Source organism: Pogoniulus pusillus, chromosome 4, assembly GCF_015220805.1.
Source record: "Pogoniulus pusillus isolate bPogPus1 chromosome 4, bPogPus1.pri, whole genome shotgun sequence".
Taxonomy (NCBI): Eukaryota; Metazoa; Chordata; class Aves; order Piciformes; family Lybiidae; genus Pogoniulus; species Pogoniulus pusillus.
In genome coordinates, this window is record NC_087267.1 from 19,301,662 (window position 1) to 19,369,588 (window position 67,927).

At 54.6% G+C, this 67,927-nt stretch overlaps 3 protein-coding genes across 5 annotated transcripts; all 3 read left to right on the plus strand.

The window, feature by feature from the left end:
- The first annotated feature begins 11,715 nt into the window (after nucleotides 1–11,715).
- DENND6B (DENN domain containing 6B) lies at nucleotides 11,716–37,646 on the plus strand. The gene is made up of 20 exons (XM_064142315.1): nucleotides 11,716–11,887; nucleotides 13,335–13,373; nucleotides 13,459–13,501; nucleotides 14,648–14,760; nucleotides 16,617–16,697; nucleotides 18,163–18,268; nucleotides 19,547–19,626; nucleotides 19,856–19,918; nucleotides 21,861–21,916; nucleotides 22,777–22,899; nucleotides 24,183–24,278; nucleotides 24,371–24,465; nucleotides 27,566–27,631; nucleotides 28,136–28,200; nucleotides 29,372–29,461; nucleotides 30,685–30,738; nucleotides 31,757–31,866; nucleotides 33,092–33,194; nucleotides 34,831–34,905; nucleotides 35,796–37,646. Exons 1-20 carry the CDS (start codon nucleotides 11,723–11,725, stop codon nucleotides 35,916–35,918), a joined length of 1,746 nt encoding a protein of 581 aa, XP_063998385.1. The 5' UTR covers nucleotides 11,716–11,722; the 3' UTR covers nucleotides 35,919–37,646.
- A 12,012-nt stretch (nucleotides 37,647–49,658) lies between these two features.
- ARSA (arylsulfatase A) lies at nucleotides 49,659–54,582 on the plus strand. The gene is made up of 8 exons (XM_064142316.1): nucleotides 49,659–49,909; nucleotides 50,190–50,430; nucleotides 50,870–51,088; nucleotides 51,963–52,132; nucleotides 52,519–52,643; nucleotides 52,805–52,932; nucleotides 53,337–53,439; nucleotides 53,546–54,582. Exons 1-8 carry the CDS (start codon nucleotides 49,680–49,682, stop codon nucleotides 53,845–53,847), a joined length of 1,518 nt encoding a protein of 505 aa, XP_063998386.1. The 5' UTR covers nucleotides 49,659–49,679; the 3' UTR covers nucleotides 53,848–54,582.
- An 820-nt stretch (nucleotides 54,583–55,402) lies between these two features.
- ACR (acrosin) lies at nucleotides 55,403–59,802 on the plus strand. Of its 3 annotated transcripts, none has more exons than XM_064142317.1 (4): nucleotides 55,403–55,882; nucleotides 56,777–57,042; nucleotides 58,507–58,652; nucleotides 58,801–59,802. In XM_064142317.1, exons 1-4 carry the CDS (start codon nucleotides 55,704–55,706, stop codon nucleotides 59,158–59,160), a joined length of 951 nt encoding a protein of 316 aa, XP_063998387.1. In that variant the 5' UTR covers nucleotides 55,403–55,703; the 3' UTR covers nucleotides 59,161–59,802. The 3 variants fall into 3 exon arrangements, with proteins under 3 accessions (XP_063998387.1, XP_063998388.1, XP_063998389.1); XM_064142318.1 differs by having other exon boundaries at nucleotides 58,831–59,802; XM_064142319.1 differs by lacking the exon at nucleotides 55,403–55,882 and having other exon boundaries at nucleotides 56,206–56,843.
- The last annotated feature ends 8,125 nt before the right edge of the window (nucleotides 59,803–67,927 follow it).

Consider the following 67,927-nt stretch of genomic DNA (forward strand, 5'->3'; position numbering starts at 1 on the left):
AGTCTAAACAGCCCCAGTTCCCTCAGCAGTTCCTCATCAGACTTGTGGTCTAGACCCATGTGTTTGGGCACACTCCACCACTTCAATGTCCTTCTTGTATTGAGGGGCCCAAAACTGAACCGGTATCTGAGCTGTGACCTCACCAGTACTGAGTACAGAGGTGCAATCCCTTTCCCAGTCCTGCTAGCCACACCATTTCTGATACAAGCCAGTGTGTAGTTCACCTTCTTGGCCACCTGGGCACACTCTTGGCTCATATACAGCTGATTGTCAGCAAACACGCCCAGGTCCTTTTCCAGGGAGCAGCTTTCCAGTCAACCTTCCCCAAGGCTGTAGCCATTGCATGAGGTTGTTGTGGGCAAAGTGCAGGACCCAGCACTTGGCCTTGTTAAACCTCATGCAACTGGTCTTGGCCCATAGATCCAGTCTGTCCAGATCCCTGTGTAGAGCCTTTCTGCCCATGAGGAGTTCAACACTGTTCATCAACCTGGTGTCATCTGCAAACCTACTGAGGGTGCATTCTAGGCCATTGAAACAGAAATGAAACAGAAGGCTCATTCTGGTGGAACTATCATTTCACTCAGAGATTCTGAGAATGGTTTAGCTGGGAAGGGAACCTTAAAGATCTTCTAGCTCCAACCTTCTCCTGCCCTCCAGACTAATACTTTTAAAGCTGTTTATGTCCCTGAAAAGGGCTTGCTGCTCAGGGCAGAGAGCAGTGGAGTCTTGCCAGTCTGCCACCATCCCAGCCCAGGCCTTGAATGATGTCATTTTGTGTGAGGTGACAGAAAGGTGGTGACCATTGGCTGCTTCGAGGGTCCCTCACAAATTGTCAATCACTTCAGTGCTTTCAGCTTTAAGATGTGGCAAGTTAGAAAACAAAGCTTTGTGGGTTGGCCTGTTTGGGATGCTGATTGATCACAAGCCACTTCCATCAATTAAAGAAATAAAGCCAAGCCCTACAAAATGCCTTTTTGGAGTTGTAAAAAGAGACATCTTCTGTGTCTCTGTCAGAAGAGCTGGATCTGAAGAGTTAAGAAGCGTGATCCAAAGAGAAGGAAATTAGGTTTATTCTAAATCCAGAGGATTACTTTAAAATGGTAGAGCAAGAGTTAGAGGTGTGTGCAATGGGCAGCCGGAGTACTTTGGAGGCCTCATGACCCTTTCATCTTCCACCTTCGCCTGGAATTTGTGTTCCAGTTCCATTGTTCAAAGCACCCTTTGGGCAGCTGTTTTATTTCTGGCTGACAAAAAGTACTAGTCTCCATCTCACACACAGAGCAACTGACACAGATTCATAGAGGGGTTTATCCTGTGCCAACCCCCTACCATAGCCAGGGACACCTTCCACTAGACCAGTTTGCTCAAGGCTTCATCCAGCCTGGCCTTCAACACCTCCAGGGAGGGGCCATCCACAACATCCCTGGGCAACTTGTTCCAGTGTCTCACCACCCTCACGGTCGAGAATTTCTTCCTATCTCCAGTCTAAATCTGCCCTCCTCAAGCTTCAGTTCATTCCCTTTCATTCTATCACTACAAGGCTTTGTAAACAGTAACTTTCCAGTTTTCTTGTGGCCCTCTTCAGGTACTGGAAGGCTGCACTAAGGTCTCCCCAGATCCTTCTCTTCTCCAGGGTGAACAGCCCCAGCTCTCCCAGCCTGTATCCATGGCAGAGATTTACTAGCCCCTTCAGTCATCTTTGTGGCCTGCTCTGGACCTGCTCCAGCATCTCCCTGTCCTTCTTACTCTGAGGGCACCAGAACTGGAGGCAGTGCTCCAGGTGGGGACTCAGCAGAGCAGAGGCTGATATCACTATGTGGATGTATCTAAGAGGAAACAATTCAGGATGCTAAAAGTATACTATGCAGAAACAATTTTCACCCTCCACTCAAAAGACACATTGTGTCTGTTGCACCAAGTACAAAATAAACCACACATACTAAACAAATTTCCACAAGAAGAAACTCCCTTGTTTTACTCAGGGCTGAACTGCAGATCACTTCTTTGAAAGGAAACCATTACTCAGTTAAGAGCATGAGAATGGATATAAGGTGCAAAACACACTTCCTTTTATCTACCAGTTTGGAGTTGGTTTTCAGTTTTCTCTTTCTCTTCCTTTTGCCTTTTCCTTTTCCCTTTCCCTTTCCCTTTCCCTTTCCCTTTCCCTTTCCCTTTCCCTTTCCCTTTCCCTTTCCCTCCCCTTTTCCCTTCCCCTTTCCCTTCCCCTTTCCCTTTTCCTTCCCCTTTCCCTTTCCCTTTCCCTTTCCCTTTCCCTTTCCCTTTCCCTTTCCCTTTCCCTTTCCCCTTTTCCCTTTCCCTATTTTCATTTCATTGAATAAAAACTTTAAACACAGCAAGAACTCTCATGAGATAAATCTGCAGTGATGCAAACCTCAAGTACTCACTTAAAACAGCTCACTTAGATTTCTTTTGCTTGGTCTACAACTTCCCATTTCTCTTCCTCCAGTTCTTGTTTTACCACTTTCTCCGTTCTGCATCTACAAGATGCTGCTGACCACATAACCCAAATTTAATATCCTCTGTTTGGTCTCCTAACAAACCACACAACCACATGTCTTTTTTTTTGTTTGTTTGCTCTTTTTTTTTCCCCTGTAACTTTTTATCTTTTACATTCATTCTCAATTTCATCAGAACAAGCCCAGCTCTTTCTGTGGTGCTGCACTGAAACTTACATTTACTCCTTAGAAACTGAACACACAATTTCTTCTGCTGATACCAATAATTCCTTTTCCATAGACTTCCTCATTCTCCCACTATTGTTTTACATTACAGCAAAATATTACTCTAATTCAGTTATTTTTCAACCAATCTAATACAGCCCCAAAGTGGATTAGCCAGCAGGCACTGCACGTCCATCAGTTGACAGCTACAGAACCACTGGATAATTAAATCCAGACAAAGATCCAGAAAGGGGAGGAACAATTCATTTGTCTCCTGCTTCTCCATCTGTTGCTCTTCACTCCATACAATTGCAGATCAGCTCCTTGCCCTTTCTCCCAGCTACTCAAAGCTGGAAGTTGCTTCCATCTCTGGGGCAAGAGGAACAATGCTAAGAGAAACTGAGTATGACATGAGGAAAAAAATGATCTGCCCCATTCCCTTTTGGCCCTAGGCATGAAGTTTCTTCAGAAGTCACTCCAATACCATAGTATCTACAAAAGGATTTTCGTTGTGGTGGCTGTGTGGATATAACCACAGCACAATGTGCATACCTGTGGCTTGCAAGTCCCAAGTGTAGGCATCCTGTAAACCATCTGTAAACTGCCCTAAAAAGCAGAGCATTGTCCAGCCTGACCATGAATATCTTCAGGGGTAGGGCCTCAAGTACCTCCCTGGGAACCCCGTGCTGTGCTGCTGTCCCCACTGAAAAGCACAAGGTTGGCCTGCAGCAAGAAAGCTTAGCTAGGGCAGAAATCCAAAGCAAGATTAGCTTTTTTGCTTGGTTCCCCTGAGAGCTTGCTCCCACCTGGCTCCAACCTCCTGTCAGGGAGCTGTAAAGAGCCAGAAGGTCTCTACTCAACTTCCTTTTCTCCAGATTGAACAACCCCAGCTCAGATGCTCCTCATGAAATCTTCTCTCCAAATCCTTCACCAGCTTTGTTGCCTTTCTCTGGACACACTCCAGCACCTCATTGTCCTTTCTTGGAGTGAGGGCCCCAAAACTGAACCAAATACTCAAGTTATGGCCTCTTACACCAGCCCGCACACAGCAGTGAGCTAGACCATGCCTGTGGAAAGCCCACAGCTGCCCTTAACTCCCAGCTCACCTCCCCTGCCCCTTTATTTTTCTGTGGTTTGACACCAGATCTGGGGCTTTCATGCTGTGATGACCAAGGAGAGGACTGACTGGCTTTCTCCCCATCCCAAAAACTGTCCTGTGCAAGGCACCTTTGGTTTTAGCTGCGCTAATGAGAGATGTTAAGCAAACATACAGCAACACCATTCAGCACCAGACTTGGTGGAGTTAGATGTGGTTGCACTTGACAATCTTAAAGGTCTTTTCCAACCTAATCAGTTCTCTGATTTTCTGTTTCCCAGTTAAGTGTGTGTGTGTGTGTGTGTGTGTATTAATTTACGATTGTGTGGAGCAACAGTGCCTGGCAGTGGCTGGCTGGGATAAATGCAGCTGGGTTTTCCCTCTAGTTAAGCCTCTGGGACCTGTAAAGAGCATAGTCATTACCTGTGGTCTATCAAAGCAGTACAGAAAGAAGAACAAAGCAGATAAAGCAGCCTGCCACAGACAAACACAACACAAGGACAGGTACCTGCTACAGCGGGTCCAGAAGAGGACCACAAAGATGATCAAGGGGCTGGAACACCTCTGACCTGACCTTGAGTATCTCCAGCAATGGAGCCTTAACCACCTCCCTGGGAAACCTGTTGCAGTGTTCCATGACCCTCCATGCTAAAAATCTTCTTCCTCGCAACCAATCTCAATCTGCCCTGCCCTCATTTCAAACCATTGCCCACATCCTGTCCCTACAGGCCTTTGCAAACAGTCCCTCTGCAGCCTTCTTGTAGCCCCTTCAGCTACTGGCAGACTGCTCTTAGGTCTGCCTGGAGCCTTCTCTTCTCTAGCCTGAACACGCCCAGCTCCCTCAGCCTGTCCTCACAGCAGAGCTGCTCCTGCCCCCTGATTGTTTTCGTAGCCCTCCTTTGGCCTTGTTCCATCAGGTCTATGTCCTTCCTGTGTTGAGGGTTCTTCCTTCTCCCTGTGTTCACCCTTTTGGTGAGGAAATTTTTCTTAATACCCAACTGAAACCTTCCCTAGCACAGCCTGAGGCCATTTCCTTTTGTCCTTTCACTAATTCCTCGGGATAACAGATTGGCATCCACCTCACCCCAACCTCCTTTCAGGTAGTTGTAGAAAGCCATGAGGTCTCAGCCTCCTTTTCTCCAGGCTCAACAACCCCAGTCCCTGCAGCTGCTGCTCACCAGACCTGTTCTCCAGACCCATCACCAGCTTTGTTGCCCTTCTCTGGATGCACTCCAGCACCTCAGTGTCCTTCTTGGAGTGAGGGGCCCAAAACTGAACCCAGAATTCTAGGTGCAGCTGCACCAGTGCCCATTACAGGGGGACAATCACTTCCCTCTTATGCTGGCCACACTGTTCCTAATCCAGGCCAGGATGCTTCTTGGCCACCTGGGCACGCAACTGGCCCATGTTCAGCCAGCTGTCAGCCAACACCCCTCGGTCTTTACCTGACAGGCAACATTCCAGACACTCTGCCCCAAGCCTGGAGCATGGCATGGGGTTGTTGTGACCCAAGTGCAGGGCCTGGTGCCTTCCCTTGCTGAACCTAAGCCCTCACAACCTCCTCTCGCCCACCTGCCCCCTCCAGCCGAGCCTTTGAGGCGATCCTCCTTCAAAGGGCTTCCAAAAAAATGGAGAAAAGGGGGATAAGGAGCCGGGAGGCTGCATCTTCCTTGTTCTTTGGGTGTTGGTTAGCGTTTGGATGGCAGCTCTGGGTAGTGTTGGGAAGCTGTTGGAGAAACGGTTCTGCAAAACTGAAACGTGGCCTCCTCTTCCCGAAAAGTCCTTCAGAATAGTGGAGGTGGTAAAAAAGAAAAGAGGGGAAGGGGGAAGAAAGAAAAGAAAAAGGAAAAAAGGGAGGGAAAGGACAAATGCAAGGGGGGGAAACGGGGAGGGGAAGGAATAAAAGGTGGTGTTTGGTAGGTGGAAAAAATATTAAGGGAGGTTTAAATACAAGGGAAAGAGCGTGAAGGGCAGAACCAGCTCTTTAAATACACACATTGCTCGTAGTTAAGTATTATGAAAACTGTAGGAGAAGGAGCCTGGAGTTGGGGCTGCTGCCTGCAAGAGCCGGAGCCTTCACTAGGAGGAGTAAAACGTGAAGAGTGCGAGGCAGGGGAGAGGGAACGAAACCCATCGGCGGAGGGCGGTGGTGGGACGGGCAGCTCTGCCGATTCCGTCCCTCCCCCGTCCCGCAGTAGGGCCCTTCTCTGTCCTGCTTCACTTTTGCTTGCCCTTGCCAAGGGCCTCCTCGGGATCTCGGTGCCATGTTCCGAGAGATCAGGTTTTCGGGAGTTGGGTGGGTGATGGCAAGGTGCGGATAGCGCTGTCGGCGGGAGCCATCGAGAGATGCACAGCTAAGGAATCGGTGAGAAAGGAAGAGAAAAAAGGAAGAAAGAGAGGAGGGGAAGGAAGAAAGAGAGGAGGGGAAGGAAGAAAGAGAGAATGAGAAGGAAGAGAGGAAGGGAAAGGAGAAAGAGAGGAAGAGAAGAAAGAGGGAGGGAAGGAAGAAAGAGAGGAAGGGAAGGAAGAAAGAGAGGAAGAGAAGGAAGAGAGGAAGGGAAAGGAGAAAGAGGAAGGGAAGAGAGAAAGAGAGGAAGAGAAGGAAGAGAGGAAGGGAAGAAAGAGAGGAAGGGAAGAAAGAGAGGGGGGAAGGAAGAAAGAGAGGAAGAGAAGGAAAAGAGGAAGGGAAGGAAGAGAGGAAGGAAGAGAGGGAGGAAGGGAGGAAGGGAGGGAGGAAGGGAGGGAGGAAGGAAGGTAGGAAGGAAGGGAGGAAGGAAGAGAGGGAGGAAGGGAGGAAGGGAGGGAGGGAGGAAGGAAGGAAGGAAGGAAGGAAGGAAGGAAGGAAGGAAGGAAGGAAGGAAGGAAGGAAGGAAGGAAGGAAGGAAGGAAGGGAGGAAGGAAGGAAGTCTCCTTTGGGTTTTTGGGTCACATTATTACAGAACTGCGGATAAAGTTTTGCAAAGATAAAAAGAAAATAGAAGAAAAAGGAAAGAAAAAAAAGGAGAATAGAAGACAAGAAAGGAAATTAATTTTATTTGTGCCTGTTTTGCTTCATCTGCATGACTATGGTGTCGACACCATTTCAGTGCCATTTTGGCCCAGTTTTGTCCAAAATACACGTTTTTGTGGAGGGAGGAACGACAGATGCTGAAATACTCCTATTAGGTGTTACTAACAGTACCCTCCTGTTCAGTGCCACATAATTTTATCAAAGGGAATATATTTGGCTTCAATCAACAAAACAAATACACCTCTCATTACTCCTGACTGACATATATGTGTGGGAAAATAATGTAATTTATCAAGTTATCATCATCATCATCATCATCATCATCATCATCAATTTTCCAACGTGTGTTTCAGACCCGGATTTTAGAGTAAAGTTTGATTTCCCCCAAATAATTTGATTTCTTTTATACAAGTTTCCCACTATAACACAGCTAATCTGTGGATAAAACCAGCTTCGACCCGAAGATCATGGAGATCGATAAACTGCCTTTGTTTCAGCTGGGCTGGCTCTAACTCTGGCAGCACCGTTTTGAAGTTTTCCAGCGCCAGCAGCTTTAGTTGCTTTGCATCTTTACAGTTCACTTAAAGATGATTCTGGGATGCAAATGGTGGTTGAAAGATAGAAGCTTCTCTCTCCCTTGCTAATCACGACTAGTATGAATCTGATTACATGAAACGAAACCCCCAGAAGATTTTTTTTAATTATTATTATTATTATTGTGCATATCAAGCAGCAGAAAAAGTTTTTTTACAGCAGTTCCGCAGTTTCTGTTCCATCTGAAGGAGCATTTCGTTGTGTCACAGAACCAGCTGCACCTTCAGGACTGGTTAAACGGAGGAGGTGTTCCCAGGTTGCTTGGAAGAACTCTTGGCCAAGGGAACTCTTTCAGTCCTCAGGCATATAACCTGACACTACTATTTACAAAGCTTGCTGACTAAGAGACATGGGAACCTTCCTCATTTCGGCTGCGTTGGTGGTAAACTATCGGCAGTGGACGTTTCTTTTTGGGGGAGATTCATTTTCAAACCCTCTTCCAGATAAAAGGGGCAAGCGCCCACGAGGCATGGCTGGGGCTACACAGGACCAAGAGCTCCCACTCGCCAGAGCGGGGAAGGATCGAGCCTATGCCTATGCCGAAGTGCAGCAGCCGGCCGGTTCGGGGGAAAGGCTGGGAAGAGGAAACTAGCCTGCCGGGAAACATCTCTCCGGACTGGCATCTTCTTAGGAAGGAGAGAGGGAGAGAGAAGAGAGGAGATGCCGGCCTCTCTTCCTGCGGGAGAGGTGCGGTGACCCGGGAGGCGCCAGCAGACGTCCCCACTCACCCTTCCAGACTGGTTGTTCATTCCTTTCTTTCGCCTTCTCTCACGCCAAATCCAGTCTCGCCAGGATGCTACGAGTGTGCCTGTCCTTATTTCCGACTCAGAGGGCTACCACGATATATGCACCTTATTTATTTTTCCTTTTGAAAGATCGGCCTGAAACCAGAGCTTCTCTTTCAACACCAGGGACAAACAAGAGCCAAACTCCCTGCCGAAGCTGGGGTTCCCTTTTCGGGGAACTGGAACAGCCGCCCATAATAAAGCAATTGACCGAGAGCGGAGCTGGGAGCTACCAGCATCTTCAGTATCTCTCTCAGGGAGGGCTGAAAAGGTACCCAGGGCAGACACGGGGAGCCAGCCGCCCGCAGCCGGCTGAGCGTCGGGGAAGAGCTTTGAGAACGCCCCGTGAGGATGCGTGAGGGTGAAGAGAGCGGCAGTACCGAGAGGGCTCAGCCATGCAGCGCGGACTGACCGCAGCCCGAGCTGGACCAGTGTCTCTCCATCATCATTCTCCCCTTTAGAAAAGACTGGAAACAAAAAAGTGAGAGCGGGGAGGAAAAAAAGCGACCGACTGCCCAACGGCAGCCCTGGAGAGAGAGAGAGAGATCCACTTCGTGCCATCCAAATCCCTTCCAACACGAGAACCCACTGTAACAGCCTCCAGCCACAGAGGCAGGACAGGCAGGAGCTCAGAGGCGGCAGCAGCTAACAGCCAGGCAACCCCAGCCCCGCCGAAGCGGCAGCCCGGTGGGGGCCGCGGGATCTGTCTCACCTGCTGGGCTGGGGGCAGGGTCGGGGCCTCGGTCCTCCGCAGGGGTGGCGCTGCCCGGCTGCTCGGGTGGGCTGGCGTGGGTCTGGGCATGAGCAGGGGCCGCGGCGGGCAGCGGGGCCGCAGCTGCGCTGACAGCGGGCGGCGGGTGCGGAGCTCCGGCGGCTCCCAAATAGCGGCGGATGGGGAGCGGGGCTAGAGGGCGGGAGAGGCCAAAGCGGGGAGTGGAGACAGGGATGGGGATGGGACAAGGGACGAGAAAGGGAACAGGGGACGGATATAGGAGACAGGGATAAGGGCAGGGGGTTAGAGACGGGCAAAGGATAGATAGGGGATGGGGACAGGAATAGATAAGAAATGAGGTCAGGGATAGGGGACAGGACGGGATGGAAACTGGGATAGTAGTCAGGGGACGGAGACAGGAGACACGGACATGGGCAGGGACAGAGGATGAGAGATGTGGACAGACAAAGGGGATAGGGGCAGGGACAGGGTACAGGAAAAGCTAGGGGACAGGGGAGAGAAGAAACAGGAGATGTGGGACAGGAACAGGGATAAGAGATGGGAATAGGGAACAGGGGACAGGGATGGGGATGGAGATAGGGGACAGGGGATGGGGGACGGGGAGAAGCAATAAGGCTAAGGGCAGGGCTAGGGGGTGAGGAAGAAAAACTGGACCGCAAGCCCCAGGTCTCTAACTAGATCCTGCCATACTGATCACAACCCTCTGAGCTCTGCCCTACACACAGTGCTCATCCCACCTCATCTGACACACACTTCCTAAGCTTGCCTAGGGTGATGTCCTGAGACACAGTGTCCAAAGGCTTGCTGAAGTTGAGGTGGACACCATCCACTGCTCTCCCCTCATCTCCCCAGCCAGTCACGCCACCAGAGAAGGTTCTGAGATTGCTCAACTGTGATTTCCCCTTGGTCAAGGCATGCTGACTGCTCCCAGTCATCTTCTTTTCCTCCTACAGACTTGGAGATGACCTAAATTTTTCTTCCTTGCTAAATGTGTAGGACAAGTTATTAAAAAAAAACAAACAAGAGAAATAACTCTCCCAAGCTCACAGATGATTCTTGCCAGAAAAGGGGCAGGATGAAAACAGAGGGGAAATAGCCTGAATTAAAACAAAAAAAGACCTTTTTTGCCCCATTATTCTTTATCTCATAACTAACTTTTAACTTTAACTGATAGGGTGTCATCCAGCTGATGTCACCTGCAGCCAAGCAGAAAGAATTTACTGTGACTAAAAAGGGTGCTGAAAGCACTTCAAACATCTGAGAAATATGAAAAATTATGTTTAAAAGACTTAAATGAATATTAAATCTCACACCTTTACTCTGACCTGGAAACCATCATGGGCAGAAAATCAGCACAGAGCCCATAGCTCTCCCCCTCCCAGAGAAACTTCTTTTGGAGGTACAGGTAGGACATTCAGAGTGTCCAAACTGGTGCTGCTGCAGCCTCTTGATGGTTTCTTCTGCAGTGGTCCTAGTGTTTATCTGCTCCATATCTGAACCTGGCCAGTGTGGTGAGTAAGCAAATAAAAAAAAGGGAAAGGAACAGAAAAAAAGGGAATGAGTTTTAGCCTGTCCTTCACGAAATGTGCCATGAAACTGGTATGTCCAACATGGCACTGTCATAGAGTCACAGAGTCCTGTCAGTTGGAAAAGACCTTGAAGATCATGGAGTCCACAACCATCAATCCAGCACTGCCAGGTCACCACCAAGCCATGGCCCTTGCACCACATCTCCAAAGCTTTGAAACCCCTCCAGGGATGGGGACTTCACCACTGCCCTGAGCAGCCTAGGCCAAGCCTGGACAACCCTCTAGGGGAAGAATTTGTTCCTCATGTCCAACCTGAATCTCCCGTGGGGCAGCCCGAGGCCATTTCCTCTTGTATCAACTCAGGACAAGAGATCTGCCCTGCCACCTGGCTCCAAGACCCTTTTAGGGAGTTGCAGAGAGACAGAAGGTCTCCCCTCAGCCTCTATTTTCTCTAGGCTAATCAATCTCAGGTCCCTCAGCTGCTCCTCCCAAGCTCTTCGCACATTTTACCAGCTCCACTACCCTTCTCTGGACCTGCTCCAGCTCTTCAATGTCTTCCTTGGAGTGAAGGGGCCCAAAACTGATGCCAGGGTTCCAGGTGTGGCCTGACCAGTGCCCAGTCTAGGGGAACAATCCTTGCCCTGCTCCTGCTGGCCACACTGTTCCTGATCCAGGCCAAGACACTGGTTTCCACCCCAAGCACTGGGTAAATGCGACACTCTCGTGCCAGGGAGCTCATGTGCCTTAAAACTCTCAGATCACAGCACACTAAGGCCTTGGAATTCACTTTGGGCAATGTCCACGGTGTGTACCCAGCCTGGCTCTACTGGACACCCCTTCAGCCCTTGGGCTACCTGTGGGTCAGGCCACCCAGGACACCTTCTTTGTGCCACAGGCACCATTCTTAACCTGTGTGAGCCCAGGGGCCAGGCCCAAGGTAACCATAACCGAGAGAACCTGGACTGGGAGGCCCAGGACCTACACCAGGTAAAGCCCTGTCAGGTCCTGGGGCTGCAGTGACAGCTTGGGGTGAGCAGGTGAGCGGGTGAAGCTCTGGGGAACGGCATCCTGCAGCCGGGCAGGGTAAGGGCATTCCCCTCCACCTTTGGCTCTCCGAGGCCTGCGGTGCCCAAGCCCCGCCGCAGTGGCCCACATAGCCCAGGGCCGCGCTGCGCAGCGGGAGCCGCCTCCACGCTGGGAAGGGAGGGAGGGAGGGGGCCAAGGGGCGCAGGGACCTCCGGGCCGCCGGGGGGCGCCGTGCCGCGGAGCGGGGCCGGGCGGAGCGGCCGCTGCCATGGACGCGCTGTGCCGGGCCGAGCCCCGGCCCCGCCGCCCCGAGCCTGCGGCCGCCGCCGCTGCCGCCTCCTCCTCCTCCCTGCTGCCCTGGGCTCGCTTCTCCGCCTGGCTTGACTGTGTCTGCGTGGTCACTTTCGACCTGGAGCTGGGCCAGGCTATGGAGGTATGGGAAGCTGTGGGACGCCGCCGCTGCCGGCGCCTGTGCGGCGGGTCTGGGGCCCGGCAGAGCTGGGGGGAGTGGTGCGGTGAGCTGGGGCCGGGCAGGGCTGTGTGGGGCGGGTCTGGGGCCCGGCAGAGCGGGGGGGAGTGGTGCGGTGAGCTGGGGCCGGGCAGGGCTGTGTGGGGCGGGTCTGGGGCCCGGCAGAGCTGGGGGGAGTGGTGCGGTGAGCTGGGGCCGGGCAGGGCTGTGTGGGGCGGGTCTGGGGCCCGGCAGAGCTGGGGGGAGTGGTGCGGTGAGCTGGGGCCGGGCAGGGCTGTGTGGGGCGGGTCTGGGGCCCGGCAGAGCTGGGGGGAGTGGTGCGGTGAGCTGGGGCCGGGCAGGGCGGGGGTGCATGGGGCGGGCCAGGCTGTGTGGGGCGGGTCTGGGCCTGGGCAGCGCCTGGGGCGTATGAGGCGGGCCTGAGCCCGGGTACGTTGTGCACGGACACCTTCCACTACACCAGTTTGAGCAAGGCTCCATTGGACCTGGCTTTGAGCGCCTCCAGGGATGGGGCCTTCCACAACCTCTCTGGGCAGCCTGCTCCAGGCCTCCAGCACCCTCACAGCCAACAAGTTGCACCTGATGGAACCTTCTGGCTTCCACTTGGTGCCTCTTGGCCGTTGTCCTGGTACTGGGCACCACTGAGATGAGTTTGGCCCCATCCTCTTGCCCCCCACAGGTCCTTTAGCTCTTGCTGAGCATTGGTCAGATACCCTCTGGGGCTGCTCTTCTCCAGGCTCAACACTCCCAAGACTCTCAGCCTTTGCTTCTCACAGAGATGCTTCAGGCTCCTCAGTCTTCCCAGCCTCGTCTGGACTCTCTCCAGTAGCTCCTAGTATCTTTGGAACTGAGGAGTCCAGTGCTGGACCCATTTCTCCAGCTGTGGCCTCATCAGGACAGAGTAGAGGGGCAGGGGAACCTCCCTTGATGTGCTGGCCACACTCTTCTTCATGCCCTTGGTCTTCTTATCCACAAGGTCACGTTGCTGGCTCATAGGGAACTTGGTTTTCCCCAGCATTCCTAAGTCCTTCTCCGTGGAGCTGCTTCCCAGCAGGTCACTCCTCGCCCAGATTGGTGCAGAGGCTTTTGTTTGCTTTAGAGAACAGAGCTGTTTGCACATCAGGAGTATGTCAGAAGTCACTGCAGGGCAGTGGGGCTGTTTCTTCACCAAGTTCCCATCTCTGATGCTGAGATCTCAGTGAACCATGGCCCATGTGATCCGTCCTTGTGAGAATCAATGCAGAGTCTGTGGCACGTTCAGTGTAGGGGCTGCTGCTGAGCAGACTTTCGATGTCTCTATAGGACATGGGACTTAGGGGGAAAGAAACCACTTTTGATATGTAAGCAATGGTCCTAGATGGGTGCTGCAGTGGGAGAGAGTGGTTGACTTCCTGCCTCCTGTCTCTTGCAGCTGGTGTACCCCTGTGACTTCAGGCTGACAGAGAAAGAGGTAAGAGTTGTTTGTATCCCTGCTTTTAATGACTTGGAGCAGCAAAGACAGAGGTCTTCTCACTCTGTCTCCTTGTTTCTTGCAGAAGACCAGTATCTGCTACTTGTCCTTCCCAGACTCCTACTCAGGTAGGTGGCATCTGCTGGTCATGCCTGCAGCCTGCAAACTGCTTCCTTGTCCTGATGAAATAGTGAATCATTACCTCCACAGCAGCAGGGCCTGCCGAGCTGTGTCTTCTACAGCTGTGAACAGCAAGGAGCACTCAGCCCTGAGGTCTGAACAAAGAGGCTTCTTTTCCTTTAGATTCCCCTAGGGTAGAGAATCTGTGACCTTGAGTCAGAGAAGCACAGGATCCTTGGGAGTTGGAAAAGATAATGAAAGTCATCAAGTCCAGCCTTTACCCAGCACTGCCAGGGCACCAGTAAACTGTTTCTCTCAGCACCACATATATATAGTCCTAATCTTGGCTTTTGGGGCTTCCTTTCTGCTGTTTCTCTCCATTTTGGTTTTGGAATTCCTGGTAAATGGAAATTTGCTGAGAGATCTGGTGTTGTTGAAGTCCACCACTATCCTGGCCTGGACCTGCAAGAGTGTGGCCAGCAGGAGTGGGGCAGGGATTGGTCCCCTGCACTGGGCATTGCCGAGGCCACACTTCAAATCATGGGGTCAGTTTTGGGCCCCTCAAGAAGGACATTGAGGAGCTGGAACAGGTCCAGAGAAGGGCAACAAAGCTGGAGAAGGATCTGGAGAACAAGAAAGGTCTGGAGAACTTGTGAGGAGCAGCTGAGGGAAGTGAGGTTGCTAGGCCTGGAGAAAAGGGGAGACCTTCTATCTCTCCACAGCTCCCTGAAAGGAGGTTGGAGCCATGTAGGGGTTTGGTCTCTTCTCCCAAGGAACAAGGGACAGATTAAAAGGAACTTGTCCTTATACCCCAGGAAGGGTTGAGGGTGGCCATGAGGAGTAATTTCTGCCCCTAGAGGGTTGTCCAAGCCTGGCCCAGGCTGTCCAGAGCAATGTTGGAGTCCCTATCCCTGTAGGAGCTTCAAAGCTGTGGAGATGTGGTGCTGAGAGCCATGGTTTGGTGGTGCTCTGGCAGTGCCAGGTAAAGGGTTGGACTCCATGACCTTGAAGGTCTCGTCCAACCCAAAGCATTCCATGGTTCTCTGATTCTATGCCAGCATCCCTTTTGGTGTCACCATTTCAGATGTCACCAATTTCCATCTTTCTCTTTCCTTCAACTTCTTCCTGAGTACTTCTGATCTTCTCTGTCTCAGGTGGCCTGGGGGATACTCAGTTCAGCTTCCGCCTTCGGCAGTCTGGGGGCCAGAGGAGCACTCACTACGAGCATGATGGAGAGTACAACAGAGAAGCACCTCTGACACTGCAGGTCAGTGGCATTGCAGGGTAACCTTTGTGCCTACAACCTACAAACCATTGTTAGAGTCACAGTGTTATAGATTCATGGAATTGTGTAGGTTGGAGAAGACCTTGAAGATCATCAACCGTTCTCTAAGTTTGCCGAGGCTGGTGCTAAGCCATGGCCCTCTGCACCACATCTCCACAGCTCTGAAACACCTCCAGGGATGGGGATTCAACCACCTCCCTGAGCAACCTCTTCTAGTCTTTGAGAAACCTTTGAGTGAAGAAATTTCTTCTAATGTCCAAACTAAACCTCCCCTAGGGCAACTTGAGGCCATTTTCTCTTGTCCTGTTCCTTGGCAGAAGAGACCAACCCTCACCTGGCTTCAGCCTCCTTGCAGGGAGCTGTAGAGAGCTAGAAGGTCTCCTCTCAGCCTTCTTTTCTCCAGGCTTAACTCAGCTGCTCCTCATAAGTTCTCCAGACCCTTCTCCTTCTCAAGACCCTGCTTCTCACATATTCCACTCAGTCCTCCTCTGAACCTGCTCACAGGTCTATGTCTCTCCTGAGTTGAGTACTCCAGGTGATGGCTCTGAAGGTACAAGTGAATAGAGTAGAATCAACCAGGTTGGAAGAGACCTCCAAGATCATCCAGGCCAACCTAGCATCCTGCCCTATCCAGTCAACCAGACCATGACTCTAAGTGCCTCAGCCAGGCTTTTCTTCAACACCTCCAGGGACGGCAACTCCACCACCTCCCTGGGCAGCCTATTCCAGTGCCAATCACTCTCTCTGCCAACAACTTCCTCCTAACATCCAGCCTAGACCTCCCCTGGCACAACTTGAGACTGTGTCCCCTTGTTCTGTTGCTGTCTGTCTGGCAGAAGAGACCAACCCCCACCTGGCTACAGCCTCTCTTCAGGTAGTTGTAGACAGCAAGTGGTGCCTGGAGGCTGGAGGTCTCTGTGAATTCAGTTGTTTGTGTCTCATCTGTGTAGTCCCATTTGATAAACCTTCATGCATGCCCGATATTGAATGGATAAGTCCTTGATACCAGACCAGCCTGGGGATGAAGGACTGGAGAGCTCCTCTGCGGAGAAGGAAGGACCTGGTGGTGCTGGTGGAGGAGAAGTAAGACAGGAACCAGCAATGGGCACTTGCACTGCAGAAGGCCAGTGGCAGCCTGGGCAACAGCCAAAGCAGTGTGGCCAGAGATGGAGAGAGGAGACTCTGCCTTTACTCTGCTAAGACCTCACCTGCAGTGCTGTGTCCAGCTCTGGAGCCCTTAACACAGACAGGACATGGACCTGAGGGAGCAGGGCCAGAGGAGGCCATGAAAATGCTCAGGGGGCAGGAGCAGCTCTGCTGTGAGGACAGGCTGAGGGAGATGAGCCTGGAGAAGGGGAATCTCCAGAGAGACCTTCTGGTGGCCTTTTAGTATCTGGAGGGGACTAGAGCAAGGCTAGGGAGGGCCTATTTAAAAGGGCTTGTGGTGACAGGACAAGGAGCAATGGTTTGAAACTGGAGCAGCAGAGATTTAGATTGGACATCAAGAGGAAGTTCTGCACAATGAGAGTGGTGAGACACTGACCCAGGTTGTCCAGGGATGTGGTGGAGGTTCATTTGCAGAGACATTCAAGGTCAGGCTTGATGTGGCCTTGAGCAACCTGATCTGTTTGGAGATATCCCTGCTGATTACAGGGAGGGGTGGACAAGACGACCTTGGAGGGTCCCTTGCAACCTGGTGCATTCTATGAGGCAGTGCTCTGTTTGTCTCCTAGCAGGGGTGAGGTTTGATGTTTGCCCAGTGGCTGGAGGGGTTTGGAGGGATGATGAATTTGGGGTGATGGATTTCTCCATGGCAACATTGTTGATCTCTCTTGCAGAGGGAGTCAGCTCATTATTTTGGTTACGTCTTCTTCAGGCAGGTCAAGGACAGCTCGATGAAGAGAGGTTATTTTCAGAAGGTGAGTCCTGAAACCAGAGCCTTTGGCCTCTTTCTCAGCTTCTCCTGAGCTTTAAAAAGGCACCATCCAGAGGTGGAAATCACCCCCACTTCCTACAGAAGCTTTCTGCAGGAACAGGAAAGGTTGTGGAGAAGAGGGAATGTGTGGAAAGTGTCATTGCAAACCAACCTGTATGAGGTGGCAACGGTGTCTTCATCACATGGGCAGTGACCTGCTGGCTGCATGCTGAGGTCCTCACTCCATGTGTGTCACAAGCAGCAGGAGGGTGAACTTTGTTCCTGCACCCTGGGCTGCTTAGACCTCAACCCTGCTTGATGGCTGGAATTTGTCTTCTCCCCAGCAGCCGTAGAATCATGGAGCTCATCTTTGCTCAGAGCCCCAGCCAACTTACCTGGAATGCTTCCAGGGACAGGGCAACTCCCACCTCTCTGGGCAGCTTGACACAGGCTCACCCTCACAGTCAAATGTTTCTCCCTTCTCTCTGCTCTGAAGCTCCCTCTTTGAGTTCCAAATCAACACCTCTGGTCCTGTCTCAACAGGCCCTGCTCAAAACTGTCCCCAGCTTTCTTCTCAGCCCCTTTATGCACTGAAAGGTCTCCCTGGAGCCTCCTTTTCTCCAGGCTGAACAACCTCTTTCATTTCTGTGAAAGCAGTGAGTTGACCACTCAGAAAGTTGGGGAATTAGGGAAACTGAACACCATGGAGACCTAATTAGAGAATCATAGACTCACAAATCATTTTGCTTGGGAGAGACCTTTCAAGATCTAAGATTGACAGGTCAAACCATCAACCCAACACCATCATCACTATTAAACCACAGAATCAGTAAGTTGGGAAAGACATCAAGATCAAGTCTAACCTTCAACCCAATGCCACCATGCCCACTAAACCATGAGATCATCTCATGGTTTACTGTCCATGACACTGTTGGGTTGGTGGTTGGACTTCATCAACTCATGGTTTAGTGGGCATGGTGCTGTTGGGTTGATGGTTGGACTTGATCATCTCATGGTTTAATGGGCATGGTGCTGTTGGGTTGATGGTTGGACTTGATCATCTCATGGTTTAAAGGGCATGGTGCTGTTGGGTTGATGGTTGGACTTGATCATCTCATGGTTTAAAGGGCATGGTGCTGTTGGGTTGATGGTTTGACTTGATCATCTCATGGTTTAAAGGGCATGGTGCTGTTGGGGTGATGGTTGGACTTGATCATCTCATGGTTTAGTGGCCGTGGTGCTGTTGGGTTGATGGTTGGACTTGATCATCTCATGGTTTAGTGGCCGTGGTGCTGTTGGGTTGATGGTTGGACTTGATCATCTCATGGTTTAGTGGACAACAATTCCAGCAGTAAAAAGGAGCTACTTTGGAGCTCTTCTTTGGTTTTGGTGCTGGTTTGAGATGATGCAGTGCTAGCAATGATGATGTCAGGAGGTCTGTGACTCCTCAATACCCTTTTTTGTTGCAGTCTTTGGTGCTGGTGTCACGACTTCCATATGTCAACTTGTTCCAGTCCTTGCTGCAGCTGATTGCTCCGGAATACTTTGACAAGCTGGAGCCATGCCTGGAGGCAGGTGAGTGATTCAGATATAAGGAGGGGAGGACTGGCATCTTGAAACCTCAGACTGAAATCAGGAAGTTCTTGAAAGGCTGTTGAGATGTTCCAGATTAATTTGGCCTGGAAGAAATTCCAACAAAGAAGAACTGTCCTCCAAAGGTCTGGCTGGTCAAAAGGAGAAATGGCTGCAGAGGATGAGGTTGTGGGAAAGGTCTGGCAGCCCTAGGAGATGATGCTGCCAGATCTGCATACAACCATTCAATCATTTAGGGTGGAGAAGGCCTTTAGAATCATGGAGTTCAACCCTCAACCCAGCACTGCCAGGGCACCACCAAACCATGGCCCTCAGCACCACATCTCCACAGCTCTGAACCCCCTGCAGGGATGGGGACTCCCAACACTGCACTGAGCAGCCTGGGCCAGACATGGACAACCTTCAAGGAGCAGAAATTGTTCCTCATGGCCAACCTCAACCTCCTCTGGGGCAACCCGAGGCCATTTCCTCTTGTCCTGTCACCTGTTGCTTGGGAGGAGACCAGCCCTACCTGGCTCTGGCCACCTTTCAAGGAGCTGTAGAGAGCAAGAAGGTCTCCCCTAAGCCTTCTTCTCTCCAGGCTCAACAGCCCCAACTCCCTCAGCTGCTCCTCACAAATTCTGCAGACCCTTCTCCTTATTCCTCAGACTTCCCCAGCTTTATTGCCCTTCTCTGGACTTGCTCCATCCCTTCAATGTCCTTCTTGGAGTGAGGGCCACAAAGCTGACCCCAGGATTTGAGGTGTGGTCTCAGCAGTGCCCAGTGCAGAGAGGCAATCCTTTTCCTAGTCCTGCTGGCCACACTCTTGCTCATCCAGGCCAGGGTACTGGTGGCATTCTTGGCGACCTGGGCACACATTGGCTTATCTTCAGCTGCTGTTGACCAAACCCCCAGAGCGAGTTACAAGCTGCTAGTGCAAAGTAGGTCTTCATTGCATTATTGAACTTCACCATGGTTTATGAGCAGGGCAGAGCTGCTGGACCTTATCTGAAAGTGATGGTGCAGGTCCAAACTCTGGTGTCTGACCTAACCTTGCACAATTATCATAGAATCATAGAATCATTTGGGTTGGAAAAGCACATTTCTTGAGCACCTTCAGGGTTGGGGACTCCACCACCAGTTCCACATCTGTTCTTTGCCCCTGTGTTTGTCTGCAGACAGCAGTGAGTGACAATCCCACTGGTGGACCTCATGGAGCAGCTCAGGTCACCTTCTTGACCTTCAAGTGAAACTTTTTTTCCTTGCCCTCTGTCCCTGCAGTGTGCAACGAGATTGATCAGTGGCCACCTCCTGTGCCAGGACAGACCCTGAACCTTCCAGTGATGGGAGTTGTCATTCAGGTACCTTGTTGCTGGTGGCCTGCTCTCAGCACGACCCTTTTCTTCTGGATCTTCAAGTTGCTCTTTCCTCCAGACCCTTTCCCTTTAATCCCAACCATTCCAATTGATATCTGAGGAAGCATTCCTTAGGTCAAAGATGGGGATGAGGAATGGGGATGGTGGATGGGGAAGAAAGCCAAATGCTGTCTGTGCTGACTGATGCTGAGTCCATCTCCCTCTTCCTGTCTAGGTGAGGATCCCATCAAGGGTGGACAAACCAGGATCAAGCCCAGTGAAGCAGTGCAACCAAGAGGTGAGACAAAGCATGGTGTGACACAAGCCATAAGGAGCAGAACCTAGGCTGCTAGGGCAGGAGGGTGGAGAAGAACTGGAATTCCTTCAGCCTTATCCTCTTGGAGACCACTTGATTATTAATTATTTAATTAGTAATCACTATTAATTAATTATGGTTTAAGCTCCTTATTGGGCTTAAACTATAGGTGAGCCTGCCTTGGTAATGGAGAGTGGACTTGATCTCCACAGGTCCCTTTCAACCTCCAAAGAGGGAGATAGGTCTGCTTCAGGTGTAGGTCTCCTGGTTCAGGTGTAGATCTGGTTCTGGTGGAGGTAGATCTCCTGGTTCAGGTGTAGATCTGGTTCAGGTGGAGGTACATCTCCTGGTTCAGGTGTAGATCTGGTTTAGGTGGAGTTAGATCTCCTGCTTCAGGTGTAGATCTGGTTTAGGTGGAGGTAGATCTCCTGGTTCAGGTGTAGATCTGGTTCAGGTGGAGGTAGATCTCCTGGTTCAGGTGTAGATCTGGTTCTGGTGGAAGTAGATCTCCTGGTTCAGGTGTAGATCTGGTTCTGGTGGAGGTAGATCTCGTGGTTCAGGTGTAGGTCTCATTCAGGTGGAGGTAGATCTCTTGGTTCAGGTGTAGATCTCCTGGTTCAGTTTTCACAGAATCACAGAAACATCCAGGGTGTAAAAGCCCCTTAGGATCCCCAAGTCCAACCTATAACCATACTTTACAATTAAACCATATCCCCAAGCAACCTTTAAACACATCCAGGGTTGGTGATTCAACCACCTCCCTGGGCAGCTCATGCCAGTGCCACTCTCTCAGTGAAAAACTTTTTCCTAATGTCCAATCTAAACCTACCCAGTCTTAGCTTGAGGCCATTCCCCCTTGACCTGTCTCAAATGACCTGTGAGAAGAGACCAGCAGCAGCCTCTCTACAAGGTCCCTTCAGGTAGCTGCAGACAGCAGTGAGGTCTTCCCTCAGCCTCCTCTTTTTCAAGCTAACCATGCCCAGCTCCTTCAGTAAGTCCTCATCAGATTTATTCTGTAGGCCCCTCCTCAGCTCTGTTGCCTTCCTCTGCACTCACTCCAGCACCTCCACATCCCTCTTGTGAACACAATACTCAAGGTGTGGCCTCACCAGGGGACAATCACCTCCCTACTCCTGCTGGCCCCAGCATTTTTAATCAAAGCCAGGATGCCATTGGCCTTCTTGGCCACCTGAGCTCACTGCTGGCTCATTCAGCTGCCTGTCTATTACAACTCTCAGGTCCGTTTCTGCCAGGCAGCTCTCCAGCCACACTGCCCCAAGCCTGTAGTGTTGCTTGGGGTTGTTGTGACCCAGGTGCAGGACCTGGCATTTGGCCATGTTGAAAATTATCCCATTAACAATAGCCCATTGGTCAAGCCTATCCAAGTCCCTCTGAAGAGTCTCCTGGTTCAAGTGTAGATCTCCTGGCTCAGGTGGAGGTAGATCTCCACAAGTCCTTCTCTAGCATCTTTTGTGCTTCTATTCAGCTTTGATGTTCTTTTAAATTTGACCCCCCCCCCCTTTTTCTCTCTTTCAAACAACTTTTGGTATCCACCCTACCAACCTTCACCATCTCTGTGTCTTGCACCAGAAGAAGCTCTAGAAAACAAGGCAGCAGACACCTGAAGCCTTTACATCATGAAAAGAAAGCATTTGGGGCTTTCTTACAGCAAAGCACATCCATGTGGACCGTGAATGCTCCATCCAGATCTGTTCCTGGCTCATACCTACTTGTTCTCTTCTCTTTTGTGCTTAGAAGGAGCTGCTTTGTGGTTGAGGTGGTCACTCTAGGTGGCACCTCAGCCAAGATGCTCCTGTTGACAATCAGTTTTGTTTTTCCTTCACAGAACCACAGAATGGTTGGGTTGGAAGGGACCTTCTTAAGTCCAGTGTTTGATTATTTTGTTTCTTCTTTCCTCCTTTAGAATCTGTTGCCAGCCCCAATGGTTCTCCCCAGTATTCATGAACTGGATCTCTTCAGGTGAGAGCCACCATCCCTGCAACCTTCTCCTTCCCATCTGCTCATAGTGTGTCCTATAAATCATGGGCATAGGGAAGACACCGAATGAGGAATTGAAAATTGCTGTGTCTTTCGCTGGGATCTCCCCTGCAGTGCTAGGACAGCTCTGGAGTCCTCAGCACAGCAGAGACAGGGACCTCTTGGAGCAGGGCCAGAGGAGGCCACAGCAATGCTGGCAGGGCTGGAAGCCCTCTGCTGTGAGGCCAGGCTGGGAGAGTTGGGATTGTTCAGCGTGGAGAAGAGAAGGCTCCAGAAAGGTCTTTTAGTGGCCTTTCAGTGCATAAGGGGGCTGAGAAGAAAGCTAGGGACAGAGTTTTGAGCAGGGTCTGTTGTGCCACGACCAGGGGTGGTGGTTTGGAACTCAAAGAGGGAGCTTCAGAGTGGAGAGGAGGGAGAAACCTTTGCCCTTGAGGGCGATGAGAGCCTGTACCAGGTAGCCCAGAGAGGTGGGAGATATCTCATGCCTGGAACCATTCCAGGTGAGGTTGGTTGGGGCTGTGAGCAACCTGCTGTGGTGGGGAATGTCCCCTTTGACTGCAGGGAGCTGAACTAGATGAGCTTTGGAGGTCACTTCAACCCAAACCATCCCTTATTTCACATTTCTCTTAGTTGAAAAAGTTGCTTTATGTTGCTTAAAGGACTTCTTTTAGACATAGATGAAATGGTTGAGGAGCAGCATGTGGAAGACACCTGACATTCTGTGGTGGGACACTAGAAACTAATCCTAGATCTCCAGTTCCCAGGGTTGGTTTATGTGCAGTAGCTGTGTCTGTGCTTCTCCAAACTGCATCTCTCACCTCAGTCCTGCCCTTCCCTCACAGGTGTTTCCAGCCAGTCCTCATTCACATCCAGATGTTGTGGGAGCTGATGTTGTTGGGAGAGCCAATCGTGGTGATGGCACCATCCCCTACCGTGTCTTCAGAAATGGTTCTGGCACTCACCAGGTAACATCCTCAAATTCTGAGATGCAGGGAGCTAAACTAAGAAATCCACACAGGATCCTTGAATCCCAGCATAGTGTGGTGGGAAGGGACCTCTGGAGCACAGCCAGTCCAACCCTCCTCTCCACCGGGGCACCCACAGTAGTTTGCCCAGAGTCACAGTGGCCAGGTAGGGCTGGAAGCTCTCCAGACAAGGAGTCTCCACAACCTCTTTGGGCAGCCTGCTCCAGGCCTCCAGCACCCTCACAGCCAACAAATTGCTGCTGCTGGAACCTCCTGGCTTCCAGTTCATGCCTCTTGTTGCAATAGGCACCACTGACAAGAGTCTCTCCCCATCCTCTTGCCCTGCACCCTTCAGCTCTTGCTGAGCATTGCTCAGATACCCTCTGGGGCTGCTCTTCTCCAAGCTCAACAGCCCCAGGACTCTCAGCCTTTGTTTCTCACAGAGATGCTCCAGGCCCCTCAGCATCTTCCCAGCCTCCACTGGACTATCTGCAGGATTCTCCAGTCTCTCTGGGACTGGGGAGCAAAAAACTGGCCCAAGTTCTCCATCTGTGACCTCATCAGAGCAGAGTAGATGTGAAGGGGAACCTCCCCTTGACCTCCTGACCACACTTTTCCATGCCCTCGTAGCAGACTCTCTGCCTTCTTGGCCGTGAGGGCACATTGCTGCCTCATGGGCAACTTGTCCACCAGCACTGCCAGGTCCTTCTTGGAGCTGCTTCACCTGAACTGGTGCAGGGGGTTGTTCCTCCTCAGGGGTGGCACCATCCACTTGCCCTGGTTGAACTTCATGAGCTTCCATTCTCCCAACTCACTTACCTGGTTAGATCTCTTGGGTGGCAGTCATTCAGACCAGTTCTTCCAGTCTTTCAGTTCCACTCTTCTCCTGGGTCCATCCTGGTAGGTTTAGTTTGTTGATGAAACATAGAATCTCAGAATGGTTTGGGTTGGAAGAGGCCTTAAAGTTCATCCAGTTCCATTCCCACACCACCATGGGGAGGGACACATCCCTATCAAACTTAGCCTTGAACACATGGGCCAAGCAGGGGAGCCTTGATCATTGTCCACCAATGATAGAGCAAAAAGTGAATCTCCCACGGTGGGAGAGCTGCTGAGGAGCTTTGTCTCCTCAGGTATGAACTCAGCTTCAGGTAAAAAAACTCTGGAACTCCTCCAAGGTGTTACCTCTGGTAGGTTAAAACACTGCTGTAGAATGTGAAACTGATGGAAAGACCTGTTCCTCCTTCATGAAGGTTGTGACTCCTCTTCTGCCTGCTTTCCAGCTGCCTTGCTCCTCTGAGGTACTGCTGTGACTACCGCCCCTACTTCACCATCCACGACAGCGAGTTCAAGGAGTACACCACCAGGACTCAAGCTCCGTAAGTCCCACAAGATCCTTGCTGGCCACCATCTGTCTGAAGCAAACCCTCAGGTTGACCTTCTCTTGCTTGGTTTCTCCCCATCTTTTTAGGCCAAACATAGTTCTGGGAGTCACAAACCCTTTCTTCATCAAAACTCTCCAGCACTGGCCACACATCCTTCGGATTGGGGAGCTCAAAATGTCAGGTAAGGATGGAACCAAAGTCGTCTTGTGTTGGTGGAGCTTGGCAGAGGTTCAGAGTGAGCTGAGGGTTGTGATTTCACCCATCAGCATTCCTGGGAGAGCTGAGAAACCGAAGGGAAGTCCAGGCTTTGGCCCAGTTGATGTGCAGGATGAGCACAAAGACAGGTGAAGGCAAACTGTTGAGAAGACAGCTTGATGGGTTTGAGTTTTGAGTGTGAAGAAGTGAACACCTTCCTGGGTGGGAAAGAGAAAGTGCAGAGTGGAGAGAGTGGTGGAAGGAAAGACTGACTGTGAGCTATGAAGCCAAGAAAGCACCAGTAGGTTGAAGAATGGTTCTCCTGCCTTCTTCCCACAGAACCCCAGCATGGTGTGGTGGGAAGGGACCCCTGGAGCTCATCCAGTCCAACTTCCCTGCCCCACCAGGGACACCCACAGCAGCTTGCCCAGAGTCACAATAGCCAGGTGGGCCTGGTAGCTTTCCAGACAAGGAGACTCCACAACCTCTCTGGGCAGCCTACTCCAGGCCTCCAGCACCCTCACAGCCAACAAGCTGCTCCTGCTGGAACCTCCTGGCTTCCACTTGGTGCCCCTTGCTCCTTGTCCTGGCACAGGGCACCACTGACAAGAGTCTGTTCACATCCTGTTGCCCTGCACGGATCCTTTAGTTCTTGCTGAGCATTGCTCAGATGCTCTCTGGGGCTTCTCTTCTCCAGGCTCAGCAGCCCCAGGACTCTCTTGTGGAGGGGCAATTAACTAATTGAGAGATGATATTTTCCAAATTAGTACTGTTCCTTAATTTTCATATTCAAAACTCACCACCCCCAACCACTAATGTTTTAATAATAATGGGTTCTTCACATGTGTCATGGAAACATTTTACAGAGGAAAGATTAGCTCTAGAAATAACTTGCAAGAAACAGAACCATTGATTGAACTGGAAGAGAAGCTTCCTGCGGTCAAATACTGCTTGCGGTCAATATACTGCTTGCCTGCTAGGTGGACTCAAGAAGCTCCTTTCTGCTTATGGTAGAAGGCAATGGTAAATTACAAGAGGAAGAAAGGGACCTAGGGGTGCTGGTAGATAGTAGCTGAAGATGAGCCAGCAGTGTGCCCAGGTGGTCAGGAGAGCCAGTGGCATCCTGGCCTGGATCGGGAAGAGTGTGGCCAGTAGGACAAGGGAGGTTATTCTGCCCCTATACTCAGCACTGGTCAGGCCACACCTTGAGTGCTGTGTCCAGTTCTGGGCCCCTCAATTCAAGAGAGATGTTGAGGTGCTGGAATATGTCCAGAGAAGGGCAACAAAGCTGGTGAGGGGCCTGGAACACAGCCCTGTGAGGAGAGGCTGAGGGAGCTGGGGGTGTGCAGCCTGCAGAAGAGAAGGCTCAGGGGGGACCTCATTGCTGTCTACAACTCCCTGAAGGGAGGTTGTAGCCAGGTGGGATTGGTGTCTTCTGCTAGGCAAGCAGCAACAGAACAAGGGGACACAGTCTCAAGATGTGCAATCAGGGGAGGTCTAGGCTGGATGTTGTTAGGAAGTTCTTCACAGAGAGAGTGATTGGCATTGGAATGGGCTGCCCAGGGAGGTGGTGGAGTTGCCATCCCTGGAGGTGTTCAAGAAAAGCCCAGCTGAGGCACTTACTGCCATGGTCTAGTTGATTGGACAGGGCTGGGTGCTAGGTTGGACTGGATGATCTTGGAAGTATCTTCCAATCTGATTGATCCTATGATTCTATGACTCAAGAAGCTACTTTCTGCTCATGGCAGAAGGCAATGGTAAATTACAAGAGGCTTTGAGTATTTACAAAATTATTATCTCCCAACCCATGGGGCTAGCCACAGCTTCAGACAGTACCCAAAGGCTTTCAGGGCATTCTCTTACTGTCAGCCATTTCTGATTCTTCACAGGCTTCTGGGGAAAGGAGGAGGACAATCTCTGATCTTATCTCTTGGCTCCTCTGGATGATCTGTGTATCACCAAGACTTCCTGTCTTGGCAGGGGACAGGCAGGATGTCCTGTGATGTGCAGTCTCAGCAGGATGTCTTGCTGGCTGTGCAGGCCAATTGCAGAGTCGTTTAGAGCCTGTTCCTCGTAAACTGGTGGCAGTGGAGTTTCCAGGCAAAGGAATCCTGAGTATCAGGGTCTGTTACTTTGTGGCAGAGCTAGCTAACTGTCAGCAGTGTGCCCAGGTGGCCAAGAGAGCCAATGGCATCCTGCCCTGGATCAGCAACAGTGTGGCCAGTAGGACAAGGGAGGTTATTCTGCCCCTGTACTCAGCACTGGTCAGGCCACACCTTGAGTCCTGTGTCCAGTTCTGGGCTCCTCAATTCAAGAGAGATGCTGAGAAACTGGAAGATGTTGTGATGGTTTGGGTGTTACCTGCCCCTCCCACACTTGGAAATCACCCAGACTAGACTCAGCCTGCTCTGGAAATTGAATGGCAGTTACCCAAGCTTGACCATAGTAGGTGAAGCCATAGGCTTGCTTTAACCAAGCTTGGGTAAAGCACAAGGCAGGCACAAGCTAAGCCTCTGTATCTTGTTTACCACAGGATGTAAACAAGTCTGGGCAGGCCAGAGTCCTTAGACTCAGTGGCTCCAGGTTCTTTGTCCTCTTTCCTGTGGTTGCTTCTCCCCATAGCAGAAGGAGGGAGAGCAGAAAAACATGCCTGGGCAAGCCAGGACATGTGTAAAGCCTATTTTGGCATATCAGGCCTACCATGACAGGCTTTCAGCATTTGCTTCTCACAGAGATGCTTCAGGCCCCTCTGTATCTCCCCGGCCTCCACTGGACTCTCTCCAGTAGCTCCCAGTCTCTCTGGAACTGGTGAGCCCAGAACCGACTCCAGTTCTCCAAGGGTGACCTGCCTAGGGCAGAGCAGATGGGGAGGAGAACCTCCCTTGACCTGCTGGCCACACTCTTCTCCATGCCCCACAAACACCTTCCTGTTCCACAGTTCAGCAGAGGAGAAGCTTTGTATGAGTGGAGTTTAGGAAGGATCTAGTTTGAGCTGTTGAGGTGTAGAACTTGAACATTTTCCAGACCAAAGCCTGAGCTCTGAGCCTGGATTCAGAGCCTGAACTCCCCATTTTATATCTCCACAGGAGACCTGCCCAAGCAAGTCAAGGTGAAGAAGTTAGCTAAACTAAAGACTCTGGACACCAAACCAGGTGAGTCCTTGATTTCATTTTCTTTAACCCACATGGAGGATTTGGCACCTCAACAGATGGATGTTTTGGGGTTGCCATCTCACACTTGATCTGCCAGGCAGTGGTGACACTCCTCATCTAATCCAGAACAACCCCATCTTTGTCCTGAGGTTGAAGAAGCCACCAACCAATTAAGTGTACAAACTGGGAGAACAACTTCTCATTTTCTGGGCTGGTTTTGATGTCCTGTTGGATTTTAGAGGTGATAAAACTCCAAGGAGCTGGATTGCCTTGGCACAGCTGTCTCATAACCATCTGCCCACCTCAGGCCTAGCCAGAAGTGAGTTACCTCACCATAAGAAGCTTCTTGAGATGGTTCAGAGTCTGTCAGTCTGGCTGCAGCCAGATTTGTCAGGGGGACCCTCATCTATTTACCCTGCGCCTCCTCTAGATCCATAGGCAAAGATTTGTTGCTGGAATTTGGGTTTTTTCCCCTTGGTTTTGTATTTTGTTTTGTTACTCCAGGAATCTACACGTCTTACAAAACCTTCCTTCACAAAGACAAGACCCTGATCAAGAGGCTACTCAAGGTGAGCAGCTTCTGCCTGTCATGCAGCTTCTCTCTCATCACTGGGGAAACTGGGCCAGCCTCTTGGGCTAAACTGGAAGAACCCTCCAGAAGAAGCAGCCTTGGCACAGTGTATCGTGGTGGGATCACACAATGCTTTGGGTTGGAAGAGACCTTTAAGAACGTCAAGTCTAAACCTTAACCCAGCACTGCCAGGGCACCACCAAACCATGACCCAGCAGCACCACATCTCCATAGCTTTGAAAGCCCTCCAGGGATGGGTACTCCACTACTGCCCTGGGCAGCCTGAGCCAGGCCTGGACAACCCTTTCAGCAAAGAAACTTTTCCTAATGTCCAGCCACCCTTGGGTCAGTCTATTCCCCCATGGAACAAGTGATGGGACAAGAGGAAATGATCAGAAGTTGTGCCAGGAGAGGTTCACATTGGTCATGAGGAACAATTAACAATTTCTGCCCCTTCAGGGTTGTCCAGGCCTGCCCCAGGCTGCCCAGGGCAGTGTTGGAGTCCCCATCCCTGGAGAGGTTTCAAAGCCATGGAGATGTGGTGCTGAGGGCTGTGGTTTGGTGGTTCTTTGGCAATGCTGGGGTAAGAGTTGGAATCCATGAGCCTAGAGGTCTTCTCCAACCAAAACCATTTTGTGGTTCCATGATGCTGTGACCCCCACTAGGCTCCAACCACCTTTCAGGGAGTTGGAGTGAGCCAGAAGGTCTCCCCTCAGCCTCCTTTTCCCAGAGTTATTTAGGCTGGAGAAAACATCAGCACCCCAGCTCTGCCAGGGCACCACCAAACCATGGCCCTCAGCACCACATCCCCAAGACTTTGAAACCCCTTCAGAGATGGAGACTCAGCCACCTCCCTAAGGATCCTCTTCCTGTATTTGAGAACCCTTTGAGTGAAGAAGTTTCTTCTAATATCCAACCTAAAGCTCTCTGCCACTCCTAACTTCATGTTATAGATGAAACATGGGTGTTGAAGCTCACCCTACCAAAAACAATCTGAGAAACCAGATCCCATGGAGTGAAAAGAGAGCCCTGGAGAGAGGAATGTTCATTGTGGGTACTACTGTTTCCATACTGCTCTGGGCTGGTGGCTTCTAGCTGCAGGCTTTGCAAACCCCCATGTCTGCATGACAGAGAGCCAGCACCTGTGTGACTTCTCCTTCTGCTTCCAGGGCATCCAGAGGAAACGTCCCTCTGAAGTCCAAAGTGCCCTCCTGAGGCGTCACCTCCTGGAGCTCACCCAGAGCTTCATCATCCCGCTGGTGAGTTCAGCAGGGCCTTGTCAGAGAGCTGGGAAGGGAAGGGGATGGCTGAACAGGAGATGCTTGAGGGACAAGTTGGAGCTTGTCCTCCTTTATTCACTTCTGCCTCAGCACCTCTAATAGCTTCAGAACTTGGCACCCCCTTGGAGATTATTTACTCAATGGACAACTCAGTGTCTCCTGGATGCCAGTATCAGCAATCAGCATAAAGCTCTGTGCTTGGAGGTGCAGGAGGTGTGCAGAGACTGAAGGTTGAATGCTGCAATGGAGGAAGAGGCCTTCCCTGTTTGGTTACAATCCCCCAGTCCCAGCACAGTGGGGTGGAAGGGACCCGTGGAGCTCATCCAGTCCAATCCCCCTGCTCCACCAGGGGCACCCACAGCAGCTTGCCCAGGGTCACAATGGCCAGGTGGAGCTGAAAGCTCTCCAGACAAGGAGACTCCACAACCTCTCTGGGCAGCCTGCTCCAGGCCTCCAGCACCCTCACCTGCTGGAACCTCCTGGCTTCCACTTGGTGCCCCTTGCCCCTTGGCTTGGCACTGGGCACCACTGAGAAGATCCAAGTCCCATTCTCTTGCCCTGCACAGGTCTTGCTCAGATGCCCTCTGGGGCTGCTCTTCTCCAGGCTCAGTAGCCCCAAGGCTCTCAGGCCTTGCTTCTCACAGAGATGCTTCAAGTCCCTCAGCATCTTCCCAGCCTCCACTGGAGTCTCTCCAGCAGCTCCCAGTCTCTCTGGGACTGGTGAGCCCAAAACTGGCTCCAGTTCTCTAGCGTGGCCTCACCAGGGCAGAGTGAAGGGGAAGGTATCTTTGAAATCCTTCTCTGTCTCCTGTCCAGTCCCACTAGTGAGCTGCTGATGCTTTTTTGGTGTCCATCCAATTGGCCAAGATTGGCTCCTCCACTTTCTTATCTCTTTCATCTCAGGAAGTAGAATATGGGAGAACAGAAGATCTCAGATTCTGATCCCTCCTGTCAGCATCTCCCCACCTGACCTTTTCTCCCATGCCACACTTGGAATTCCTGCAGCATATTGACCTTAGCTCCTGGAGGGAGACAAGGTGGAACAGTTGAGCTCATGTAGAAGGAAACCAGAGAATAAGAGGCTGTTGTTTTGGGTTTTGATGCCCTAAAGAAGACCATCAAACTTGGTGACCATAAAAGAGGCTCTCCAGTTATTGTGGCTTTCCAAACGATTCTAATGTGGGGGGTTTATCTCTTCCTAGGAGCACTACATTGCAAGTCTGATGCCTCTGCAGAGGGCCATCACTCCATGGAAGGTATGGGACATCCTGCCTTTGGCCCTGGGGATTGGGAATGGTTCTGCCATCTCCTGTTCACCCTCTCTGTGACATTCCCTCTTTGAAGGAAGAGGGTTTGACTCCTTGGAAGAAAAACCCAGCACAGTCATGGTCCAGATGCTTTCTGTTTTGCAATAAGCTCAGCCTCTGTCAGCCCCAGCTCATCTTTGCTAGCAGGGCTGCTAGAGATGCTTTGTTCTGCCTGCTGCAGCTTCTTCCAGTGCAATGATAGATCTCATTGATGCCAATCCCAGCATGGTGGGGTGGAAGGGACTTCTGGAGCTCAGCCAGTCCAATCTCCCTGCCCCACCAGGTGCACCCACAGCAGCTTGCCCAGGGTCACAATGGCCAGGTGGGGCTGGAAGCTCTCTAGACAAGGAGGCTCCACAGCCTGTCTGGACAGCCTGCTCCAGGCCTCCAGCACTTTCACAGCCAACAAGTTGCACCTGTTGGAATCTCCTGACTTCTACTTGGTGCCCCTTGCCCCTTGTCCTGGCACTGGGCACCACTGACAAGAGTCTCTCCCCATGCTCTTATCCTGCACCATTCACTTCTTTCTGAGCATTGACCCAATGCCCTCTGGGGCTGCTCTTCTCCAGGCTCAGCAGCCCCAGGACTCAGCCTTTGCTTCTCACAGAGATGCATCTTCCCACCCTCCACTGGACTATCTCCAGTAGCTCCCAGTTTCTCTGGGACTGGGGATCTCAGAACTGGCCCCAGTTCTCCAGGGCCTGCCTAGGGCAGAGTAGATGGGGAGGAAAACCTCCTTTGATCTGCTAGCCACACTTTTCTTTGCATCCCCCAGGAGATCCTTTGCCTTCTTGGCCATGAGGGCACATTGCTGGCTCATGGACAACTTGCTGTCCACCAGCACTGCCAGATCCTTCTCCTTGGAGCTGCTTCCCAGCAGGTCACCCCTCACCTGGACTTGTTCTGAGGTACAGAACCCCAACAGTTCCCTTTGGGTCCTCTCTAACATGGTCTTTGTGTTGTGCAGAACCCTCCCCAGATCCGTCCTTTCCGTCAGGAGGACTTCATGAAGACCCTTGAACACGCTGGTCCCCAGCTGACCTGTGTCCTCAAGGGGGACTGGTTAGGCCTCTACAGGTAAGACTTTGGTGTTTCCTTTGCCTCAGCCCCTTAACAGCTACTCCAAGTTGTAATGAACATGAAACTCTGAACTGGAACTGGAGTGTAAAAAGGAGACTTTCAGGACAAAGACTCACCTGAAAAGTTCTTACCTGTGCCTTGGTGGTACCTGGGTTGTGTAGTAGAGATGGAAAGTATCAACTGTGTGGGCTTCAGGTCCATGCTTTTGAAGTTTTGTTAATTCCAAAGCTTTACTGAAAACCTGTGAAAGCTTCAAATATCAGAGAGGTGTGGGGTGGCTTGGTGGAGAGCTTAAAGCTCATAGAATGCAACCAGCCAGCCAGCACTGTCAGGGCACCACCAAACCATGACCCTCAGCACCAGCTCTCCACAGCTTTGTAACCCCTCCAGGGGGCCCAACACTTCTCTGGGCAACCTGGGCCAGACCTGGACAACCTTCAAGGGGCAGAAGTTGTTCCTCATGGCCAACCTCAACCTCCCCTGGGGCTACCTGGGGCTGTTTTCTCTTGTTCTGTCCTGTGGGAGAAGAGACAAACCCCCACCTGCCTCCAGCCTCCTTTCAGGGAGCTGAAGAGAGCTAGAAGGTCTCTCCTTTAGCCATCTTTTCTCCATGTTCAACAGCACCAACTCCTTCAGCTGCTCCTCACAAGTTCTCCAGACCCTCCTCCACCTTTGTCGCCCTTCTCTGGACCTGCTCCAGCTCCTCAATGTCCTTGGAGTGAGTAGGCCCAAAATTGACCCCAGGATTTGTGGTGTGGCCTCAGCAGAGCCCAATGAAGGGGGACAATCCCTGTCCTGCTTCTGCTAGCCACACTTGATATTTCTATGAGGAAAGGAGAGGACCCAAACAGAGGACCAGGAATGTCCTACCAAGGTCAACTTCCGAGTGACCAGCACTCCAAAGGAGGACTGGTCCAAAATAAGGCTCCAGAAGGTCAAAGAGCACCCAGCACTTCTGGCATTGGCTGAGGCAAGAGTGGGTGCCAAGGGAGGTGTGGCACTGGTGGGGTTATACCTCTCCTTGGTGACAATCTGCTGAAGCTCTCAGCTCTATCTTGTCCCTGCCTGACACAAGAGAAGCCTCTGCAGTAGAAAAGATAAGAGCAGTGTGGTAGCTGATGAGCTGTCCATCGGAGCCTGTGTGCTGTGGAAGCAACCCACTTCTCTGGGTGCTTCTCTGGGTCCTCTCCTGTCCCCTCCTCAAGGTCCCCTCTCCCTGCAGGCGTTTCTTCAGATCTCCCAACTTTGATGGCTGGTACCGGCAACGGCACAAGGAGATGACCCAGAAGCTGGAGGCCCTGCACTTGGAGGCCATCTGTGAAGCAGTAAGTTCCAGCTGCAGGGCCAGGGGAGGTCTAGGCTGGATATTAGGAGGAAGTTCTTCACAGAGAGAGTGATTGGCATTGGAATGGGTTACCCAGGGAGGTGGTGGAGTCACCGTCCCTGGAGGTGTTCAAGCAAAGCCTGGCTGGGGCACTTAGTGCCATGGTCTGGTTGACTGGCTAGGGCTGGATGCTAGGTTGGACTGGATGATCTTGGAGGTCTCTTCCAACCTGGTTGATTCTGTGATTCTTGGAGGCTATCAGTGAAGCAGTAAGTTCCAGCTGCAGGGCTTAAAGCCAGCTTTTCAAGCCTGGCAGATGAGGATGTGGCCACCTTGGACATCTGTTGATGCATCTTGGGTTTGGCAGTCGCTGTGTTGCCTCCTTTCTGCCCCCACACAGCAATAACACCACATGTGGGGGGCGAGAATGTGAGGAGTTGTAAGAGGAAAGAGTTGGTACATATCTGATCAGAAGTTACAACAGGCCAATAGTTGCCAGGTCAGCAGAAGATAAGCTTTCAAGTGATAGATCAATCAGAGGCCAGCATGTGGTGTTGCCCAAACTGTATGTGGAACCAGCACTGACCGTGAAAGGCTCCATAGAGGCCAACCAGCTGCAGAGGGAGCTGAAGACTGATGAAGGCTCCCCTCGTTAGGGGGTCACACGACTGCTGAAGCAAACAATGTGCATGGGCAGTAGGGAAAGTCATTATGTAACAACCTGTGGACTAAGGGAGGAGTTTGGTTCTCCTTGGTTCAGCCTTTTGGGACGTACTGGCCACACATCACAGCATTCTGAACACACACAAACCCAGAGCACAGGTAGGGGAGCTGTGAGCGGCACCAGTCTGACCACCCTGATGGTGTGGTTCCTGCTGGGGATGCCTACCTTTTGAGATGGCAGCTGACCAGCTCTGCTGGCTACCAGCTCTGCTGGCCAGTGGGATAGGGTAAGTGTAGCCTGCCCTTCCATCGGTAGAGCTACTCAAGACTGTTTGTCCTATCTTATTCAGCATTGCAGTCTCTCCCACTGTGGCTGTAGCATGTGAGCCATAGGTACTGTGGTTTCCAGTATACCTTTCTTGTTATGGTTTTAGTGTTTAAGTATTGAAACTGTACCTAGAGGGAAGTACCCATGTGTGAGAAGTGTTCCCTGGCCTCCAAAGAACTCATTGGAACAGGAATTCAGCTTCTCTACCTTGTCTACCAGCCCAGGTCCTGCTCTCATTGTTTCTGGCAACACTCATTTTGTTCATCAGGTCCTTCCCAAGCCAACAGAGACCCAGACTGGAAGTGTAACCTCATGGCTTCCTTCATTCCTGGTGCAATTTCTTACACTGGAGTATTCCAGGAGCTCTGCTGTCCAACCCAACTGCATCTCCAGCTCTCCTGTCCCTCACACTGCCCATGTGTTGCTCCCTCTTGCCTTCATTCTTCCCTTGCAGGCCAAAGCTTGATGCTGTCATGGGCAGAAAAGTGGGGAGAGCTTTGTCCTGCTCATTGAGGTTTAAGTGCCATAAGTAGAGGTGTGGAAGAGGAGGAGAAACCTCCTCCTCTTGTTTATTTTCAGGACACCTCTTGGAGAGAAGCTTCTGTAAAGGAGGAATGTCCCTGAGCAAGCTCTTCTCTCTCTTTAGAACATCGTGGCCTGGATGAAGGACAAGTCTGAGGTGGAGATTGTAGACCTGGTGCTAAAACTTCGTGAGAAGCTGGTAAGTTCTCCACCTTTCCTCCTACACTTGTCACTTTCTGTGCCTCTGTGGCAGGGAGGGACCAGGAATCTCTTGGTTAGACAACTTGGATTCTTGACTTGGAGACCTGACCCATGGATCAGTCATAAAACTTGCGAGTTCCTGTGGAAAAGGATTTGAAGTTCTGACATTTCAGCTCCTAGGGGTTCAGGGGACAGTTTCCTGTCTACTGTCTCACACTGAAGTGTGTGCCTAGGAGATCAAGAAGGCCACCAGCAGCCTGGCCTGAATCAGCACTGGTGTGGCCAGCAGGAGCGGGGCAGGGATTGTCCCCTTGCACTGGGTACTGCTGAGGCCACACCTGGAATCCTGGGTTTAGTTTGGGAGACTCTTTCTCCAAGGAGGACATTTTGGGGCTGGAGTAGGGACAGAGAAAGGCAACAAAGCTGGAGAAGGGTCTGGATAACTTGTGAGGAGCAGCTGAGGGACATGGGGATGTTGAGCCTTCTGGCTCTCTACAATTCCCTGAAAGGAGGTGGGACCCAGGTGAGGGTTGGTGTCTTCTCCCAGAGAACAAGGGACAGGACAAGAGGAAATGGCCTCAGGTTATCCCAGAGGAGGTTGAGTTTGGCCATGAGGAACAATTTCTGTCCCTTGAGGGTTGTCCAGGCCTGGCCCAAGCTGTCCAGGGCCATGTGGGAGTCTATCCCTGGAGGGGTTTCAGAGCTCTGGAGATGTGGTGTTGAGAGTCGTGGGTTGGTGCTGCCCTGGCAGTGTTGGGCTGATGATTGGATTCCATGGTCTTCAAAGTCTTCTCCAACCCAACCCATCCCATGATTCTCTGAAGGACAAAGCAGAAGAGGACCTCTGAAGCTGACTTCAAGCTCCTGTCTCTCCTGTCTCTCCCATAGGTCAGAGCCAGGTGCCAGCACCTCCCTGTGAAGGAGGAGACCCTGCAGCGTGTGGGCCTCTACATTGAGACCATCATCGGTTCCTTGCCTGAGGATCTCCAGGCTGTGTTGAACCACCACTGAGCTTGGTGAAGGGACTCTGCTGAAGAAGGAAGGACCCAAGCTACAGTTGAGTTTGGAAAGGAAACTTCTTCCCTGATCCAGATCTGGCTCCCAACTTGGGGATGCTCCTGAGCATGTGGACGTGTGGGTCAGAGGTGTAGAAGAAATGGAGTACCACAGTCACTGCCCAGTCCTGCTTTGAGGGGCTGGATTAGGGGACCCTAAAGGAGAAACTCTTCTTTGGGTGGTTGTTCCTAAGTCAGAAGGTGACCACCAGGCTTCCAGCAGTATGGGGCAGGCTCTGCTAAACACATCTTGTCCATCCATGCTCCTCCAGCTCTAGTGCTTGGGCTCTCAGTGTTTCAGTGCCACCATCCTGTGCAGTAGAAGCAGGACCAGCCCTGCAGCGGGGAGTTGTTGTTTGAGGACAACTGCTGGTGATCATCAGAGAGATCCTAGATTCCCACCTACAGACCATGTGAAGAAGTCATCACTGCCCCTTCAGCAACCTGCTGGATGTGGAATGTTGATCTTTTAGTCCAAGATAAAAGAAGAGGTTGGTGCCTCTGCAAGGAAGAAGCTCTTCAGAGGTCACAGCATGGTACTGTGAGGACACCAACATCTCCTGGAGCTCCACAGAGAGGAGCTGGCCTCCATGTGTAATTTATTCTGCTTGAATCACAGAATGGTAGAGGTTGGAAAAGACCTCTGGAGAACAAGTTCAACCCCCCTGCCAAGGCAGGCTCACCTAAAGAAGGTCCCACAGAAATGCATCCAGGTGGGTTTGGAATGTCTCCAGAGATGAAGACTCCAAGAAAAACCACCTTGGTGTGCCCTGATCAGTACAAGTGAGCTGGAGCTCCACCTTGGACCATGAGACACCTCAGGTCCCCCACTCACTGACAAAACCTACTGGAGAACCTGATCTGGGGTTATCTGCACCAAGGTGAGGAGCTCGGAGTGGTCCTGCTGTGAGGTGTGTGCTGAGGTCACCAAGGAGCAGCTACTCCAGCTCACCACAACTTCTTGGGACCATCACCCAGCTTGGTCATTCTGTTGCTCTTCATCTCTTGGCAAAGAGAGAGAAGTGTCTTCTGCTGGGAGGAATGTAGAGAAGAGTTGAGGTTCTGTTGCCAGCTTTGGAGGTCTTTTTTTCCCACTTGGAAATGGATTGGGATTCTACCTTGGACATGGATCAGCTGTGACCCCAGGGTTGTTTGCTTCTGCTCTTACTTCATCTTGTCACCTCCCAGTCTGACCAGTCTGCCTGAAGAATGGTTTTGAGGATGGCTTTGGTAGCCTGATGGACTCCTGCTCTGGCAGAAGACCTGGAATTTTACCTCTGCACTTGGCATTTCATCCAAGACATTCCCAAAGCTCCCAGACCTCATGGGCTGGAAGCTGTGCTGCTTCTCCAGCCCTCCCTGCTTGTTGCTGTGATGTCTTGGGAGAAGTTGGTGGATCTCAAGAGGTTCCCATGGTTTCCTTCCCATGGACAATGCAGGAACAGCAGGAAGCTGCTTGGTTTTCCCACTGCTTTTCCAACCTGGAAGCAAGGACATGTGACCACAGCTCCCTGTAGTAAGGATTTGTGGTCATGACTCCTGAGGGCAACCCTTTCTGGCCAGTGTATATTGTGTACATAGAGCTGGTGAGGACCTCCATGCGGGAGCTCTGCTGTGACCCTGGTGGGCAGGAGAACTGATGGAGAGGAGAAACAGAAATGAATTACACAAATCCTTGACTCCAGCATGGCTCCTGGGTTTCAGTCTTTGCTGAGTTCATGGACTCACAGCTTGGTTTGGGTTGGAAAAGACCTTCAAGAGCAGTTGGACTTGATGATCTCAAAGGTCTCTTCCCACCTCCACAGTTCTGTCATTCTAAGATCACTGTGGGGATCTGTCAGGAAGGGGATCTGGCTGCACAAGCAGCTCGTCCCCAAGGCTTCTGGCTGTGGGATCCCCCAATCACCAGCATAGTGAGGCAGGAAGGGACCTCTGGAGCTCATCCAGTCCAACCACCCTGCTCCAGCTCCAAGCTGAAGCCCCTCCAGGTCTCTCAGCTGCTCCTCACAAGTTCTCCAGGCCTTTCTCCTTCTTCTCCAGACCCTTTACGAGCTTTATTGCCCTTCTTTGGCCCCTCAAAGTCCAGCCTTGGCCAGGAACCTTCTTCCAGGCCAGGAGGGAGGTGGCTCACCACCTCTTTCTGTTCTTTATCTAAGACCAACAAAGCCCAGGAGAACTTCAGCCACAACACCTTTATTTGGAAGCACCTTCTCCCAAGCCCTGCAGGGTTCCTTTCTGGCAGAAATCATGACACTGACCCAAGACCAGTCAAGCACCACCACCACCTTCTCTGGGGTTGTCACTGTTGGTTTTCAGTTGCTGGGAGCTCCAGAGCTTGCCACCAGCCTTCTCCCACAGTGCCTGAACACTCAGTCCTGCTGCTGCCACCAGCCAAGTTGTTCATGGTGCAGAACATGAGCATGCCATGGTCCACCTCCTGTCCAGCCACTGCTCATGGTGCTGTCTGCATGGTGGGATGGTGGGTGGCCTCCAGCAGTGAGTGGCTATGGCTGTGGCACCGGGACACAGCCACTGCAGCTTCCTCCACCTGCCCAGTGCTCCTCAACCCGTTCCAGGAATGAAGGAGCAAGTGCAGAGAAGCCCCAGTCTGGAGGAGTTGGGGTGAGGTGGCAGCTTAGGGACCAGCCCCAAAGGAGTCATCATAGAAAGCCTTGAGGCCACGGTGGTGGAGCAGGGAGGCTCTCTTGTCCATTGTCTCCTGACGGAAGTTCTGCCTCAGCCAACCATAGACCAAGCTGTGCAGGAAGCCCTGGAGGGAGATGGTCAAAGCCTGTGAGAGAGACAGGACAGAGGTGAGTGTGGCCTTCTGCTCCAGGGCCACCTGCAAACCCCAGCGACCTCTCCAAGCTGGGGAGGAGCCCATGGGTGAACACAAGTCTGCTGGGGTCCTTCACTTGAAGAAGGATATTGATGGGCTGGAGCAGGTCCAGAGAAGGGCAATAAAGCTGGGGAAGGGTCTGGAGAAGAAGGAGAAGGGTCTGGAGAATTTGTGAGGAGCAGCTGAGGTTGTTAAGTCTGGACAGGAGAAGGCTGAGGGGAGACCTTCTGGTGCTCTGCAAGTCCTTAAAAGGAACTTGGAGCCAGGTGGGGGTTGGTCTCCTCCTCCAAGTGACAGAATGAGAGGAAATGGTCTCAAGTTGCCCCAGGTGGCCATGAGGAACAATTTCTTGCTCTTGAGGGTTGGCCAGGCCTGGCTCAGGCTGCCCAGGGCAATGGTGGAATCCCCATCCCTGGAGGGGTTTCAAAGCTGTGGAGATGTGCTGAGAGCCATGGTTTGGTGGTGCCCTGGCAGTGCTGGGTGAAGGGTTGGACTCCATGATCCTCAAGAACTTTCCCAGCCTCAGTGACTCCCTGATTCCAGTGCACAGGGTGACACAGGAGGTGACTTTCCTCTTGATGTGGCCAACTAAGGGCAAGAGCCGAGGAGCACACCACCAACCACCGTAGCAGGTGGAAGAGCCAGGCTGGGCCCAGGGCTGCCACCAGCAACTTGAGATCTGTGTCCATCCCAGGTGGCATTTGGTTGAGTGTCACCATGGGGGGCTGGCAGCACCTACAGGGGTCTCACAGCCAAACCATCTCAGGAAGTCTCCACCATGACCACCCACACTTCTGATGGGGACAAACATCTCTTCTCTTGAGCCCAGCACATGAAATATACTCACTGTAGCAACGTGGAGGACAAAGACCGAGGTGGGTTTGATGCTGGTGAAGGAGAGGAGGGTGAGGAGGAAGGCTGTGGATGGAAGACAAAAGGACACTCTTTGGTCTCCTTCTCTCTGATGATGCCTTATCTGGAGTTCTCCAAGTGGCAAATGTCCTTCCCCTTTCCTAGCCTATTTCCCATGGCATAGAAGTCTACCTAGGACTACAGTGAGGTGCCCCACACAGACCTTGAGGACCTCAGGATCTGAGTCCCCCCAGGTTTCTGAGAGGCTGAAAGCATAAAAGGGCCTCCAAAGGGATGAGATGCTGCTAAGAAGCAGGTCCATCAACTGTGATCCACCACAGCAACTGCTGCTGGAAGAACTGCTCACTATAGGGCAGGGTGGGCTGGACCTTCCTGCTCTGGGAGAAGGGTCCTGGCCAAGGCCTTGCCAACTCCAAGAAGGACATGGAGGTGCTGGAGCAGGTCCGGTGAAGAGTCTAGAGAAGGAGGAGAAGGGTCTAAAGAACTTAGGAGGAGCAGCTGAGGAACCTGGAGTTGCAGGGCCTGGAGAACAGGGGCTTGAGAGGTGCAGGACCTGTAGGACATGCCCAGCTCTGCCTTACCTGGTGCCCAGCAGAGCAAGAAAACCAACTGGAAGTAGCGGGAGACCTTGGTGACGCCGCGGATGCTCCTGCCCCCAAAGCCATCCTTCTCCAAGGTCAGCAGCGGGGCTGCGGTGTTCTGCTGGCACCAGAGCTTCACCCTGTGGTAGAGGAGCTGGGCAGCAGGAGGACATCAGCTGGGCCACCCTGGCTGCTGTGCTGTGCTCATCCTCTGCTCGCCCCATGGACTCACCGTGCAGCAGCTGAGCACCAGCAGCAGGTACAAGAAGAAGATGATCTTCCACTCCAGGCCAACGTCCTTCCTACCGGTGTACTGAGAGGTGATGGGACATTAGGGGCCATGGAGCTGCCCTGCCCCAAGGGGCTGCTTCTGCTGGGGCAGGGATGAGCCATGACAAGCTCCATCGTGTGGGAGAAGTCCTCTCCACCAGCACAGACTCAGAATCATAGAACCACAGAATGGTTTTGGCTGGGAAAGACCCTGAAGATCATCCAGTCCAACCACTCCCTGACTGCCAAGGCTGGTGCTAACCTGTGGCTCTCAGCACCACATCTCTGCAGCTCTGAACCCCCTCCAGAGAAGCCTGGGCCAGTCTTTGAGAACCTTTTCAGTGAAGAAGTTTTTTCTGATGTTCAACCTCAACATGGGGCAACTTGAGGCCATTTTCTCTCATCTTGTACCCAATTCCTTGGCAAAAAAGACCAACCCACACCTGGCTCCAGCCTCCTTTCAGGTAGCTGTAAAGAGCCAGAAGGTGTCTCCTCAGCTGCCTCCTCCCTAGGCCAAACAACCCCAGCTCCCTCAACTGCTCCTTACAAGTTCTCCACACTCCTCTCTTTCTCCAGCATTGTTGCCCTTCTGGATCTGCTACAGCTTCTCAGTCTCCTTGGAGTGAGGGCCCCAAAGCTGACCTTAGGAATCCAGTTTTTGCCTCAGCAGTGCCCAGTGCAGGGGGACAATCCCTGCCCTGCTCCTGCTGGCCACACCACTGCTGATCCAGGCCAGGCTGCTGGTGGCCTTCTTGACCACCTGGGCACATGCTGGCTCATCTCCAGCTGCTGTCACCAACCCCCCAAGGTACATCTCCATTCCTCCAGCAGCACTTGTCCATGCCCATCAGCCCTTGGGGAAGGCAGTAGTGGGATGGGCATCTAGCAGCACACACCTTGTAGCAGATGTCCTGGGTATGGTGGATGAGGAGCAGGCAGCTGGAAGGAGAGAGGATGTTGGTGACCATAGTCCCCTAATCCCCCACCTGAAAGCCTTCACCACCCAGACATGTCACTCACATGCTTCACTTGGGCTGTGGCACTGCCCCAGGCAGCCTGAGCCAATCCTCAAGGGGCAGAAATTGTTCCCAGGTGCCTTAGCTCCTCCTCACCAGTCCTGTTCTCCAGACTGGCTCTAGCTTTGTTGCCCTTCTCTGGATCTGCTCCAGCCTCTCAGTGTCCTTCATGGAGTAAGGGCTCCAAAACCAATCCCAAGATTCCAGTTTTGGCCTCAGCAGTGTCCAGTGCAGGGGGACAATCCCTGCCCTGCCTCTGCTGGCCACATCATTGCTGAGCCAGGCCAGGCTGCTGGTGGCCTTCTTGGCTACCTGGGTATATCCTGGCTCATCTCCAACCCCCTGAGAACCTTTCCACCCTTTCCAGCCACTCTGCCCCAGCCTGGAGCCTTCGTGGGGTTGTTGTGAACTAAGAGCAGGACCCGATCCTTGGCCCTGTTGAACCTCATCCCACTGGGCTCAGCCTGGACAGATCCCTCTGTTGATCCTCCAACCCTCCTGCAGATTAACATCCTGCCCAACCTGGTGTCATCTGTGAGCTGCTTGAGGGTGCCTTGATCCCCTTGGTCAAACCGTTGCTGAAGACATCAAACAGAACTGGCCCCAGCACTCCAGCCATGAAGAGCACCAGCTGTGACCAACCACCAACTTGGAATTGACTCCATCCACCACCACCACCACTACCACTCTTTCAAGCTGCTTGGCCAGGAGCAAGCCTGGTGGTGACTGGAGTTAAATCCAGTTTGGGAAAGGTGTGGGATGCTCAGCCCTGGCTTTAGGTCAGGGTGGTGGAACAGTGCTGAGGTACCTGGAGCAGTAAAGGCTGGAGGTCTCCTGGGAGCTGTTGCCCTTCCAGGGAAGGATGGGTTGGATGGGCTTTGGTGCAATGTCAGTGATGGAGGCACCACGGGTGACCACCTGGCCCAGGAATGTCAGCAGTGGCACCAGCCTGGCAGAGAGAGGTGGTGGATATGTTCATCCCATCCTGGGCAGAGCCAGGAGGCCAGGAGATGTGTCACAGCCTCACTTGGGGTAGACATGGGACGAGGACCAGCAGCTGGCACCTACCAGGCCAAGATGTAGGGCAGCCCCTGCCACATCTTCTCCAGGCAGCTGCTCCATTCCTGCATGGAAGAAACCACCAGGGACCAGAGGCTGAAGGTCTCGAAGAAGCTCAAGGCTCCAGCCCTGGTCTGCTGGGACACAGGGGAAGCCACTAATGCCCCATGGAAAGGAGATGCCTTCAGATCCCCTTGGCGCTGCCCCAGCTCCTCACAGGGCCACCAACCTGCAGAGCTGCCACGTGCCAGGCTCTCCAGCCATGGATGGTGCGGTAGGATTCATAGGCATAGACCACAACCATCAGGAAGGAGATGGAGTAGAAGGTCTGGGAGAAGAGAGGGAGAACAAACTCATGCTGGATCCCCTGCCCCAGAGGCACCTTCCTCCTTCCCTCCTCATGCTCCACACCCTCATGTCCTGCTGTCCCCCTCCTCATGCTCCACACCCTCATGTCCTGCTATCCCCCTCCTCATGCTCCACACCCTCATGTCCTGCTGTCCCCCTCCTCATCCTCCACACCCTCATGTCCTGCTGTCCCCCTCCTCATGCTCCACACTCTCATGTCCTGCTATCCCCCTCCTCATGCTCCACACTCTCATGTCCTGCTATCCCCCTCCTCATGCTCCACACCCTCATGTCCTGCTGTCCCCCTCCTCATCCTCCACACCCTCATGTCCTGCTGTCCCCCTCCTCATGCTCCACACCCTCATGTCCTGCTATCCCTCTCCTCATGCTCCACACTCTCATGTCCTGCTGTCCCCTCCTCATGCTCCACATCCTCATGTCCTGCTGTCCCCCTCCTCATGCTCCACATCCTCATGTCCTGCTATCCCTCTCCTCATGCTCCACACTCTCATGTCCTGCTGTCCCCTCCTCATGCTCCACATCCTCATGTCCTGCTGTCCCCCTCCTCATGCTCCACATCCTCATGTCCTGCTATCCCTCTCCTCATGCTCCACACCCTCATGTCCTGCTGTCCCCTCCTCATGCTCCACACCCTCATGTCCTGCTATCCCTCTCCTCATGCTCCACATCCTCATGTCCTCCTATCCCTCTCCTCATGCTCCACACCCTCATGTCCTGCTGTCCCCCTCCTCATGCTCCACACCCTCATGTCCTGCTATCCCTCTCCTCATGCTCCACATCCTCATGTCCTCCTATCCCTCTCCTCATGCTCCACACCCTCATGTCCTGCTGTCCCCCTCCTCATGCTCCACACCCTCATGTCCTGCCGTCCCACTCACACATCACACTCTAATGTCTTGCTGCCCCTCAGCAGAGCTGTGCCAGGAAGGACAAGGCAGAAGCTCTCCAAGACACAGAGCACCAAGAGCAAATGGCCTCATGATATCCTTCAGCACCACATCCCCAAAGCTTTGAAACCCCTCCAGGGATGGGGACTCCAACACTGCCTTGGACAGGCTAGGCCAGACCTGGACAACCCTCAAAGGGCAGAAATTGTTCCTCGTGGCAAACCTCAACCTCTCCTAGGACAACCTGAGGCCATTTCATTTTGTCCTGTCCCTTGTTCCTTGGGAGAAGAGACCAACCTCACCTGGCTCCAGCCTCCTTGCAGGGAGCTGCAGGGATGCAGAATGTCTCCTCTCAGTCTCCTTCGCTCCAGGCTCAACAACCCCAGCTCCCTCAGCTGCTCCTCACAGGTTCTCCAGACCCTTCCCCAGATTTTTTTCTCTTCTCTGGACATGTTCCAGCCCCTTAATGTTCTTCTTTGAGTGAAGGGCCCAAAACTGATCCCAGGAGTCCAGTTTTGGCCTCAGCAGTGCCCAGTGCATGGGGACAATCCCTGCCCTGCTCCTGCTGGCTACACCATTGCTGATCCAGGCCAGGATGCTGGTGGCTTTCTTGGCCACCTGGGCAAGAACCACCCCAGAACTTCCCCAGCCCACAGAAGGGTTTCAGCTGTTGGCAGTGGCACAGGACGAGGTGCCCATGTCCTGGTGCCACATCCTGGTGTGAGTTACAATGACCCCTTACCGTGGCCAGCATCAGCCCGTAGGGACAGGCAGCATAGGCTGGGACAAAGAGCCGAGGTGGCAGCAGCTGGATGGTGGCCATGCTCAGCAGTGTGGTGGCCACCAGGAAATCTGCCAGGGCGAGGAGGAAGAGGGGACGAAGCTGGGGAACAGGACAGAGAGTTAGCTCTGCCTGACAGTGTCACCTTGGTGGCAGCTTCTGCAGAGCTTCCATGTCCCTCCCCAGGCCATCCAGCAGAGCTGGGACCATCTCTTTCATCTCCTGTCCTGGAGCCCAATCTCCAGTTCCATTAAGTCCAGCAGCAGTGGTGCTGGTCCAGCTCTTCCTTGGGCATGGCCAAACTCCATCCCTGGGTCCCTCACCTTGATGTGGCAGCATCTCCCGTGCCAGGAGGTGGCAGCAAGGATGGATCCACTGCCCAGGAGGCTGGAAGAGATGGGGCTGGTGGTTAATGTCCTGATGGAGAAGAGATGATAGTGTCCCAGCATGGTGGCTTCTGGGTGAAACCATCCCATGGTGGACCCTCAGATCAACCCAGGCAGGAGCTGGCATGGGTTTGGGGTGGGTGGGGGATTCCTGCATTGGTGCAAGGCCAGATCCTCTTGTCCCAGATCTGGGGGCAAAAGAGGATGTGAGTAAGACCTAAAGAAGCTGCATGAAGACAGGGTAATGGCAGCTGTCTCATCCAAGCCATGGCAGAACTCACCTCAGCAGCGAGGCTGGCAGGTAGATGCACGTCAACACAAAGACCTGAAGGAGAAAGAACCAAGGAATCAGGCATGGCTTGGGTTGAAGAAACCTTTAAAGGTCACCTACTCCAACCCACTGCAGTCAGCAGTGACATCCTCGACCAAAGCAGGTTGCTCACAGCCCCAGACAACCTCACCTAGAATGGTTCTAGGGATGGGACATCTCCCACCACTCTGACCATCCTCATGATGAAGAACTTCTGTCTTCTAAATGTCCCTCTTTGAGTTCCAAACTGTCACCCCTTGTCCTGTCAGAACAGGGCCTGCTCAAAAGTCTGCCCCCAGCTTTCTAAGTCTCAAAAGGCCACCAGAATGTCTCCTTGGAGCCTTCTCTTCTCCAGGCTGAAGAAGCCAAACTCTCTTAGCCTCTCTTCACAGGAGAAAGCCATCAAGAGAAGCATGGGCTCAGGTGTTCTGCACTGGAGCCATGCCAGGAACCTCAGCCCGTGACACAGGAGGACATGGAGCCAGACCCACTCCTTGGCCATGGCTGGATGAAGCAGTGATGGGTGGCCAATGCTTGTGTGTCACCACAGAGCTGGGGCCAAAAAGTGTCTTCTCCAAGAGGTGCTGCCCAGCAAACTGGAGACATTGATGGTGATGGGCAAGGTGGAAGGAACAGTGGCTTGCTGCTGCCTGGGATGGGCTCCTTGATGGTGGCATCACGAGGAGGTTTCTGCAGCACCTGAGTTTCCCTTGCCTGAGGCTGGGGAGTGATGAGAAGCCACCACCTGCTCCAGGCTATGCTGCTGAGATCAATTCCCAGACAGTGTGGCTGGGGCTAGCGTGGAGGAACTGGTGAGACTGGCCAAACTGGACCTGTCCCAGGGCCTGCTGATTCTCACAGAGCGGAGCAGGAGCAGCCACCCCAGCAAAACCACAGAATGGGTTGGGTTGGAAGAGACCGTTCAGGTCATGGAGTCCAACCATCAGCCCAGCACTGCCAGGGCACCACCACACCATGGCCCTCAGCACCACATCTCCACAGCTCTGAAACCCCTCCAGGGATGGGGACTCCAGCACTGCCCTGGGCAGCCTGGGCCAGAACTGGACAACCCTCAAGGGGCAGAAAGTGTTTTTCATGGCCAACCTGAACCTCCCCTGGGGTAACTTGAGGCTGCTGCTTGTCACATCACTTGGGACAAGATATTGATGCCCACCTGGCTCCAGCCTCCTTTCAGGGAGCTGTGGAGAGCCAGGTCTCCCCTCACCCTCCTTTTCTCCAGGTTGGACCACCCCAGCTGCCTCAGCTGCTCCTCACAAGTTCTCCAGACCTTCTTCTCTTTTTCCAGACCCTTCCCCAGCTTCATTGCCCTTCTCTGAACCTGCTCCAGCAACTCCAAATGAGCTGCTCAAGCACTAGCAAGCCTCAACCTGCAAAGCCACGGACCAGGCAGCTGGGACCTCTTTGCTGACACCCTCATGGTGCTGTCAGCACCCCATGAAGGAAGCCCTCTTGGCCAAGGTACCCCAGCCTGACTAGGGCCTGCAGCAGCTTTCCCAGGTCTCAGAAGGCCTCCCACAGCAGAAACCTTTACCTGCTCATCTGAGAGCGCCGACAGCTGCTCCTCCTCGCTCACCATGGCTGCAGAACTGGCAGCCAAGAGCTTTCCCAGTTCTTCTCCAACAGTGGGACCAGTCTGGGTCTATCTGGTTGCACTGGAGCAGCTCCCAATGGAGTTCTCTCCACACCCTGTCTGCAGGGCAGCTGGAGGTACCTGCCCAGACAGGGCTACAGGAGCTTCCCCACCCAGCTGAACGTGTGGTGGCCTCCTTTGCATCTCCATCCTGCTCCTTGGAGAGAGAAAAGGCAGCAAAGTGCAGCTCCAGAAAACCTTCACAGCAGGGCTGGTGGCTCCAGAAGACCCCAGAAGTGCTGTCCAAGCGCCCACCACCAGCCAGCCCACAGTTCTCTCCAACACCAGGTCACCAAGAGCAAGCAGGGTCCCGCTTCAGACAGGGTTTGTTGGGTTTATTTCAGAGGTTTGGGGCTGATGAGGAGCAGAGAGCTGAGGGAAGGTGTGAGGCATGGAGGAGAAGCTGGTGCACTGAAAAGCTGTCTGGGGACACCAAGGAAGTGCCATGGGGCACTGAGAACCTGTCCAGGGGCACCATGGAGCTACTCAGGAGCCTGAGAAGCTGTCTAGGGGTACCAAGGAGATACCCAGGGGCATTGAGAAGCTGTCTAGGGGCACCAAGGAGATACCCAGGGGCATTGAGAAGCTGTCTAGGGGTACCAAGGAGATATCCAGGGGTACTAAGAAGCTGTCTAGGGGTACCAAGGAGATATCCAGGGACATTGAGAAGCTGTCTAGGGGTACCAAGGAGATATCCAGGGGCACTGAGAAGCTGTCTAGGGGTACCAAGGAGATATCCAGGGACATTGAGAAGCTGTCTAGGGGTACCAAGGAGATATCCAGGGGCACTGAGAAGCTGTCTAGGGGTACCAAGGAGATATCCAGGGGTACTGAGAAGCTGTCTAGGGGTACCAAGGAGATATCCAGGGGCATTGAGAAGCTGTCTAGGGGTACCAAGAAGATACTCAGGGGCATTGAGAAGCTGTCTAGGGGTACCAAGGAGATATCCAGGGACATTGAGAAGCTGTCTAGGGGTACCAAGGAGATATCCAGGGGCACTGAGAAGCTGTCTAGGGGTACCAAGGAGATATCCAGGGGTACTGAGAAGCTGTCTAGGGGTACCAAGGAGATATCCAGGGGCATTGAGAAGCTGTCTAGGGGTACCAAGAAGATACTCAGGGGCATTGAGAAGCTGTCTAGGGGTACCAAGGAGATATCCAGGGGCACTGAGAAGCTGTCTAGGGGTACCAAGGAGATATCCAGAGGCACTGAGAAGCTGTCTAGGGGTACCAAGGAGATACCCAGGGACATTGAGAAGCTGTCTAGGGGTACCAAGAAAATATTCAGGGGCACTGAGGAGCTGTCTAGAGGCACTGTGGAGCTACTCAGGAGCTTGAGAAACTGTCTAGGGGTACCAAGGAGATATCCAGGGGCACTGAGAAGCTGTCTAGGGGTACCAAGGAGATACCCAGGGGCACTGAGAAGCTGTCTAGAGGCACTGTGGAGCTACTCAGGAGCTTGAGAAGCTGTCTAGGGGTATCAAGGAGATATCCAGGGGTACTGAGAAGCTGTCTAGGGGTACCAAAGAGCTGTTCAAGACAGGAAGAAGCTGCCTGGGGACATTAAAGAGCTCTGCTGAGACCCCCCTGCAGTGCTGGGCCAGCTCTGGAGTTCTCAGCACAGCAGAGGCTTGGAGCTGCTGCAGCAGGGCAAGGGCAGGCCACAGCAATGCTGGGAGTGCTGCTTTCTCTGCTACGGGGCCAGGCCGATCGAGCTGGGGGTGTTCAGCCCGGAGAAAAGCCTCCAGGGAGACCTTCTGGTGGCCCTTCAGTGCTTAAAGGGGCTGAGAAGAAAGCCGGGCACAGAGTTTTGAGCAGGGCCTGCTGTGCCAGGACCAGGGGTGATGGTTTGCCACTGAAAGAGGGAGCTTCAGAGCGGAGAAGGGAGGAAACCTTTGCCCCTGAGGGTGGCGAGAGCCTGTGCCAGGCTGCCCAGCGAGGTGGGAGACATCCCCTGCCTGGAAGCCTTGCAGGTGAGGTTGGTTGGGGCTGCAGGGACCTCCTGCGGTTGAGGAGTGCCCTTGATGGCTGCAGGGGGTTGCAGCCCACGGACCCTGAAAGGTCCTTTCCCACTCGGGCCGCTGCGTGCTCCTGCGACGCCGAGAGCAGCTCCGCGGCGAACTTCGGCCGCAGCAGCGGAGGCGGTGCCAGGGACCTGCCCGGAGCGGTGCCGGGGGGCGGTGCCATGAGGGGGCGGTGCCGGGAGGGGGAGGTGCCAGGAGGGGGCGGTGCCGTCGGAAGGGGGCGGTGCCGGGAGGGGGAGGTGGTGCCGGGAGGGGGGCGGTGCCGGGAGGGGGCGGTGCCGCCGTGAGGGGGCGGTGCCGTGAGGGGCGGTGCCGTGAGGGGGCGGTGCCGTGAGGGGGCGGTGCCGCCGTGAGGGGGCGGTGCCGGGAGGGGGCGGTGCCGGGAGGGGGCGGTGCCGCCGGGAGGGGGCGGTGCCGGGAGGGGGCGGTGCCGGGAGGGGGCGGTGCCAGGAGGGGGCGGTGCCGAGGAGCGGCCCCGTTGCGCCCGGGCTGCGGCGTCGGGCCCGGCTCCCGCCATGCCTGGCGGCGGGCGGGCCTCGTGGCTGCCGGCGGGTCACATGGTCGGCGCTGCGGTCAGCTGAGCGCGGGCGCTGCGAGGCGGAGCCGCTCCGTGCCGGGTGCCGCCGGGCGCCGCCGGGCGCCGAGCGCCGAGCGTCCCTGTGCGGCCGCGCCATGGCGCCGTGGGCTCGGGGCCTGCCGTGGATCCTGGTGCTCCTGGCCTTGCGCGGAGCGGCCGCAGCTCCCCCCAGCTTCGTCCTGGTGCTGGCCGATGACTTGGGCTTCGGAGACCTGGGGTGCTACGGGCACCCTTCTTCTGACACACCCAGCCTAGACCGGATGGCTTCCCGAGGGCTGCGCTTCACCAACTTCTACAGCAGCTCCCCGGTGTGCAGCCCGTCTCGGTACGTCCCCCGCTGCTCCCTCTGCGCTGGCTGGCGGCTGCTGCAGGGCCCCAGGGCGGGAGCGAGTCAGGACTCGGCACCCAGCTGTGAAGTGGCAGTGCCGGGAGGGACGGCTGGTTATCAGCGTGCCGTGGCCCAGGGCCGCTGGCAGCCGTGCGACTGGCAAGGCAAGCTGCCAGGTGCCGAGAAATGGGGCACCTCCCTGTGGCGGCTGAGCACCTCGCCCTGCGCTGTGCCCGGTGTGATGCCCATCTCTTCTCTCTCTTAACTTTCCCCCTAGGGCAGCCCTGCTGACAGGCCGGTTCCAGATGCGCTCTGGGGTTTACCCCGGTGTGTTCTACCCCGACTCACGGGGAGGGCTGCCACTCGCTGAGGTCACCATCGCAGAGGTGCTGAAGGCTCAGGGCTATGCCACAGCCATGGTTGGCAAATGGCACCTTGGCCTGGGCGTTAATGGCTCCTTCCTGCCCATCCACCAGGGCTTTGACCACTTCTTGGGAGTGCCCTATTCCCATGACCAGGTGAGAGGCCCATCAAGCCCTGCAGGGTGTCCCGGGGTGGGGCAGGTGTCTGAGGAGTGAAGCTTCAGGCTGGGTTGGCATTTGCCTGGGCAGATGACTGGCTGCAGGCCAGGAAGGTGGGTGCTGCTGGGGAAGGCCTGTCTCTGAAGTGCTTCTGTGACAGGGCAGCTTTGCAGAAGGTGGCTGGCAGCTGTGTGTGGGGACATGCACCCTTCAGCAAGGGTGGGTCAGCTTCTGAGCTGCAGAGAAGCACCTGGAGTGCTGCCAGGAGGTGAGGACGTTGGGGCAGTTGGACAGTTCTAGGCTGGGCACAGAGCCCTGGGCTCTGGGAGTTGTTTTCAAAGGGAGCTCATTGTTACCTGGAGGTGGCTGCTGTGAGAGTTTCTGCTCTCTGTCCTGCAAGACAGCTAAAAGACAAAGTGTTCTTTGCTCTCTGCAGGGCCCCTGCCAGAACCTTACCTGCTTCCCGCCCGACGTCAAGTGCTATGGGACTTGTGATCAAGGCGTAGTGCCAGTCCCCCTGCTCTGGAACCAGAGCATCGTGCAGCAGCCAGTCTCTTTCCCTCAGCTGGTGCCACTCTACAACAAGTTCTCCTGGGACTTCATCGCTGACTGCGCCCGACGAGGCCTCCCCTTCCTGCTCTACTATGCCTCCCACGTAGGAGATGGGGCCCAAGGGTGGGCAAGGGACCTTTGTCCTGTGGGGTAAAGCAGGGAAGCATCTTGGCTCCTGCTGTGCTGAGCAGCTGGTACCTGCCGCTGGGTGAGCTGGGATTGCTGTTCTCGTCATCTTGTGGCAGTACTGTTCTGACTCTTCTCTTTGGCTGCTCCTCTCTGGAGCCTTGTCTGCCTCTTTGGGCCAGGGGTTCCTCCTGGGGCCCTCTGGGACTCCACATCATCTACTGGGGCTCAGGTCCTTTGTGCCTTGTCTGAGAGATGCATCTAAAGCCTGGGGACAAGCTCTTCTTGTGACTTGTCAGCCATCTCGTTGTCCTAGCTGGGGTACTGACTGTCCCTGGGTGGTTTGGGAAGTAGGGGCAGCTCCGGGGTCTGGAGGAGGGCCATGGAAATGATCAGGGGACGAGCAGCTCTACTGTGAAGACAGGCTGAGGGATCTGGAGTTGTTCAGCCTGGAGAAGAGAAAGCTCCAGGTAGACCTAAGAGCAGCCTGCCAGTAGCTGAAAAGAGCTACAGGAGGGCTGTGGAGGGACTGTTTGCAAAGGCCTGCAGTGGCAGGATGAGGGCAACGGTTTGAAATGAGAGCAGAGCAGATTAGATTGGGTGTTAGGAACATGTTCTTTAGCATGAGGGTGGTGGCACACTGCAGCAGGTTTCCCAGGGAGGCAGTTGAGGCTCTGCTCCTGGAGATAATCGAGGTGAGGCTCGTCAGGGCTCTGTGCAACCTGCTCTAGTGGAGGATGTCCCCACTTAGTGCAGAGGAGGTTGAACCAGATGATCTTTGGAGGTCCCTTCCAACCCATGCTATGATTCTGTGGGATGCTTGCCCAGCAGTTTCTCTGCCCCTCCTGCAGCACACCCACTACCCCCAGTTTGCCAGCCGGGAGTATGCAGGGCGGTCACGCCGTGGGCCCTTTGGCGATGCCCTCCTGGAATTTGATGCCTCGGTGGGACAGCTGCTGCAGGCACTGGAGGAGAACGGAGTTGCCAACACCACCTTTGTGTTCTTCACATCTGACAACGGGTGAGTTGGCTCAGCATGGGGGCGCTTTGTTACTGAGGCACTGGCTGACTTGGACAAAAGGGACATGGTGTGGCATCGCCTGGTGAGAGTGAGGTGGATGCTGTTCTGGAGAGGACCCAGTGCAGTGCCTGTTACTGAGACTCAGACTTGCCACTGAGGTGGGCAGAAACCTCAGAGGGTCCAGGTCAGGAGCAGGCAGCAGCCTGAATGTGCCCCAGTTGCTTCTGTGCCATTGGCCTCTGGTGCCCTGCTTGGGCATCTTGCACAGCTTGGCTGCTGCAGCTGCCTCACAGGGCTGAGGAAGACGGCAGTGCCCCTTGCTGGCACTCCCGTTGGCAGCACCAGGGAGCTGTGTCACTGGTGCTGGGTGCTCCTTCTGTCTCCAGTCCCTCCACCATGCGGATGGCGCGCGGGGGCAGCGCTGGCCTTCTGAAGTGCGGGAAGGGCACCACCTACGAAGGCGGCATGCGGGAGCCAGCAGTGGCCTACTGGCCTGGCCGCATTGCTCCAGGTGAGACTTGGCACTGCTTGTGCCTTCCTCGTGCTGATGCGAGCCGAGGCAGGGGGGCCACAGTGGCTTGGCTGCCCTGTGGGAGAGAGATGAGGGTGGCAGGGAAGGGAGTGGGCTCGGTGCTTGAACCTTTCTTTGTACCTTGCTGTGCTGGGTGACAGGAGTGACGCATGAGCTGGCAAGCACTCTGGACATCCTGCCAACACTGACTGCCCTGGCTGGAGCCACCCTTCCCAAGGTTGCCCTAGATGGCTATGACCTGAGCCCAGTGCTCTTTGGAACTGGGATGGTAAGTCCTGCGGGCTGCCTAAGCTGGCACTGAAAGCTGGGGGTGGGGTGGAGCCGGGTGCCTGGTGAGTAGAACCAGCTGGAGGTCAGGAGGGGTCCATGAGCTAGGACTGTTTTGTCCAGCCTGGGTCGTGCCATGGAGATCCTGGGCTTCCCTAGGCTGCTTTGCCAGCTGCAAGGTGCTGCCATGCCAAGCCCCTGTGGCTGCAGGGCATGGCCAGAGCTCCAGTAGCTTTGAAGAGGGCACAAAGAAGATGCAGCTGCTCCTCTGTCTCCCCACTTCTGGCCTCATTCTGGCTGTAGAATTGGGGTTCTCGTGGAGCTCCCTGGAGTCTCTACCTGGTCCTGTTGCAAGCCCAGCAGCCTCGTGGCTGCTGAGGTGAGCTCAGTTCTGCTCTCCCGCAGGGCCCCCGGCAGACGATGTTCTTCTACCCACCGTCCCCCACGCCCCTGCACGGCCCCTTTGCAGTCAGGCTGGGCAAGCACAAGGCTCACTACTTCACACAAGGTCAGTGCAGCCCACCCCCTGTCCCCCCCATACCCTCTGCATGGGCAGCTTTGCCCTCCAAGCTCCAAGAGAAGCTTGAGGGACACCTCTGGGGTCTCTTTTGCAGGTTCCTTTCACAGTGACACGACGCCAGACCAGGCTTGCCACGGGCTGACCCCCCTGACCCCTCACTTGCCCCCACTGCTCTTTGACCTGGAGTCAGACCCAGCTGAGAACTATGACCTGCTGCAGAGCACTGCAGGGCCCGAGGTGCTGCAGGTCCTGAAGGAGATCAAGCAGCAGAAAGTGCTCTTTGAGCAGCGCCTGGTGTTTGGGGAAAGCCAGATGAAGAAGGGCAGGGACCCTGCCCTGCAGCCCTGCTGTGTGCCAGGCTGCACTCCTAAACCTGCCTGCTGCCGCTGCTCCTAGCCTCTTGTGCTGCATCTCCTGCAGCTGCTGCGCACGGGAACCCTGTCCCAGAGCCACCACCACCCACCTTGTGCCCAACTAACCAACCTCCGCTTCAGAGCTGCCCTGCAGCTTGGGCTCAGTGCCACGTCTGACCAAGGGGGTGCTGGAGAGGTGAGCCACAGGCTGGAGAGGGCATCAGCTGTGCCAGGAGTGCAGGTCAGTGGAGCTCTGCGCGGGACCTCTTGTCAGACACTTGTTCAGGGAGGGACCATGGTGCATCTCCACCATCTTCAGTGCCAGAGCTGCTCTGCAGATGGCACACACATGACTGGCTCCTGCTTCTCTGCCAAGACTGCTCCCTGCCCCAGCATGGCAGTAAGGCTCCACCACAGCTGTATGAGGGCGACCAGAGGGACAAGGCTGGGACAGGACTGACAGGAGCCATGGAGGATAGAGCAGGAGCATCCTTCTCTGGCTACACAGTGCCCATCCTTGGGCACGCACCTCTGGTACCACGATGGCCCTTCTCAGAGCTGCCCAGACAACCACAGGACATTTGGACAGTGAGGCCACAGTCCTGCCAGAAGGTGCTGCGTGGCACCGGCAGCGTGGGCTGTGTGGCATCTGTGCATCGGAGAGCTTTGTGCAGGAAGATTGGCACTGCTGGGCTGCTCTGGCTGGCACAGCCCTGCCTGCCTTGGCTGCAGCCATGCTGGCCTCTCAGCACCCAAACACGTGTGCCCTGCTGCAGCAGTGATCTTCTCTGGTGTCTGTTCTGGAAAAGGCCTGGTAACAAAGGACTGCTGTGGGCAAGGAGCCAGTGAGCTTCCCAAAAAGGCTGTGATGCCACATGGGGTTGGCAGGCTGTGCTCAGAGCCACAGGGCATGCGTGCCTCATCCAGCAAGAGAGAGCTCAGGGGGGGTCTGTCAGGGGTGTCCCCAGCTTGTACCTCCCCTCCTGCCTGCAGACTCTCTGTTCCTTAGCACAAGAAGGGCTTGGAGCTGTTGGAGCAGGTCTGGGGAGGTCACAGCGATGCTGGCAGATCTGGAAGCCCTCTGCTGTGAGGCCAGGCTGAGAGAGTTGGAGAAGTTCAGCCTGCAGAAGAGAAGGCTCCAGGGAGACCTCTTGGTGGACTTTCAGGGCTTAAAATGGGCTGAGAAGAAAGCTGGGGGCAGTTTTGAGCAGGGCCTGTTGTGCCAGGACCAGAGGTGGTGGTTTGGAACTCAGGGAGCTTCTGAATGGAGAGAAGGGAGAAATGTTTGCCCCTGAGGGTGGTGAGAGCCTGTGCCAGGCTGCCCGGAGAGGTGGGAGATGTCCCATGCTTGGAAGCATTCCAGGTGGCCACTGAGTCCAACACCTGGAACCATCCACTCTGTGATGTCGGTGCCAGGGGCACCATGGCAACGTGAGCCCTGTGGGCACTCCTTTAGGGTAAGGAGCCCTCAGGTCTTGCAGCCACTGGCAGTGATGGTTTTGCTCCCTCTTCTTGTTCTGCTGGCCCTGTGCTGTGCCACACATGGCACACAGAGGAACTGTGGGTGAGTGTGACCAGGCTCTGGTGGAGAGGGGGCAGTTTGGGTCACTGATTGGGTTAGCTGAGGGATGCCCTTTTTCCTCCATGGCCATGCCACAGCTTCCCAACCCCCCTGTGGAAGCCTTAGGTGTCACACCCGGCTGCTGGCACATCTCATCTGTGAGACTGAAGCAGAACTGGGCAGATGGGCACCTGCCTGATGGGGAGCGGCCTGGCTCTGCTGTCTGTGCCACAATGTGTGGGGAGGGCAGGTGGTTGACCTTCAGCCTGCGCAGTGCCAGCCATCGAGCAGGACACTGACGAGTTTCTGCTTGCAAAAGGACCTGTGGGAGCCGGCCCATGGCTTATGGCTTGGGCATGTCACGCGTTGTGGGTGGCACCGATGCCCTGCCGGGGGCCTGGCCGTGGATCGTCAGCATCCAAGATCCAGAGAGAGCAGGCTCGGGCCATGTCTGTGGAGGGTCCCTCATCAGCTCCCAGTGGGTCCTCACAGCTGCCCACTGCTTCATCAGGGCCAGGTAAGGAGGAGCAGGGTAGGGGCTGTCCCCACAGCAGTGGCAGGTGCCCTGCCTGCAGCACCCCCTGCTGCTCCCATCCCGTTCCTTTGCCGTATGCCCAGTGCCTGGACACTGCCCTGCCCAGCTGAGGCTGTTCAGGGGAGGGCTGGGCTGCTGCCACGGCTTGCCAGCCACCTGAGGACCCTGCGAGCAGCGGGGCACCGGGACAGCTCCTGGTTGCCTGTCGGCGGCCGATCAGAAAGCCGGGGGCAGGTTGTCCTGTGGGGGGCTGCGTTCTGCATCTCCAGTGTCCTCTGTCCCGCCGTGGGAAACCCTCAGCCTGGCCTTCAGGGGGTGTAAACCACAGGGCAAGGGGCTGCAGGGCACAGGGGCTCTGCAGGCACGCACAGGGCATTGTGCCCCGCAGAGGGCAGGCTCAGGACCCTGCTCAGCCCAGGCAGGGGTATCTGTGTGGCACTGCTAAGAAGCTGAGAGCTGCTCCACTGGGGACGTTCCTCAAGTGGGCACCACCATGCTGCTTGTAGAGCAGTCTAATCTCTGCCTTGTGCCCACAGCAGCCTGGCACCACGGGTCTCAGGGTCTTCGGCAGGGAGAGGATGCAGTGGGGCAGGGCATGGGATGCAGGGGGTCTGCAGGCTGGGGGTCACGTTCAGAGTGCTACAGCCAGCAGAGAGGTGTCACAGTGGGGTGCCAGGGACTGGCTGGCTGTGGGTGCTTGCAGACCTGTCTTGCCAGCAACCTTCAGCTTGGCATTCCTTGTGTGCGAGGCAATGGCAGGGCAGCGGCACCCTCGGTGGCACCGCTTTCCTCTCTCCCTCGGCAAGCAGAGGGCAGGGAAGTTCTGGGCTGCTGCAGCCTGTGGCTCTGCTCTCTGAGCCCTGTTTCCATCTCCAGGAACATCAGCAAGTGGCGTGTGGTGGCTGGGGCCACCGACTTGTCACAGCTGGGAGACGAGGCCCAGGTGAGTGGCGTGAAGCAGCTGCTGGTGCACCGGGGCTACAGCAGTGCCACCCACAGCAGTGACATTGCCCTGCTGGAGCTGAGCCAGCCCCTCAGGTGCGGGGACTACATCCAGCCAGCCTGCCTGCCCCGTGGCTCGCTGAGGATGCCCAAGCTCACCAACTGCTATGTCAGCGGCTGGGGTGCCACCGCTGCTGAAGGTGAGCTCCCAACATGGGCAGGATGGGCAGATGTGGGCATAGACTCATGGAATGGTTTCGATGGGAAGGGGACCTTGAAGAGCATTTAGGTCCAGCCCCTTTGCCATGGGCAAGAACACCTTCCACTAGGCCAGGTTGCTCAAGGATTCATCCAGCCTGGCCCCATCCAGGGAGGGGGCATCCACAGCCTCCTTGGGCAAACCTGTTCCAGTGTCTCACCACCCTCAATGGGAAGAACTTCCTAATCTGCCACCTCAGTCTGCCCTCCTCCATCTCAAAGCCATTGCCCCTAGTCCTAGCACTGCAGGCTCTGTCTCTTCCCAGCTCTCTTGTAGCACCCTTCAGGTACTGGAAGGCCACTCTAAGTTAGTCTCCCTGGAGCCTTCTCCAGGTTGAACAGCCCCAAGTTTCTCAGCCTGTCCCCACAGGGGAGGTTCTCCGTCCCTCTGATCATCTTTGTGACCTCTTCTGGACCTGCTCCCAGGTTGGGCTTCTTGAAAGCTGAAGTTGAAGCCAGAGGTAGGCTGTGGGACACAGAGACTCCTCTAGAGAGATGGGTGACCCAAAGGCAGGCAGAGGGCAAACCCTGGCACAATGCCTGCAAGATGCAGAGGCCAATGGGATGAGATTTAACGAGGCCAAGTGCAGGGTCCTACACTCTGGCCACAACAACCCCAAGCACCACTACAGGCTGGGGACAGAGTGGCTGAGAGCAGCCAGGAAGAAGGGGACCTGGGGGTACTGGTAGATAGTAGCTGAAGATGATCCAGCAGTGTGCCCAGGTGGCCAAGAGAGCCAATGCCATCCTGGCCTGCATCAGGAACAGTGTGGCCAGTAGGACAAGGGAGGTTATTGTGCCCCTGTACTCAGCACTGGTCAGGCCACAGCTTGAATGCTCTGTCTAGTTCTGGGCTCCTCAATTCAAGAGAGATGTTGAGGTGCTGGAACGTGTCCAGAGAAGGGTGACAAAGCTGGTGAGGGGCCTGGAACACAGCCCTGTGAGGAGAGGCTGAGGGAGCTGGGGGTGTGCAGCATGGAGGAGGCTCAAGGGGGACCTCATTGCTGTCTACCACTACCTGGAGGGAGGTTGTAGCCAGGTGGGGTTGGTCTCCTCCCAGGCATCCAGCAACAGAACAAAGGGACACAGTGTCGAGTTGTGCTATCAGGGGAGATCTAGGCTGGATGTTAGGAGGAAGTTCTTCACAGAGAGAGTGATTGGCATTGGAATGGGCTGCCCAGGGAGGTGGTGGAGTCACTGTCCCTGGAGGTGTTCAAGCAAAGCCTGTCTGAGGCACTTAGTGCCATGGTCTGGTTGAATGGCCAGGGCTGTGTGCTAGGTTGGACTGGATGACCTTGGAGGTCTCTTCCAACCTGGTTGCCAAGCCCTTGGGAAGGGGCTCACCCCACCAGGGAGGGAGAGCTGGCCATGAGCTGTTGGGGATTGATTCCTTCCTGTGCTCACAGCTGGGCAGCCAAGTGATGTGCTCCAGGAGGCCAAGGTCCACCTCATCAACCTCAAGCTCTGCAACAGCAGCCGCTGGTACAATGGGGCCGTCCACAGCCACAACCTTTGTGCTGGCTACCCACAGGGTGGCATCGACACCTGCCAGGTAGGTCAAGTCCAGCAGCATGGGCAGCCCCGGCACAAGAGCTCCAGTACCTGAGCAGAGTTTCCCTATGCATGGACACAACTCTGGCAGGTGCTGGGGGAGACAGGGAGGCCACCCAACACCACCTGCACCCTCTCCTCTGCTGCAGGGTGACAGTGGGGGTCCTCTTGCATGCCAGGACAAGAACTCTGACTACTTCTGGCTGGTTGGAGTAACCAGCTGGGGCAAAGGCTGTGCCAGAGCCAGGCAGCCTGGAGTCTACACCTCCACCCAGCACTTCTACAACTGGATCTTGGTTCAGATGGGACTGTCCCCAGCAGTGAGAGCAACTCCAGCACCACAAACAACTTCCTCCTCTGCCCCTAGTCGGACACCAGGGGCCGTGCCAGCTGAGTCAAACACCCTCAAGTCCTGTCCACTTTCACAGCAGAAGCTGGTGAAATTCTTTAGTCTTGTACAGGAGCTGCTGCAGTATGTCTGGGGCAGGAAGGCTGCAGCAGCAGGATGAGCAGGATCCAAGCCGCCCTGTCCCACCGCCGTGTCCCCCTGGGACAATGCCTTGCTGACCCACAGGCCACCTCAATGCCCAAGGCCTGCTCTGTCCTGCCCACCCTCCTCCTGGGCATGCCCATGCACATGCTGATGGTGGGTTTTGGTCTTGAATGAAGTCGTCAGTTTTCACAGCTAACCTTGCTTTGGGTCAGGGCTGTGTCCTGCATGAGGCTTCTCTGCCCCACACCTGCCAGGTGAATCACAGACTGGTATGGCTTGAAAGGAACCTCTGGAGATCATTAAGTCCAGCCCCCTGCCCCGGCAAGGTGAGCTGCAGAAGGTCACAGGGAAAGGTTTGTGGGTGTTTTGAATGCCGCCGGAGATGGAGACTCCACAACCTCTCTGGGCAGCCTGGTCCGGGGTTTTGTCACCTTTTGAGAAGTTCCTCCTCGTGTTTAGATGGAGCAGGGTATGCTTAGATTAGACACCAGGAGGAAGTTCTTCAGTATGAGGGTGGTGGGACCTGGAACAGGTTGCCCAGCGATGTGGCTGAGTCGCCATCACTGAAGCCGTTCAAGATGAGATTTAATGGGTCCCTAGGCAGCCTGCTCTAGTTGGAGGTGCCCCTGCTGACTGCGGAGGGTTGGCCAGGATGACCTTGGAGCGTTTCTTCTAACCCAGTGCCGTTTGTGTGCCCTGCCCGCAGCCCGGCCTCGCTCCCTCGGTCTCGGCTGCCCTTGCCCAGGCAGTTCCCCGCCGTCACCACCAGAGGGCGCAGGCGCTCGCCGCGCTGCGGGCCCGGCAATGAGCCGCGGGGCTGCTGGCCGGGGCCGGGGCGGGCGGCAGGGGTCCGCCCGTAGGGGTCCGCCCGTAGGGGTCCGCCGGAGCTGCCCCTTCCTCGCTCGCTGGAGCACTTCTGCCCTCCAGGCCTCAGGCGCCGGCGCACAGCGTGCGTGGGTGCTGCGGGGAGCGAGCTCCTGGTGGCCTTTCGGGGACCGACCGGAAAGCCGGGGGCAGGTTGTCCCCCGGGGAGCTGCGTTCTGCATCTCCGGTGTCCTCCGTCCCGCTGTGGGATCGCCCAGCCTGGCCTCTGGGGGCTACAGAGCACGGGGCAGAGAGCTGCAGGGGCAGCGCGGGCACCCGCAGGGCATTGTGCCCCCCGCAGAGGGCAGGCTCAGGACCCTGCTCAGCCCAGGCAGGGGTATCTGTGTGGCACTGCTAAGAAGCTGAGAGCTGCTCCACTGGGGACGTTCCTCAAGTGGGCACCACCATGCTGCTTGCAGAGCAGTCTAATCTCTGCCTTGTGCCCACAGCAGCCTGGCACCACGGGTCTCAGGGTCTTCGGCAGGGAGAGGATGCAGTGGGGCAGGGCATGGGATGCTGGGGGTCACGTTCAGAGTGCTACAGCCAGCAGAGAGGTGTCACAGTGGGGTGCCAGGGACACTGGCTGGCCACAGGTAGGGCACTGCCGTGACCCAGCATCACAGGCAGAGCTGGCAGCCAACAGAAGTCTCTGTCCCCATGGCACTAGACCTTGGAGATAAGTGAAGCTTGGGGTGTCTTCAGGAGAGGGACTGATGTGTCCATAGTGCATGCAGCCACAGCCTGGCAGGACCTGGGCATGTGGTCAGTGGCTTCAGGGACACAGAGTCGTGCCATGGAGGGGCTGTTGGAGAAGGTGAGCTACAGTGCAGGAGACCACCTGGCTGCCTGCCAGAAGAAGGGCCAGAGTCACTGCTGCTTCCTGGTGTAGGGAGACCTGCTCCCAGACCACAGTGCCAGCATGAGGAGATAGAGCAGGGGATTGCCCCCTAGAAGGCCTTGGTGTTCTGGGCTGGGGGTGGTTCTGGGCAGACATCCTGCAGCTCCCGGGTGGCAGATGGATCTGGGATGTCCCTCTGCAGCCCAGTACCACCCCTCACATGCCAGCTGGAGTCTCCAACAGGCTCTCTCTGATCGTGTTCCTGACATTATTTTCCATAGGGCATGTCTGCTTCTTCCCATCTGCACGCTCAGGCTGCAGGCTGGGTGCCAGGGGATGGCAGAGATGGTGGAGGATGCTGCATGGGCATGCAAGACACCAGGAGCCAGGCAGTGGCTGGCTCAGCTTGTGCAGGGAAGGAAGTGCTGGCCAAACTTGCTGGGAGGAACTGTCACTGCATCACCAGGTGGGAAGGGACCACTGGAAGTCATCTGGTCCAACACCCCAGCTGAAGCAGGGTCAGCTACAGCAGCTTACCCAGGACCATGACCAAACAGATCTTGAATATCTCCAAGGATGGAGACTCCACAGTTCCTCTGGGTGACCTGTGCCAGTGCTCAGCCCCCCTCGCGGTAATGAAAGTGTCTTCTGGGTTCAGGTGGTATTTAATGGGTTTGAGTTTGTGTCCTTTGCCTCTTGCCTTGTTGCTGGACAGCACATCAGACCTGATGTGGCCCTGGGCAGCCTGAGCTAGTTGGAGGTGTCCCTGCTTACTGCGGGGGGGGACTGGACAGGGTGACCTTTGAGGGTCCCTTCCAACCCAATCTGTGATATGAGAAGAGCCTTTCTCCCTCTTCATACTCTTCCATCAGACATTGATATTCACTGATGAGAACCCCTGAGCCTTCTCTTGTTTAGGCTCAACAGTCCCAGCCCTCTCAGCCTCTCTTCATATGAGGGATGCTCCAGTCAGCCTCAGAGCAGCCCTTTGCTGGACTAGAACAAGGGGACACAGTCTCAGGTTGTGGCAGGGGAAGTATAGGCTGGATGTTAGGAGGAAGTTCTTGCCAGAGAGAGTGATTGGCATTGGAATGGGCTGCCCAGGGAGGTGGTGGAGTCACCGTCCCTGGAGGTGTTGAAGCAAAGCCTGGCTGAGGCACTTAGTGCCATGGTCTGGTTGATTGGCCAGGGCTGGGTGCTAGGTTGGCCTGGCTGATCTTGGAGGTCTCTTCCAGCCTGGTTGATTCTGTGATTCTGTGATTTTCCTCGTACATGAGAACCCAGAACTGGGCCAGCACTCCAACTGTAGTCTCACCAGTGCTGAGTAGAAAGGAAGGATCACCTCCCTCCTGGCCATGCTGCTTCTGCAGCCCAGGATGCTGGTGGCTTTCTTTGACACAAGGGCAGAGAGCTTGGTGTTGATCACTCCCCAAGGTCCCTCTGGGCAGAGCTGCTTTCTGGCTAAACACCCAGCACACATTGGTGCTAGGAGGTTACTCTTCCCCAGGTGCAGGACTTTGCATTCCCTTGGCCGAAGGTGAGGAGATGCCAGATCTCTTCTCTCTGGATGGCAGCACACCTGTGTGGTCTGCCAGCCACCCCTCCTAGCTTTGAGTCATCTGCAGGCTTGCTGTGCTCTGCCCCACCAGCCGTGTTGTTAGTGAAGATGTTGGACAATGCTTGCGCCGGTATTGACCCCTGGGGTACTCCGCTGGCCTCCACCTGGACTTTGCACCACTATCTCACACCCTTCTGGACACAGCCATGCAGGAAGCTCTCAGTCTCCCTCTCTGTTTGCTCACCTACTCCATAGTTTGTCAGCAGACAGCATGAAAAGCGTGACTGAAGCTGAGGTAACATCTGCTGCGCCCCCTCAGCTCCACGACCAATGTCTCATCTTGCTGGGCTGTCAGGCTGGGGAGGCATCATTTCCCCCTCTTCCCTGGAGAAGAGTCTGGAATTGTTCCTGTCCAGAGCCAGGGCTGTGCCTAGGCTGTTGGCTCCCTGAAGAAGGGGATTCCTCTCAAAGCCTTCCCAGAGCAGCCCTGGCTTCCTATGTAAACTCCAGCTGGTGGCTGCAGGCTTTGCCATCCCTCTTGAACAGGTATGAGCTGGTATGAGGAGGTATGGGGTGGTACAAGGTGGTGATGCCCTTGTGCTTGCCATGGGATGGCTCTGTGCAGTGCAGCAGCCAGTGACTGCTCCAGAATCTGCTTTCCTCCTCATGGTCTTGCTCTTCCATTGGCTGCTGTAGTGGTTTGGATGTTACCTGACCCCCCACACTTTGGAAATCACCCAGACTGGACTCAGCCAGCTCTGGAAATTGAATGAAGCTTTTATTTACAGCTTAGCTCAATAGACAAGCAGATATTTACAGTATATACAGCTATAGACAGAAATAGACAAGGTAAAAGGTAATACAGAAACACAACAGCCCTCCCAGAAACCTGAGTCCCCAGGAGGGGCTCCCAACCTCCCTTCCACCTTCTCCCCACCCCTCTCAACCTTACCACAGATGTTTCCTTGTGCCCCAAGGAAGAATGGAGGGTCGGCCAGAGGGTTAGGAAACAAAGTGGATTAATCAGAGAGATGGAAGGTGAGGTTAGAGAGATATGCAGTTCAAAGCCCAGGCAGTGCCTGAATGCCTTATCTGTGTTTGGATTCTTGCTCTTATACCTCTCAGCAAGCCTATGAGTGAAGTAGACATCACCATTGTTTCTCTTTCACAGTCTGTAATCTAGTTCTCATCAAAACATTCTAGCTAGCTTCAAACTAGCACAGCTGCTCTGGTTTGGCTGGGCTGGCATCCGGGGCCAGCCATGGGCTGCAGGCTGCCAGCAGTTTGGAGGCAGCCAGGGTGAAGCTGGGAGGGGCAGAAGCTGGGGCAGCTGCCCTGAGCTGGCTGCAGGTGCATGCCATTCCAGCAGCATCTCTGCATGTAAAGGGGGAGGGTTGCTGGGGCTGGGGCTCCTCCTGAGCCTGTTCCTCCTGCTTCTCCTGCTCTCTGCTCATCATTCTGCTCCAGAGGATGCTTTCCTGCTTGCTCTGAGTGCTGCACAGTCCCTGGGCTGGGTATAGCTCTATGTGCTTGGCACTGGCATTAATGTTGGTTTGGCTGTTCCATTAAATCTGTTCCCAGTTCAGCCCACAGGGCTCCTCTCTGTTCCCAATTCCCTCTTCTTGGCTGAGGAGGAGTCACTGGGTGATGGAACAACTGCTGGACACCTGTGTAGTGTGGAGACACCAGGCCATGCCATGCTGTGCTGATACACAAGTGGGCACCCAAGGGGCATGCTCCTAGTCTTTTGATTGGCAAAGCAGCTGAGAGAGCTGGGATTGCTCAGTCGGGAGAAAAGGAGTCTGAAAGGAGATTGGAGCCAGGTGGAGGTTGGATCCTTCTCCCAGGGAGCAAGGGACAGGACAAAAGGAAATGGCCTCACGTAGCCCCAGGGGAGGTTGAGTTTGGCCACGGGGAACAATTTCTGCCCATTGAGGCTTGGCCCAGGCTGCTCAGGGCAGTGTTGGAGAGGTTTCAAAACTGGAGATGTGGTGCTGAGGGCCATGGTTTGGGGGTGCCCTGGCAGTGCTGGGTCAATGGTTGGACTCCATGATCTTGAAGGTCTTCTCCAAGCAAAACCATTCCGTGCTGGCTGGGCTGGGGATGTGCTTTCTGCCGCTCTCTGTGGGGACAGCCTGGAACCGGAGTGACCTCTGCCTCTAGCAGGACGGAGGGAGCAGAGGGTAGTGCCGTGGCCAGGCAGGCGGACAGCCAGCCACTGGAAATGTGCAGTGTCACCAACTGAAGGGCTTAATTAGCAGGCGTGCTTCCCTGAAGGAGCTGTCTCCTCATTAGCATAGAGAAGGGTGATTAAGCAGCGGGAAGGGGCTGGCGCTGGCAGCGGGGCTGGGGAGGCAGCCAGCAGCTCCTCCCTGGCGCGGCGCAGGGAGCCTGTCCCACAGCCAGCCCTGGCACCCTCCTCCTCTGCCCACCCCGAGCCGGGCTGCCCTCAGCATCTCGCTTGACCCAGCCTGGTTGCCCCTCAGAGCTCCCCCTTGCAAGGGCAGAGGGTTTCCGTGTGCAAGCCTGGCAGCTGGAGGAGTTGCCGGCTTGGCTCCCCTGGGCTGGAGGAGGCCCATGGCATTGCGCTTGGAGGGCAGGGGAGGTGCCTGCAGGTGTCCTGGGGAGGATGGCTCACTCACCCCACAGCTGAGAAGAGCTGGGGGTGCCCAGATGGGCTGTCTGTGAACCCTGGAATACACCTATTGTATGCCCTGGTGTTAGTGATGCCACCCCAGAGGAGATGCTCCCTGGTGTGGAGGTGGCCAGGACTTGCATCTGGGGCTCTTCACCAGCTGGTGGGGAGAATGCTTTGAAAAGATGTTTAGATGAGAAACAGTCTGGAAAGGCTGAGCATGGGAAGGGCTGTGCTGTGCTGAGTGGGATGAAGTCTTCAACCACTGCCTGTCGTGAGGCTGAGAGGCACAACGCTGCTGTGCTGAGGGGCCTGAGGTGAGATGCTCTACAGTTTTCAGGTTGGCCTTCAGAGATAGTCAAGTGTGGCCCTGAAAAGAGGCTGTTCAGCACACTGAGGTGTCCACCAAAGAAATCCCTCCATGGGAAAGCAACAGCTAGGGTGGCAGTTTGCAGCAAGGACTTAGCCAAAGGCTGTATCAAGGTCCTGGTGGGTGTGATCTGGTTGGAGGGAGGGAGACAACTCTGCCTCAGCACAGGGAACTGCAGGTACAGCTTTTTATGTCTCCTACCTGATGACTCCATCCTAGCAAGGACCTTGTCAGCTCTTGCAGTAACATTTCTCCTGTTGAGGGTTATCTGAGACTCATGCCAAGACTTCACACTCAACCTGTGAGTACTGGGAGCAGCCCCCAGCAGCACAGTCAGGCACCCATGGGATGTGTTTGCCACATGGCAGGATGGGCTGGAGCTGCTGATAAGACAGGAGGCTGCAACAGAAGAAGCATTTTCACTAACAAGCATCACCCCAGAGGCACCTCAGCAGCAGGACTGCAGGGGCTGTGTCCACACTTCAGCACAGGAGGCTCCCAGAGCAGGACAATCCTGCTGAAGCTGTGCATAGGCTGAAGGTGGTGATGTCATCAAATTTGCTGATGACACCAAACTGGGAGGTTCAGCTCAGACACCTGGAGGCTGTGTGGCCATCTAGGTAGACCTGGACAGACTGAGAGCTGGGCACAGAGGAACCAAATGAGCTTCAACAAGGATAAGAGCAGAGTCCTGCAGCTGGGGAGGAACAACAAACTGCACCAGTACAGGCTGGGAGGTGATCTGCTGGAGAGCAGCCCTGTGGAGAGGGAGCTGGGAGTGCTGGTGGAGAACAAGTTATCCATGGCACAGCAATGTGCCCTGGTGGCCAAGAAGGCCAATGGGATCCTGGGGTGTGTTAAGAAGAATGTGTTCAGCAGATCAAGGGAGGTTCTCCTTCCTCTCTACTCTGCCCTGGTGAGACCTTATCTTGAGTACTCCTTTCAGTTGAAGAGGGACGGGGATCTGCTGGAGAGGGTCCAGTGGAGGGCTATGAGGATGATTAGGGGGCTGGAGCACTGCCTGGTGAGGAGAGGCTGAGGGACCTGGGACTGTTTAGTCTGGAGAAGACTGAGAGGGGATTTAATAATATTTATAAACATCTGAGGGCTGGAGGTCAGGAGAGGGGGGACAGGCTCTGCTGACTGCTCCCTGGGATAGGACAAGGAGCAATGGGTGTAAGTTGCAGCAAAAGAGGTTCTGCCTCAACACAAGGGGGAACTTCTTTACTGTAAGGGTCACAGAGCACTGGAACAGGCTCCCCAGAGAGGCTGTGGTGTCTCCTCTGGAGCCTTTAAAGGTCTGTCTGGATGTGTTCCTCTGTGGCCTGACCTAGATTGTGTGATCCTACTCTGGCAGGGGAGTTGGACTCAATCTCTTTGGGTCCTTTCCAACCCCTAACATCCTGTGATCCTGTTCTGGAGGCACCTCCCAGCACAGCACAAGTGGCAAGAGCAGAAGATGTGAGACAAGAGATGCCTCATGAGTGACATGGCACGAGCTGTGGGCAGTGCCCTGGTGCTTCTTTACCTGCCCAGGTAGGTCCCAGCAGCAGATGCATGGCTGGGGTTGGTGCACCATCAAAGCTGCTGCTGCTGCTGCTGCAGGAAGCAGCAGGCTGGGCATGGGGTGTCCTTCGTGGCGTGTTTGGAGGCTGCTGCTGGCAGAGCCCAAGGCTTATCTGTGTCAGCCAGGAAGATCTGACATTTCAGAGTCCCACAGCAGCTGCTCCTACACCATGAGCTCAGGGAAGAGACAGCTGCACCTTCTGCTAGCGTCAAGCACTGGAAAATACAGAACCTCCTCCTGCACTGGTCCACCTTTTGGAGCTCTTCTTGGACCTGGCCAACTTTATGCTGGACATCCAGGAATGGCTTGTGAAGGGAGTGTGATGGGATCCAGCATATGGGACATGGTGCTGAGGAGTCCCAGAAAGCACCCAGTTAAGCACCCAGTTTATTCCATAAGCATCCAGGCAGGCTCGGTGCAGAGAAAGAGCTCAGCCCCAGGATGCTAGGGTCAAGCAGACCCAGAACACAATCACTGCACCAGCACCAGCAGGTAGTGGGCATCTGTGGCCACTGGGCATCACCTTGGGAAGCACAGCATAGGAGCAAATGCCCGGTGCCACCTTCTGTCTGTGTCTGGGCTGCTCTGTAGCTGTGGTGGCAGAGATGGCCCAGTGAGGAGCAGCAGGAGGCAGTGAGGCTAGCAGGGGACATGGTAAGCTTTTGGCAAACTGATCCTAAACCCACATGTCTCACCCTGGCTGGGGACAGTGTCACTGTGCCCAAGGAGCAACATGGCCTTAGCCCATGGCTTCAGGCTTCTTGTGCTGGGCAGGGCTGTGGTGAACTCTGAAGATAATGACCCAGATCTTGAACGTGGCTCTCCTGTCTGTGGGACTTGGAGGTCTGTAGGGCCCTGAGGCTCTGCATGAGGTAGCCAGAGCTGCTGAGGAGCCACACGGTGGTGTTTTTGTGTCCTAGGAGCTGTGGGTGATGCATCATCTCCAGCCAG

Excerpts from the sequence above, each read along its gene's own strand:
- ACR (XM_064142317.1), top strand. The coding sequence starts at position 55,704 with ATGGCTTATGGCTTGGGCATGTCACGCGTTGTGGGTGGCACCGATGCC. Across the intron at positions 55,883-56,776 it reads CACTGCTTCATCAGGGCCAG|GAACATCAGCAAGTGGCGTG; the intron begins GTAAGGAGGAGC and ends TTCCATCTCCAG. Across the intron at positions 57,043-58,506 it reads GGGTGCCACCGCTGCTGAAG|CTGGGCAGCCAAGTGATGTG; the intron begins GTGAGCTCCCAA and ends CTGTGCTCACAG.
- DENND6B (XM_064142315.1), top strand. The coding sequence starts at position 11,723 with ATGGACGCGCTGTGCCGGGCCGAGCCCCGGCCCCGCCGCCCCGAGCCT. Across the intron at positions 19,919-21,860 it reads TGAAGCAGTGCAACCAAGAG|AATCTGTTGCCAGCCCCAAT; the intron begins GTGAGACAAAGC and ends TTCCTCCTTTAG. Across the intron at positions 30,739-31,756 it reads GGGCCATCACTCCATGGAAG|AACCCTCCCCAGATCCGTCC; the intron begins GTATGGGACATC and ends TGTGTTGTGCAG.
- ARSA (XM_064142316.1), top strand. The coding sequence starts at position 49,680 with ATGGCGCCGTGGGCTCGGGGCCTGCCGTGGATCCTGGTGCTCCTGGCC. Across the intron at positions 49,910-50,189 it reads CCGGTGTGCAGCCCGTCTCG|GGCAGCCCTGCTGACAGGCC; the intron begins GTACGTCCCCCG and ends CTTTCCCCCTAG. Across the intron at positions 53,440-53,545 it reads GGCTCACTACTTCACACAAG|GTTCCTTTCACAGTGACACG; the intron begins GTCAGTGCAGCC and ends TCTCTTTTGCAG.